Source organism: Myodes glareolus, chromosome 1 (genome assembly GCF_982192425.1).
Source record: "Myodes glareolus chromosome 1, mMyoGla1.1, whole genome shotgun sequence".
In the NCBI taxonomy this organism is placed as follows: domain Eukaryota; kingdom Metazoa; phylum Chordata; class Mammalia; order Rodentia; family Cricetidae; genus Myodes; species Myodes glareolus.
In genome coordinates this window covers 32,546,830-32,618,318 of record NC_142026.1, presented here as the reverse complement: position 1 = coordinate 32,618,318, position 71,489 = coordinate 32,546,830, and the positions used below count along the sequence as shown (strand labels likewise).

The following is a 71,489-nucleotide window of genomic DNA, read 5'->3' as shown; positions in this document are numbered from 1 at the left end:
TGCTTCGGAAAGCGGTCGCTGCTCCTGGCCAGACCAGGAACCAGAACCAGACAGTCTTTTCACGAGGTGACCCTTCGCAAGGAAGGAGACCAAGAAAGGCCTCTCAGATGTGAAGTAGCCTCCCCCACTTAAGATGCTGGAAGCAGCTGCCAAATGGGCCACCTCCCTGTGTTTCAAGGCTGCCATCTGGTGGAAGGTCGGGGAATAGCAAATACCTTAAACTAGGCCCTTTCCCTCCAGGTTCTCCTGTAACTATAGTTTCAGCTATTGAGTGTTACATACACCCGCCCCCCCTCCCCAGAGCTTTCAAACTGGGAGAAAGCATCTCTAGACCTATTTGATTGGTTGGCAAATAGAGAGGGTAACTGATCTTTGAAGGGTCATGCGCCTTTCACCAAATCCCCTTGTGTCTTCACAGTACCAGTCAGCAATGCACAAGATACCTGGCACTCGAATCTTGCCCAGCCTTTGACAGCGACGTGTGCTTGTGTGCAGGGTGTGGATGGCTACAGAGATCAGGGTCCTCAGGGAGCACTCGCCTGCATCACCATGGAGCCTCTGACGACTCGCTCCTGCCTGTCCGGCTGCACCGTGCTGTTCTCACGATCCATCAGCTACCAAGACCCACTATTGGGAAGGCCAAATGATGTCCTCTCCAGTGAAGGTTCTGGAGTGGGACAGCTTAGCCAGGAGGGTGGGTAGACGTGGGAGCCCGTGCTGGGGTGATACACTTCAGGACGGGAAGACTAGCGACATCCGCCGTGAGGAAACAGACGCGCCCAGAAGAATGTACCTGCCAAAGCTGGGTTTGAACTTCAGCCTCCAGAGCAGCAAGACACTGCATCTGTGTGACGTTGGCCCACTGGGCTTTGGCATTTGTTGTATTTGGCTTGGAATGTTAATGCGGACATGGCCTCGGGGTCGCGGCTCGACAGTTGGACCGACATCAGATCTCACAGGCACCGCAGTGTGCAAACTAGTGTGTTTGCACCATGGTGCGCCTTGTACTGGTTTCAGGTTCTTTTTTTTTTTAAATTGATTTCTTAAGGCTAGTGAACGGCTCAGTGGGTCAAGTACTTGCCACTCAAGCCTAATGACCCGAGTTTGGTGTCCCTGGAACTGACACAGAAGTGGAAGGAGAGAACCAGCCCCCCAGTTGTCCTTCGACCTCCACATGCAGGCTGTGGCAAAGGGCATGCCCCACGTTATATACGCACAGACACAGTAATAATACATGCTTTTGAGTTAAAGTAATTTCTCAGCATTTTAAAATCATGACAATTCTATATCATTTTTTTTTTTAATCTGAAACCCACATTTACACATGATGCTATTTGGAATTTGCAGCCCTTCCAAACCTTTCTTTTCCACCAGACTTTGAAGACTATTTGGTCACTATGGCCCAGGGGCACAGTTTAAAGAGGTGGTACAGTACTGGAAGACATGAACAAAAGCCAGTTATCTCCCTGCTTGACTTTTCTACTTTTAAATAATATGTCCAACCTGGTATGTTGATCTCTTTCTTGTGTGGGTGTGGGATTGAAGATGAAGACTTAGCTCACTGGACCTCAGGCTGAGCCTGCTCCTCCCCTGTCGTCTCTCTGTGACTGAACTATAGGATTTGAACTTCAAAAGACCTTCCTGAATAGTTACAAAGGGGGACTAGAGCATCCCAGGGTCAGACTACATGCCCAAGGTCACAGTTAGGAATGCTGTTGGAGGGAATATCAAGATTGGAATCGCAGGCTCCTAAGCTGCAGTCCCGTATTCCCCAGGCCACATGTCATCTCACTGAATAAAGAATGTGTTAGAAGGGAGACACCCTGACGATGGACATATAAGGAAGGGAGCACTTTTCAGGAGAGGAACCCGAGGGTGCTGTGAGATCCCTGGACCTGCGATTCTGGGAGACAAGCATCTTGGGAAGGTATCACCTTGGACGCCAAGAGCCTCTGAGGCCCCCATCAGTTCTGAAAATCCCTAAGGATCTGGCCAGACCTCCTGGCTCTGCTATGGAGGAAAGTGCCTACCACTATGAAGGACAGAAGAGGCAGCCGGAGCTCAGTATGGAGACCACAGCATTCCCAGAGCAGGTTGGGAACTTACAGAAGAGAGAGGATGCTGTCCCTGTCTGTGGCATTGGGGCCAATATCTGCAAGTCAATTCCCTTGTGGTTGACTTGTGGATTAGCTCCCCAGGACAGAGTCCTGCTTGGAAGTTTGCAGTTAGTGTTGCAGACACCAAACCCTATATGTGAAATTAAGAACACAGACCTCACCAGATGCATGCCCCAAAGGCAAGCTGGGACAGAAGACAAGGTGAACTCCGCAGACCAGGAACAGCCTAGTGTTTCCGAAACGTGGATTGCTGAGCAGTGGGGATCGGTCCTGATGGCAGATGGCAAAGCGAGATGGCCTTCACTTAAGCAGATGGGGGGGGCTGTCCCAAGCAGTGCTGTGACCGCACAAAAGGCCTTCCCCTCTCCCAACCTTAGCTCACTCATCCAAGGAATAAGTCTCTGAGCGTTACCTATCAGGTAGCCATGAGAGTCACCCAATGTATGGCCGTCTTCAGCAATGACTTTGATGACACACAGCTTAGAGCCGTGGGCTTCTTTCCAGCACCCGTGACCAGAGTTGGAGAGTACTGTGTGCCCAGTCTGACTCTATTCTTAACTGTCCCTGTGTCAACTGTCTCTTGCCCATGTGGCCAAGGCCCCTTTTCTCCATCCTTCTCCTCCACTACCCTTCCTTCCAAAGGGCTTTCACACTCCCAGAACTCTGCCACAACATGCCCTGGACCACAATGTCTTCCTCACCAGGGGCTTGTTTGCTTGGCTTTACCCCTGCTCTCTTCCTAAGCACATCCCCAGAGAAGTGCTAGCTGTGTCAGGGAGATGTCACTGGATGGCCATTCTCAACTCTTCCTCAGGGTCCACCAGTCGTCCAGGGAGTGCGGGGAGTGTGTTGGCGTGGCCTCATATAGGGGATCTCAAGTAGATTAGACGGTGAGGTGACCCGAAAGCCTGAGTAAGTGCTCTGCTTTTTTGTCCAGACTGCTACAGAGCTGTTGAACTGGGACAAAGACCTCTGTCCTACATTTTGCTTTCTATTGCTGTCATAGGTATTATGGGATAGGCAGCCTGGGGGTGAAAGGGCTTGTTTCACCTCACAGTTTACAGTTTGTGATGAAGCCAATTCAGGGCGGGGACTCAAGGCAGAAAGCAGAGCAGAGGCCACGAAGGAATCCTATTTACTGGCTTGCTCTCCCTGGCTTTCTCAGTCCGTTTGCTTATGCCTCCTCGAATCATTTGCCCAGCTGAGGCGTCACCCACGGTGGCTTGGGTCCTCTGACATCAATCATTCGGCAAGAAAATGCCCCACAGATGTTTGCACAGGTCAATCTGATGGGGGCATTTTCTCAGATTGAGGTTCCCGCCTCCAGCTTGTATCAAATGGACAAGAACTAACCGGTATCACCTTTCTAATCTCAACTTGCCCCCCTCCTCCTGAGAGGAAGCCTCCAAACATCCCCTGCATTCCTGTGTGGAATTCACAATCCCACCTTCTGAAGGTCATGTTTCTCCCAGTAGAACAGTGTGGAGGCCAGTTTTCTGCTACTTTAGGGTTAAACCAGAGGGTGGCCTGTGTACCCGGCCCTGCTATTTCCAGAAGTTTGGTGTGACCCAGGTCTAGCCCACCGTCCCTAGACGACACCCCTCAGTCTTACCCAGCCAACCACACACTCTCAGGAATTCTCACACTCACTCCAGCAAATACTAGCAGCAAATCTGTTTTCTCCCCCAAAACTTTCTTACTAGAGTTGTGTTCTCAACAGCAAGAACGAATCTGAGGTTCTGAGCACTTTTATGCATAATTAGGCAAGGGAACACAGGAGACTGTCTTGCCTTGCTCCTGGCCCATTTGTGTGTTTGCTTGTTCGTTCTTTAAGTCTGGCTCCTCCAGAAGTCGTGTGTTGGCTTCTCTCTCCCATTGCTTTGCTCAGCCAGGAGCTGGCGGCAGCAGCCCTGCAGCATAAGCAAGAAGAAGCTCAGCTCTCCTGAGCCCGCTATGCCATCCAAGAAGTGGGGAGGTGAGCACGGGTCACTGGCCTGAGAATGATGGTGGCTACAGAGCTCAGTTGCTCGTTCCCTGTTTATTCTGAAAATTTCCCATGATGCCAGCTAGGGTTCAAGAGTCATTCAGTCATTATATTATCAAATATGGTGATAGAAGTGTGAAAAGCCACCTCAGAAGGAGCCAAGAATGGGTTTTCCAGGGACTGCTGCCCACTGAGAAAATGGTACCCTGTCTTCTCAGACCCTTAGGCAGGAGAAAATGACCCAGTCATACAAGTGCAGTAACACGGTAAGAATATGGGAATATATAAAGTCTTCCCCCAGTGTTCCTGGAGGTGGGGCACTGAGTAGCTTAGGACCACAATCCAGGGGAGGGGGTGCAGGGAGAACACATGACCTTTCCCCGAGTTCTTCAGGCCATCTGAGAGCGCCGTGGGCTGTCCTGGCTCTGCAGACTGTGCCTGCAGGAATAGGACGGTCTTGGGCTTCCTTCTCATTCAAGGTTTAAGGCATGGCGATGGAGGTGGGCCTCTAAAGGGACAGGAGACTCAGCCTGCCTCCTGGGCCACCTGGAGGAGACTGAGTAGAGCATCGAAGGCAGGCCATTCAGAAGCCCCATCCTAAGGGGCAAAGAGGAGGATCCTCAGAGGAAAGAAGCAGGAAGAAATTTACACCTGTGCCGAGCACACACGGAATGTTTTTCTTATTGCTATCCCCTCACACGCTAACTGATTACACAGCATTTGAGAGGTATTCAGTATGGAAAGTAATCTACAGAGGAGTTCAAGGATATGGGAGGGGAGGGGAGGTGGCTCAGCAGGTAGAGGTGCCTGCTTTCAAGCCTGTCAGCCTGAGTTCAATTCCCGGGCCTCCAACGGTGGAAGGAGAAAGCTGACTCCCATGTGTTGGTCCTGTGACCCCCACACATCACTATGCACACCCAAACACCCCATAAGTTAAAGCTGCATATTTTTAAGTGTATGGGAGAGTATGTGGAAGCTCCGTGCAAATGCCATAGCATTTTCTGTCAAGGAACTGTCTGCCGTCGGTCGAATCCTCAGTTTAGGGTCTATGGATATGAAGGCTGTCTGTATCTTTCACCGTTCTCCCTGCTCTGCTGCCATTCCCACCATCATCCGTGACACGAATGAGTGACCACATCTTGCGGTCTCTGGGACTCTGATGGCTGTCTTTAGTCTTCCTCATTTTCATCCATTCATCTGACTTACTGAGTCTTTCCTCATCCTTCTCAAATGGGCTGTTGTGCCTCCAACCGCTAACATCTCGGCTCGGGGCTCTAAACCTTACTGTTGTTCTTATCTTGTAATCCAGCTTTCCCCCCAAGTCTCCCTGGCTCGCAGCGCTTGGAGACCACATGGTGCTCAGACCCCCCATCCGAGGCTGTGAGTTCTCCAGCCACTAAGGACGAGTGTGTCTGTGGGTTGCAGGCACATTCGGATGTCGGGCAGTTCACATGTCTTCCTGGTTTTACTCTTCCTGTGTCTCCTCTTTGGATATATCGAAGGCTCGGTGTCCAGGTAGGTGTGTACAGACAACAAGGGCACACTCTGTCCCCTCCTGCGCATGCTCACACTTTTGCACGTGTGGAAGCTTGCCTGGGAGCTCTAGGAGTGGCTGGTTACATAGCTCTCCCTGTGCTTGCTCTCTTGCTCTCTGGTCTTGCTGGCAGCAAGCAGTGCCCGACCTCCAGCTGACCAAGGCATCTCCCCTTCCTCTCCTGCCATCTGCTGCTAAGACTTCTGTTTCTTCTCAATAATGCATCTGAGCCTTGGACGGTTCTGTGCAGACCTTGGGATCAAGCCCCTGCTGGTGGCAGTGGCTGCTTGGCGAGGCAGCCATTCTGGTAACACGACTGTATTGACTGAGCTAGGGAGGCACAGCAGCTCCCAGGTGAAACACCTCAGACTCTGGGTTTTTCCACTCCAGTTGTTTGTCTCGAATAAACGTTCTCTGTTGGTTTGTTGTTGGGTAAAGTTTCAGCCCCCGAAATGGAAGTTTGGATAATTTTATCCAGTTTTATTATCACGATTTTCTGCCACTCCAGAAGTCAAGGAGCTGACAAGTTCACAAATGATGGACCATCCTGGCACGGCCGTAATTGATGTTTTGTTAAAACGTCTGTATGACTCGATCACACACCCAAATTGCATAATCCCCATGTCAGCACGGAGACTCAGAAAAGCATCAGATTGATCATAGGAAGACTTGGCTTTACCCTCTGCCAGAGTCACCGGCTCCAGATTGCCATTGATTAATCTCTCTGACTTTCGGGATGTGTATGGATGGGTGGGGCCCTCAGAATTAGCAATGTAACAATTAGATCCAGTAACGAGACACATGTGTTCTGGAAACTAAAATATACGGCTGAAGTTTACTGCTAGGCATATCGGGGCAGGGAGGTTCTATGCTGCGTGCTGTGACCCGCAGCGAATGATGCTGAAGCTCTCCTTGTCCTCAGGGAGCATACTGTCTGACAGGAAAGCCAGGCATGCAAGAGTTTGGGCACCACTGCAAATAACACCCGCTGTTCTTTTTCAAAATCTTTTGCCAAGGAAGAAATGAAGTGCTAGTATCCAATAGATAGAAATGAAAAATATCAGTTTTGTCAGTGACGAGGTTAAGTAGAAAGGTGGGTCCATTCTGTACCCACCATAGAGATCCCTAATAACACTCCCTACATCCCCAAAGCTCCTCCATTCAGTGAACCTGATCAGGTGGATGATGAAGGAGGTAGGTGGATGATGAAGGAGGTAGGGGGATGAAGGAGGAGGTAGGGGGATGAAGGAGGAGTTAGGTGGATGAAGGAGGAGGTAGGGGGATGAAGGGGGATGAAGGAGGAAGTAGGGGGATGAAGGGGGATAAAGGAGGAAGTAGAAGGATGAAGGGAGGATAAAGGAGGAAGTAGGGGGATGAAGGAGGAGGTAGGGGGATAAAGGAGGAGGTAGGGGGATAAAGGAGGAGGTAGAGGTATGAAGGAGGAGGTAGGCAGATGACGGAGGAGGTAGGTGGATGACGGAGGAGGTAGGTGGATGAAGGAGGAGGTAAAGGGATGAAGGAGAAAGTAGGGAGATGAAGGAGGAGGTAGGGGGATAAAGGAGGAGGTAGAGGGATGAAGGAGGAGGTAGGGGGATGAAGGAGAAGGTAGGTGGATGAAGGAGGAGGTAGGGGGATGAAGGAGAAGGTAGAGGGATGAAGGAGGAGGTAGGGGGATGAAAGGGAAGGTAGGGGGATGAAGGAGGAGGTACCTGCAGGGGAAGGGTGTATTGTTGAGGGTTTGCACCAGAACAGTTGGCTAATTTTAATCAATGTCTCCTCAAAAACCATATGTGAAAGAAGGGGAGATGCTCTCCGCACGGTGTTCAGGAGACTCCAACACCTCGTGGTTGAGTCGAGGAAGGAGGAAGAAAGAAAGAAACTAAGAAGCCTCCTGGCTAAGAGGCACCCGAAGGAGTATTGTATTGGTCCAGCAAAGAGCTGTTCCTATATAATGTAGTCCTCAGTCCAGCCTGCTCAGGAAGTCAGGTCTGGTGGGTAGGAGGCCTGGTGTCTGCTGCACTGTCTGATGTCCGCGGTGGGAGCCAAGCCAAGGAGACATACAGGAGGCCTCCAGGCTGTATGAATGGAGGAACGAGTAAGCAGAAGTAGAGACAGAGAGTGATAACAATGGCTTGACGGGAGGTAGGGGGTGCTGAGCTAGGGGGAGGAGGGGAAGGTAGGACACCAGCTGCAGGGCATGCATGGAAGGCAGTTGCTCTGAGCCCCGGGGGTGATTTTGGCTGTCGTACAGACTCTGATTTTCTATGTGTGCCTAAATGTGACCGGTTGGGGGACATGTTACGGGTTCATTGGTGTGACAGTCGGCCTGCTGAAGGTTCAGTGGGATGCGAGAACACCTGTTGCTCTACGGACGAAAAAAGTGGGGAGGGGATGCGAAGCCGCAGGAGATGCCTAGGTCTGCAGCCTGGGAGAGCTGTTCCTCCCTGGATTGCAGGAAGAAGGGAAATGTAAGAGCAGACGCGGGAAGTGCAGATTTGCCAGCATGAGAGCCACAGAGAACTTTGGATTGATTCTGAGAGAGGTGAGATCTCAGGAGAGGAAGGAGTTAAACGGGGCGAGAAGACCAAACAGAATGGAGAGAGTAGATCATCGGTAGATCAGTGTTGGCTTGGACCACTGACTCTTAACTGTGGGTCTCAATCCCCACCGGGGTCACATATCAGATATTTACATTACAATTCAAAACAGTGCCAAATTGCAGTTACGACGTAGCAATGAAAATGATGTTATGGCAGGGGGTCACCACAACCTGGGGAACTGTACTGAAGGGTCACAGCATGAGGAAGGTTGAGAACCGTCCTGGACTTTCACAGACGCGCGTTTGCGTTTTGTTCTGTTTTCATTTTCAAGTGTAAGAGGCTTTCAATATGATACGGATTTGCTGAATACTTGAAGTGTTCTTTGCTCTTCTGGGTTTCGTACTTCCTCCCTAATCCCGCCAGGGCTTTCATTAATTGTTTCCAGACTCTATAAAACTAGGAACTTGGCAAGGACGACCCGCGCCGCTCACCCTGGGCTGGGAAAGACACGTTTCCAAGGGCGGTAATGGCTGGGGTCCTTCTCCAAAATTTTAATGACCAGAATTTGTCAGAGTTTGGTTCCAGAAGCACATATTGATAGAATCAATTTATCTTCAGATACTTCTCTCCCGGAGTGACTGAGACGCTCCCCCTGAGAGGCCTGACTTCCTCAGTTCAGACCTAGCCCAGGACTTCTCTCCCTGTCTCCCCTCCCCTCCTCCTCCCTCTTCCTCTCCCTTGTCTCTCCCTTCCCATCTCCAAGAACTAGTACTTTCTCACCGCTGTCAGAAAATACCCAGTGAAGGCAACTTAAGAGGGGGAGAATTTATTTCAGTTTATGGTTTGACCATACCATTGGACCATCATGGCAGGGAAGGAACGGTGGTGGGAGAGGCTTGCTGTGGAAGGAAGAAGTGAGGCTGCTCGTTCACATCCAGGTGGTCCAAGAAGGAGGGACTCGTTGCCCTCGTCATGACTGCTGTGGTGTGTAGAAGGAGTGGTGGGTAGAGCTTCCGCTTGCCCGAGTTTTGTGGGCATTTGCAGAAGCCGGAAAGTCCCCGCCCTGATTCTATTGAACAGAGCTGGGATCCAGTGTAGGCTTCACGGAGCACCTAAGGAAGCTGTAGGTAGCCACACAGGGCCGTGCGAATACGGTTTGCACTTAAGCTAGGAACTGGCTAGTCAGGGTAAAGGCCGTGGGGCCGCCAACGGACCCCAGGTGCTGTGCACGCTCAGGCTGCTAGGCCCGCGCCACGAGGGGGGAAAAGGCCCCATGTTGGGTGTCAGTGGTGATTACTTTAATAGTCAATTAGACACACTCTAGAATCCCCTGGGAAGAGAATACCAATGAAGGACTGTCTAGGTCAGGTTGCCCTACGCACCAGTCTCTAGGGAATTGATTGCCTGGATGGCCTTAATTGATTTTGGAAGATCTAGCCTGAAAGTAGGTGGCATCATTCCCTGAGTTGAGGCCCTGGACGAGGTGACAGGAGACACAGACAGCTGAGTACTAAGCATGCGTGCAATCATTTCTCCCTGCTCTTGGCAGCAGATGTGACAGATGCTTCAAGTTCCTGCCTTGAATTCCCTAGAGCGATGGACTGAGACCTGGAACTGAGGGCTAAAATAAACCCTTCCTCCCCGCTGAGTTCTTTTGGTTAGAGTACTTTATCACTATCACGGCAACAGAAAGACACTAGGACCCCTGCTGCTGGCTTGTCTCTGGAGACCAAGGTCCTTTCGGGATTGCTTGTTTCTGGTGACTAACCTGTGCACTGTGAAAAGCAGGGCTAGCCTGCTGAGGGTGGGGCGGCTTGTGTGTCACATCACCCCATGTCAACCCTTGGGAACCTCTGTCTTAGCCGATGTGAACAGGGCTGGCCAGAGCACTCTCTAATCAGCTGTTGACCACTGCTGTACTTCCAGTGACTGCTCCCCAGTCCCGTGCCTTCCCAAACATGTTTGGAAACACTTGGGGAATCCCCCAGGACCCCACCCCATTTTCTTCCTGAGAAGCATACACAGCGTATGCCAGCTAGCCCTTCCCTCCAAGGCGCCCTGCTCCCTGGAGTCCCTGAAGATGCTCCTGAAGGTGCTGGACTGTGAACTCAAGCTGCGGTGTCCACTGTTAATACACCCCTCCGTGTTGCTCTTACAGCCATTCGTTGCCATGGGAATTTGGGAGACAGTGAGTCTGATGTGTGCGCTCGTCACTCTGAGCCAGGAGTAGTTGGTAGTTGAAGATGGTCATGCTACAGGTTTCTCTTCAGCATGGTGCTTTGGTTCAGGATAAGAAGAGGGTGTGGCAGCCAAGCTTGAAGCATGACAGACACCCAGGCAACACCTAACCTGACCTATCTTTCCCTTGGTGAACAGCAAAGACTTCTCAGGGAACACTTGGGCCTCGCCACATGGGGTGTGGTTCACATCCGTGGTTGGAAACCCTCGATCTGCAGATGACTTTGCCCTTTCCCTGTGGTTAGAAAGGGTCCATTAAAGAAGAACATGAAGTATACTGTGTCTTGAAGATATAATTTTCCCACCCACAGCTAAGGGCTGATGACCAAAAGCAGTTCCCTCAAGCCTAAGAAAAAATGACCAGCCTGTGGGAACATGAGTCAGTGATCTTGGCTCTGGGAAGATCTTTGGCTCCCACAGTGCCAGTTGGGGTCATGTAGCCCACTTTCTCTTCTTCTTGTGTCAGAAACTTACCCATGATGCAGCATTTATGGGCAAGAAGTCTCTAAAGAGGCGAGAGGTATTGTGGGTGCAATGATCTCCTCTGTGGAGGTCCAGGACTGAGGAAGGCTGTCTCAGGCTCAGACTTGCAGCAACCCAATCCAGTCTTCCCATCTGGGGGCAGAGGCTGACTCCAGCCTTAATGCCCATGACCTATTTGTCTAACCACATGTGGTTTCTTCTACCCACCCTGGTGTTCTCAACATTCTGAGAAGACCCTATGACCTTATAGACCAGCTCAAAGGGCCGCTGGAAGAAGGCCAGACCTGCCTGGCTCACCTAGGCACAGTAAGGCCCACTCTGATCATCTTAGATGCGTGGCCGGGTGGTCATCCTTTCAGTGACCTCACACACCCTTCATTCTAGCTCTCAGAACATGAAGTTGCAAAGATTGTGTGAGGGATCTTTGAGGATCAGGCCCCCTTAGGTCTCTGTTGGCCTTCTTCTGCTCTCCAAGCCTCCTGAGCTGTTATGCCATACATGACTTCTGCTCCAGCTCTGTTCCTGTAACATCTCCCAGCCTGAGATCCACCTTCAGATGGTCTCTTCTTCCCCATGTCCCTCAGTCCGTGCCATTGGGAATGTGCCAGACTTTCCACAACAGGCCTGCCCCGCTGTTTTACAAGCCAGGCAACATCATTTGGTAAAGAGAAGAGAGTGAAGATTTATATATGAGGAATCTCAAGCCCAGGGCCCACAGGACATGATCATCGACAGGAAGGAGTGCCATGGGCTGTAACGTAAGGTCATGGTATCAGTGGGGGCAGCAATGACCAGCTTGTGTAGCTTGCTTGCATAGTCAGGAGGATAGACCAGGACCCTCTGATACTCAGACTGCTGAAAAGAAGTGGAACCATCTGGAGCTATTAGTAAAATCTTCCCATTTATAGCTGACAATACATTGGCCTGTCATAGCACACCACACACATCCTGGGAACCCTGTCTATCACTGTCTCTCCTTCAGCATCTCTGTGATGCTGGGCAGGGAGTTCATTCTTCTAAAACATTGATAATAATATTATTATTTACTTTAACAATTAATACTACTACTAATATTATTACCAATAATAATTCCAGCATTACCAATAATAATAATAAATACACAAAAATGCCAAGTGGCCCCTCTAAAGAGCTAGAGTCATATGCTCTTTTCTTTCCCTTTGGTTTTCAGATATTGTTTTATATTTTTAAAGCAAATTTGGTAGAGTTGTTTGTTAGTCTGCTACAATTCCCAGCTGGGAAGAAGAGCTGTCCCTTTTGGAACAGATTTCCTAACCTCTCAGTGATGCAACCCCTCAGTGGAAGAGAGAGAGAGAGAGAGAGAGAGAGAGAGAGAGAGAGAGAGAGAGAGCATGTGTGCATGTGCATGTGTGTTCATACATATATGCATTTGCATGTATGCAAGCTCACCAAACATCCAACCAACCCGGTGCAGTAGTTTTGTTTTTTGGCTTCCTATGCCCAGACACCTCCACATCCCTGGTGTAGCCTGTCTATGGCTCTTCCATATTCAGTCAGAATGTTGGTAGTAACTTTCTGCCTTCCCTGCAACTGACTGTCTCAGGACGTTTCCTGGTCAAGTTTACTATTACAAAAATTACAAAATGAACCTTTGGGTATTTATTGTCCTTTTAATGTGTTGATGCTCAGATTTCCAGAGTGGAAATCCATGAGTAGAATACCATAGGCATCTATTTCATGTCATTAAATGTGATGCAATATTCTTTACAAAACTTTGGAAATGACTTGTTCTCCATCTAAGAGTGAATGGAAGGGCCACTGCTATTTGTATACACCTTTCAGCTTTGGACAATGTTATTTAAGCACAAGCCAAAAAGACAAAGAGGAGACAAACATTCTAATTTTTTAATTTAATTTTTACTTTTTTAAAGACTTATTTTATTTTTACTTTGGTATTTTCATTTGTGTGTGCATATTTGTGAGGTTATGCATCCATGAGTACAGGTACCCTTAGAGGCCAGAAGAGTGCGTCAGAACCCCTGAAGTTGGAATTATAAGCAACATGGGTGCTGGGCACCGAGCCCCAGTCTTTGTCAAGTGCACGTATGCATTCTCAACCTCTGAATCATCTTTCCCAATCTAATTAAATTTTGTTGTATTTTTAGTTATATATTGGGGGTGCATGCTGCAGCATGCTTGTGGAGATCAAAGGACAGCCGAGAGTCAAATCCGAACCTCCATTATGTGGGAGACAGGGACTGAACTCAGGTCATCAGGCTTGGTAGCAGGTGCATTCTCACATTGAGCTGTCTCATCAACCCAAGCTTCTGTTTACAAACTGCCACTACACAGTGCTCATTGTGAGAGGGACAGCCATCTTGCCTTTCAGTGGGAAGTCCCTTGCCTGATCAGTGGTGTAGCATGGGCTGAATGGCTTTACTTAAGAAGCTCGGTGCCAGGAGTATTTCAGAGCATGAAATTTACTTGGATCTCTTTTACTCTTGACTTTTGTGGCACTGTTATCACAATGCTTTAATCATGATTTCTTTGGCCTGGGTGATAGCACCAATTATGCCGATTGCTTTGTAAAATATCACTGAACCCTTAGACACATGGCTTTGTTGCTCGACCAGGAACTAACGAACCAGAGGCTGGCAAAATGGCTTAGTGGATAAAGGTGCTTGCTGTCCAAACATGACAACCCCAGTTCGAGCCTCAGAACCCACCTGAAGGGGAAGAAAAGAACTTATTCTGCCATACGTGTGCTGTGTTCCCCGTGTGTCCACACAACACATCAATACACACATATACCATGCCTTGTGCATGCATACTAATAAATTAATAAGGAGCTAGCAAACTGATCATATAAAGTTTGTTTAAAGGTTTCAGAGTGAAATTAGTTGAAAAGGACCATGTTTCTGGGATGAAAAGTGAGGCCAAGTCATCCAAGCTCAGTAGTGAAAACTGGACAGGGGTCAGGCTCAACTGACCATGGCGACCCTTGCCATGCTGTTTGGCTTTGAAAAGAACTCAAGCGAACACTTATAGGAATCCTTAGCAAAGACTGACCTAGAGGCTCACACATGTGTGTTTGTGACCCAAGCATCTTCAGAGACGTGTCTTGGAGCTTTTGCAGCTGGTCTGTGAAGCAAAGGCAGTTAGCGTGCCTAGCCAACACCAGCTGTGGCTTCAGAGATTGTTAAGCCAACACCACTTGGGTCATTTAGATAAAATGTACATTGCCAACAGTTCAGAATGAGCCAGTGAGTCAAACTCATCGATTGGCAATGGCATTCATCGTAAATGAGATAATAGTCAGCCGTCTAGATGTCAGTCACAGGATCTCTGACTCTGTCTTTTGAAAGTCACTTAAGACAGCAGATGCTCTCCATCCTGGAGCATTAATGAATGCTCCTTGTCCAAGATGTCACCACAACCTTTCACTGTTTTATATATCTGTTGCATCACTAAACTCCCTCTAAAGTGATCCAACAGAATTACCGAAAATGCTCCATGACCACTGACCGCTCAGAAAAGAACCTACCTGCCTTCTCTCCCTGGCAATTTACACTAATGAACGGTGCTAGAAAGCTAAGTGGATCTGGAAAGACCTTCCCACCATGCACATGCTCCAGGGGCTACAGAATGAAGAGGTTCCATTGCGGGGTATACCAGTCCCGCTAAAGCTCCTGTCTGCAATCACTGCCTGCGGACGGAAGTGGGAAGACAGTCGTGGGCGGAGTACGGAATCTGCTGAAGTGTCCTTTCCCAAGTCCGTGGTGAGGAGATAGAGGCTCAGTACTGGCCCTATGCTGACTGTGGGCAGACACCCTGTAGATGCAGAAAGGCTGTCTTCTGCACTGGTTTCCCGAGCTCACGTGACCTTCTATTACCTTCAAATCCCGCCCAGTATGTTAAATTACATTAAACCCACAGAAGAAAGGTGAAGGGTGCCTTTGTTTTGGGTTGAGTTCCCTCTGCTAGAGAGTATTGAAGGATTGTTACTGTCTGAAGACACAAAGAAAACCAACAATTGCCCTGCTTAGGTGGAGGATGCCTCTATGAAGCAGAGATGTTTCAAGAAACAGAAGCAAACTTGAAAAGAGACACAGCCTAAATGATACTTGAAGATCCACTGTTCTGTTCTCATGACTATTTCACAGACCTGATCCACAACAAAAGCAAATTTCTAAGCTATGGTTATGTGTGAATAGCAAGAGCAAAATAGTGATGAGCTCAGGATAAATTAGACATTTACAAAATCACTCAATTGCCCTGAACTCGCAAATGAATGTATCACCCAGAGAGATTAAAGCAGCCCCTCAAACGCTTACCCAGCCCCCACTTCTATATATCTTAGTAAACTTCCGTACAGTTAGATTGGCCATTCTGAAGCCATGGAACCTTGCTCAACACAGCAGGAACCACCATAGATATCCATCAGCAGGTAAATGGATCATGATATAACATGGTACCCACATAAAATGCAATGCTATTTAGCTAAAAAAGAACAAGAAAATGACAGAAGTTATGGGAATTTTTGATGGACCTAGAAAATACAATAGTAACCAAGGTCACCCAAACGCAGAAAGAAACCCTCCATGTTCTCCTTCACGAGTAGATCCTAGCCTATAATGTGTACATATGTGTACACATGTGAACAGCTGTAAGTGTGGGTAGAGTGTAACGTGTAGAAAGGACACCAAGAAAAGGCGGTATTAGACGGTGAGGAAGACTGGAAATCAGGCAAAGTCTGTGGAACTTGTAAAAGTGAACGTGAAGCTAATTGATTTTCTAGTTTAAACTCTATCATGGGTTTAACTTTTTTTTTCTTGTGGTGGCAAAGTGCAAGAAGATGCAATTGACAGGGAGAGTGTACATCATATCCTTTCTCAGGATGGAAGAGCATTGCAAATAAAAGAATCTGAAGCAGGGGAGATGGCTCAGCAGTTGAGAGCTCTGGCTGCCCTTCCACACGTCCCAGATTCAATTCTCAACCCCCACGCGGTTCACCATCATTCATAACTCTAGTCCCAGGGGATCCTGCACCCCCTCCTGACCTCCACAGGTACCAGGCCTGGAAGCAGTACACAAAACAACCACGTACATAAGTAGTAAAATAAAATTCTTTTTTATTATTATTTTAGAAAAAGAAGAATCTAAGAAAAAGAGATGTGGAGTCAATGAATCCGCGAACCGCTGGGAATAAACCAGAGCCACAAGGAAAAGACACTATATCATTAAAATGGACCATGGGAGGAAGCCAAGGCTGCTCAGAGGTCAGCAACTGTACTTAGCTTCCTAGTGTCTCACAGAAGATTCTAGAACAGTGGCTCTCAACCTGTGGGTCGTGATCCCCTTGGGAATTACAGATCCGATATTTACAGTATTATTCATAGCAGTAGCAAAAATAGTTACGAAGTAACAGTCAAAATAAGTTTATGGTTGGGAGTCCCCACAACACAGGGCTGCAACACTGGGAAGGTTGAGAATGTCTCTAGGGCATTGGTAAGGTTTCCACAATTCAGTAATAGCAAAATGGGGGAAACGACCCAAAATGTTCTACAAGAAAAGACTTCTTAGTGACAACCATTAGCAAAGCCACTCAGTGTCCTTAATCACTGGGGCCAGGGACAATCTGTGGTATTGGACTTCTTGACTACCATTAAGAAGCTATCCGGGCGGGTGGTGGTGGTGCATGCCTTTAATCCCAGAACTCGGGAGGCAGAGGCAGGTGGATCTCTGTGAGTTCGAGGCCAAGCTGGTCTGCAAGAGCTAGTTCCAGGACAGGCTCCAAAGTTACAGAGAAACACTGCCTTGAAAAACCAAAATAAATAAATTAAATTAAAATAAAATAAAAAAGAAGCAGCAAGCCAGATGACATCAAGCGTTGGTGAGGACAGGTGCCGAGACCCTTGCTCGCAAATTGTCTTCACTGCCTTGGAAAAGCCATTGGTTGGCCAGCAAGCCTTGGATCAAAAATTTGGAACCCTCGATGTGGGTTCTTCCTGCTGTTTAGTGGAAACATTTGGGGCTCTGTGGGGTGGGAACCGCTCTGTGAGAAGTCTCGGCTGAGGAGTAGTCAGGGCCCCACCAGGAAGCAGACACTGCTGCTCTCACGTGTGACTGAGCTGAAGTTCTGTCTTTCCTACTCACCCACACTCCTCTCCTTCCCATCCCTGGAGAGGGCCTCCATGGATTGGAGGTCCTGCCTCCACCAGGGGCCGCGCTAAGGGATCCTCTGAAGTGAGGCAGCCATTTTTAGTCTCTTAGGGCTATGGAACCCCAGGCAGACAGGCCTTGCTCTGTGGATATTCTGAGCTGACCAGTTCTCTGTGGTGAGACCAGCCCGTGCAGTACAGCCTGTTCAGCTGCATCGCTGGTCCCTGCCTGTTTGATGCCAAAAGCTCCCTGCACCGGTAACTGGGACAGCCTCAGTGTCCTCAGGCATAACTGACTGTCCATCGAGGACAAAGCCACCCTGGTAAGGAGAGCTGCTTTCCCAAGTCAGGGAAGATGCTTAGCTTTGTGGCGCCACCCACCTGTCATGGACTCGCCCAGTCTCCAGGGTGCTTTCCTCAGCAATTGCACAGGCAGGTGAGGATCATGCAGGCTACCTCACACATGGGCTTCCTTTGTCCAGGCCTTCAGACCACCCCCAGGCCCCACCCAGCACTGAAGACAAGGGCTTCCTGAGAAAGTCACCAGAATTAGTTTTTCTTCCCCTTAATCCCTTTAGAAATCCACGAGACCACTTGGAATTGAGGAAGCAGAGTTCTAGAACTAGACAGATGGAGTGCAGAGACCTGACCATGCTGTTTCCAGCTGGAGGGGTCAAGTTTCTGACCTCTGGGACTGGGGGTCAGATATGAAAGTGTGGAACACAGAGCATGGGCTCTTGTGGAGGAGGAGGAAGAAGAGGAGGAAGAAGAGGGAGAAGAAGAGAGGGAAGAGAAAATGGGGGAGGAGGGGCAAGGAGAAAGAGGAAGGAGGAAGAAGAGGAGCGAGCACTGTAGAGATGTAGCTATGTGCTACCCTTTCAGCTCACGCTCTTGCTCTGTCTTGGTCTGTCGGGCTTTCTGCGCCTCCCTTCTTACACACCGTGTCCCCAGCTCACCACAGGGGATGAGAATGTCAACAAGGAGCAGCCAACTCCCTCATTGCTGCCTCTGTTCCTTGTCCTCAAGAGCTGGGCAGTGCTGAGCCCTGTGCCCAGCTGAAAGCAGAACTTGAGACTTTTGTAAACAGCTCCTGAGGTAACAGAGGACGGCCCAAGTAAACAAATAGGTGTGGCCCACAGAAGAAGACCTTGTGGAGCTTCAGGGCCAGGCCCAGGAGGGCCAGGCGGGTGGAGGAGGCAACTGAGGTGGCCTGTGGAACCAGGCCAGGGTGTAAACCAGGGCTGCAGAAGTGACATCATCAGGTGTCATTGGAAGGAGCCTGTTTCCAAGCCTCTCCCGCGGAATGCAACTGAGAGAGGAAAACGGGGGTACGTCAGCGTCCCCACACAGTGCATTAATGCAGCCCATACACACATATACACAGATTCCCTTTACTCATTATACATGCATGTTGACTTACACACACACACACACACACACACACACACACACACACACACAATACACGTACACACGCACACACGCATGCACTCTCCCCCAGTCAGACATCTGCTTTGCCCTCATGCGGACCACAGAGCACACATGTTTCTTCTCTCCAGTTTCCCATCTGTGAGAAGTGCCAGCCTCCAGTCATCCCCCATAGCTCAGGTCTCCAGAAGGAGGCTCCGTGTGGTTTGGCTCAGTTCTGATCCATCTGGAGGCCACCTCACCCTGCTTGAGTCACAGGCTTCTTGTTTGTTCAACCTTCAACAGGCTGGCCTTGTTTCAGGTGCCTTCTTGGGCAGCAGGAGACTGCTGGGAAGCGAGCCAGGAGCAGAAAGCAAAAGCAGAGGAATCCTGACAAGGAGGGGAGAGGGAGGGTGGGGTCAGGGACATGCAATGGGGCAGTTTGTAGCCTGGGGAGGGTGGGGCCCAGGACATCCAATGGGGCAGCTTGTGACGTGCCCATGGACCTCTGGTGCCCCCTACAGATCAGGGGAGTACAGGCATCTTGGGTCTGTCTGGTCCTTCAGGTTCCTAGTGGAAGCCTGGATTACTTGACTGTGAAGGAGAGTGAATCCCCACCCTTGGAGCCCATTCCTACTGACAGATTCCAGAGGGCTGGGTGCCAGGCCCTTTGAAGAAGAGGAGGTAGGAAATAGACAAGAGTCCCAGGTAACCTCGGGTGCATGGGGGGGTGGGAGGGTTGATGGAAGGGGAGAGGGTTAGAGAGAAGGGAGTAGGAGAGGAATGGGGAAAGCTCGGTGGCCTGGGATGGGGGGGGAGGGAGGAAGGATGAATATGGGATCAGGGAAGAATATATTTCAACTAAGGGAGTCATTTTAGGGTTTACAGGAGACTTGATTATATATGGGATCCCAGGTCCAAGGAGAGATCCCCCAGATTGTTCTCTGGACAGAGGAGAGGGTGCCTGAATCGGCCGTGGCCCATAACCATACTGATGTATATTTTGCTTATCACCATAGATCCTTCATCTGGCGAAGGACGGCGATACAGTCGGAGACCCACATTGGAGCACCGGACTGAGCCCCCCGAGGTCCAAATGAGGAGCAGAAGGAGGAAGAACATGAAAAGCGAAATCAGTACTGCGAAGGATGCTATCACCCACTGATACAAGGGAACAGATCTAATGAGAGTTTACCAAGGCCAGTTGGACTGGGACTGAACGAGGACGTGATCTAACCAGATTCTCGGAATTTGGCCGGATTCTCTGAATGTGGCTGGACCGAAGTCTTTCTGAAAAGCCATTGACTATGATACTGGGACCTGTTTCCTCTGCATATACTGGATTTTGGGGATCCAGTCTGTTTGGATACTCACCTTCCTGGACCTGGAGGGAGGGGGGAAGAACTTGAACTTCCCACAGGGCAGGAAACCCTGACTGCCCTAAGGGAGGAAGAGGGAGGAGGAGAGGGAGTGGGGGGAGTGGGAGGGTGTTGGGAAGAGGGGCGGAAATGGAAACTTTTATAATTTAATAAAATTTACTTTCAAAAAAAAAAAAAACGACCCCACCAGAACCTCATGCGTGAGCATAGCTGAGCAGACCAAGTGGAAAAGCATCACTGGGAGGTGTGCATTGGTATCATGGCACACACAACATTCCCGGAACAGAGATTTTAGTGGACAAAGGCAGTGCCTTGAGATGAATAAGGGAGGGCCTTCATCGAGTGATGGCAGGACCAGAACAAGAGGCTAAGTAGACAGTACTTTCTCTGCTTGGTTCTCAGAAGTGAATGTGGTGTGTGTGTGTGTGTGCGCGCGCGTGTGTGCGTAAGCCCATGCCAATCCATGTATGGAAACCAGAGATTGACACTAAATGTCCTCTTCTGTTTCTCCCTACCTTACTTTTGAGGCAGGACCTCTCACTGATCCTGGACTGTATCAATTGGCCAGATTGGCTGGAAGTGAGGCCCTAGCACCCTCCTGTCTCTGCCTTCTGTCTGTGGAATTATGGGGCTACCACGCCTGGCTTTTTACCTGGGTGCTGAGACTCCTGTTTGTACAGGGTGCCATCCCAACCCTGGTTTATAACTGGTAATTTTAAGGCAAGGTTGACACCTAAACAAGGTAAATGTCAAGAAGAAAGGGAGACCTCGAATGATGGGGTGTGTGCACGTGTGTGTGTGTGTGAGTGAGTGTAAGAGGAGGTGTTAGTGTATATGAGTGTAGGTCAGATTATGTGAGTAGGTGGAGTGGAGTATGTGAGAATAAGGACCGGAAAGTGTGTGAGTGTGGATTAGAGTATGTGTCAGTGTGGGTGTGATATCTGGACAGAAGGAAACAAGTGTATCAGGGACATGTGGACAGAGGGTGTGAGTGTATACGGGACCATGGAGTCAAGAGGTCAGTGACATCCTGTGCTCTCAAGAACTGTGGTCTGATTTCAGCTCAGGCAGGGTCTGCAGAGCAGGCCCAGGCTTTGCAAGGAGTGGAGATCCCAGCAGCGTCTGGACCAGCCTTTGTCTACAGACAGAGGGCCAGGCCAGGTACAGATTGGGCTCCTCCTTCAAAACAGTTGTGTTTGACACAGAGGCCAAATGCTGGGGGTGAGACATTTAGTGGATGAAAAATATCACAAAACTCCCCCTTGGCACCTGTGTAAGTTACTTTTCTCATGACTATAACCAAATGAACCCTGTGGGGACCTTAAGTACCAACCTCAATACCCACTCAGGGCTCAGAGCAAAATCTGAGGGCTAATGAATTAACTCAAGCATGTTACCTCTATGTGTTCTTTAGTCCTTGGGTAAAGAAGCAGAGAGAAGAAGAAAGGGTGATCTCCACTAGGTTTTTAGTTTCTTTACAGACAGGGTTAAAAAATTCCATGGGCAAAAACAATGATATCAACATGCATTTCAGAATCACAAAAAAGCAGTGCTTCAGGAACAGGTGACACCACCCAGGAAGGGCCAGAATCCAAGGGGAAAATTAGAGAAGGTTACTAAATGTCCCAGAACCCTGGACTCACCCAACCAAGGAAAGGGCACTGCCTTCCAATTTGTCTTCCTTTTTGAAATGTTAGCAAAGGTATTTGTGGGGGAATGACTCTATGTAAATTTGGCTATTAGAACAAAGGGTGAATGTTACCGCTCTAAGGCCTCCTGTTAGGTCATTCCATTGCCCAAGCAGGAGGAAGTTACACTGCTGAGGAATGAATCCCATTTTGAAGGGAGAAATGCTATGATTTCACAGTACTTTCACAGAAATGACAGTGGCTTACCCAAAAGACAAGTGTTCCCGTAGCTCAGCTGGATGGGTTCTCCATATGGAGTGTTCATACTTCTATGGATTAGCCTAATAGATCTGTCAGCTGTACATTTACTGTATAGTACTTGTGGGCTCACCACAGATCCCCCATCCTCCGCCCCAGTAACAAGGAACTTAAGGGAGGAAAGGCTTGTTTGGCTCACAGTTGAAGAGGGACACAGTCCATCACCATGGAAAGGCAGGGCAGTAGGAGCATGAGGTGGCTGGCCATACTGCATTCACATCAGGAGGCAGTGAGGTGAGAGCTGGGGCTCAGCTCAGCACACTTCTTTCTTGTTTCTCAGTCTCCGCTCACAGTCCAGACCCAGAGGACAGTGCTGCACACATCCAGGGTGCAGCTTACCTTCTCAGTTGTATGTGTTTGGACACTCCTTTACATACCCATCTAGAGACCCATCATCTCCTGGATGCCAGAGTCAGTATTAACCATCGCAGATCTATGGACACATTACCATCAAAGAAGATTGCTAGCTCTCATTGGTTGCATGGATTTATTAGTGTATCCCCCTCTTGTGCTTGTAATGGTCTGTCCTATCCCTTTAAGAAACAAGCCATCAAGCCATGCCCACTCCGTCCCCCACTCCCTCAAGCTGATCTTGAGCTTTCAGCCTTAGTCCCTTCCTTTCCATCTCTATCTCTGTCTCTGTCTCTGTCTCTGTTTCTCTCTCTCTCTCTCTCTCTCTCTCTCTCTCTCTCCCCCCTCTCTCTCTCAGAGGCAGCTTCTGTCTCTCCCTTCTCCCTACTTCTCCCCTTCCCCCTCTCTCTTTCTCTCTCTCTCTCCCCCCTCTCCCTGTTTCTCTCTCTGCTCTTCCCCCCACCTCTTCCTTTCCCTTCCATAACCCACTAAATAAATATCCAACTTCACTCTGCATGGCGTGCCTATCCGTCTCGGTCTCTCACCCACCACACGATTTCCTGCCTGGAACCTGGCTGCCTTTGTGGCCTGCCATGGTCTCGGGAGCTGCTACCCACTGCCTGCCACTGCTCGGGGACCTGTGACATGGTCTCATGGCCTGCTGCCCAGTGCCTGCTGCCCAGTGCCTGCTGCCCACTGCCACCGTACCCCTCGGGGTTGTGTTTCTGCTGCTGTGCCCCTCAGGGAACCTGCAGCATTTTGCTTAAACCGTTACAGTGCTAGCAAAGATCTGGAAGGTATCTACAGAATTATGTTTTTAAAAAAGAAAGTCACAAAGGCAGTGTGTGTGCGGGGGGGGGGGGGGGAATAAAAGGGAGGAAGAAGTGGCATACTTCAGAAGGAATGAAGAGTATTCTTGTGAACACCTGCTGGATTCTACATTTGGCTCTGAGCTCTTTACACCCTGGAGAAAATGCCAGAAACAACACTGGAGAGGCAGCTGGGATCCACATGACAAATCTGCAGACACAGCGACCTGAGGGATTTCTCATGGCAAGGAAGAGGATTCCTCATTTTAAAACATTAGTTGGTAATGTGGGAGATATTTTTCTCTATATTTTAACAGAAAAATATAGTTTAATATGCTAATGCACCTTCTCATACTTTCTGCTGTGGGGTACAGCCCCCCCCAGATAAGCATAAATCTAGAGTAGGGAGGTGACAAACCCCGAAAGCAGCCACATCAGGCTTCAGGTTTCATGGGGCTTGAGACTCAGCTGGGTCTTGGTGAATGCAAGTTTTGACTCAGTAGGTCTGCTTGAAAGAAGCAGCATCCAGCTTGGAGTCAGGACACGCTTTGAGAATCAGTGCTATAGAAACTTCCCATGACAATCATTTTCCCTTAACAGGACCTTGGACAAAATGTGGAACACAGTACTTAGAGCCGATGTTCTGTGGACAGACAACAGGGGGCTGCGCTAGCCTGTGCGGCTGTCAAGGATGGGCCACACCTTCTGGCTGATGAAGGCCAGTGTGTCCTGAAGAGAACGGTGGGCCGAACCAGCTGAGGTCCCTGCACTTCTCCACAGTGAGGGACTTGCCATTGACAGCCAGCTGGAGCTCCTTCATGCCAGCCATAAACTGGCTGGGATACTTTGCACAGGACATGTGAGTTTTATAATTTTAAATTGTAATGTCTGTTTAGATTGCCTCTTCTAAGTTCACAGACTGCAAGGGTGCCCCAGAATTCAGTGTGGGCCCTGTTATCTGCATGCTGAGGATACCTTGCCTTCTAGATAGCCTCAGCATCATGCAGGGCTGTCTTCCTTATCCAAGCCCTTCTGAAACCTGGAGGAGGGGGAGGTGGGAGAGGAGCAAAGCTTCCCTGCACAGACAGCAGCAGCCTCACCTCACAGAAAGCACAGCACCCAAGTGTGTGATCATGTCAACAACGGAAAATAACTCCAAAAGTGGGCAAAAATAGGCAAGACCGAGCCCAGAGCCCTGTGTTCCTATATTTCCTCCCAGGTTACCTGTGAAATGGGTGGAAAATCCTGAATGATGTCTAACCGAAGCCAGGATTCTAGGAAGAGGCAGCCGGTAGGTGTGAGTGTGGCTGACAGTGGACTGGATTCCCTGACCGGTTCCTTCGCCCTTGATTCCATCCTCACAAGAAACCTACTCCAGCTTTTCCACCGAGTTCTGTAGCAGACACAGGACACCGTGGAGGGGTCCTTATCACCTTAGCCATAACCAAGCATTTCTCTCAGTGTCCTGAATTGCTCTTTTGGAGATTGTGCTCAGGCACATGACTGGGAGAAAATAATGAAGTCCAGACTGGTCTTGGCAATTGCTCCCCATCATGGGATTCACAAGTGGAAAAATGTCTGGTTCCTCTTTTCTCCCCGTGAAGGGTTTTTCTACAACTCCACCCAGGAGAGAAGTCACAGCTCGACCTGGGATGTGTGTGCTCCGGTCCGGGGCAGGGGTGGTGGCTGCACATGGCCTCTTCACTAAGACTCACTCGTTTCTTGAAGAAATGTCAGGAACAAAATCAAACCCTGCTTGCTTCTCAATACCTCAATTCATCTAAATCATCCAGGAGAATGCTGTCAATCATTTCCACTGGGAGCATTTCCTTACTAGCTTTAGCTTGTCTGTAGGTATTTAAATAAAAGTACACAACCACTTCCACGATACTTTGAAAGTTTCCCTTAAAGCACTATATGTTCAGAGGAAATTTAGATCTTTGTTTGGCCACCAGAAGGTGATTGAATTACATTACCTATGGTTATCAGTGCCTTTGACAAGGCAAACACCCAACCTCCTCATACAGCAGTGCTCTCAGGATTTTCCAAATGCTTGGGGATACGGGGATAGCATGTGCCAAAGGGGTGACTTATCAAGGCTGATGAGTTGCTCCAGCTGGGTCCCTAGGTGCCCTTGCTTTCTTGTCTTTCCCCTCCCACCGCCCAGCTTCAGTCTGTGAGACTCCCACTCATGCATGGCTGGTCCTATAGTAGTTAATGCTTGGGACGAGTTACTTTTCTCACTGCTGTGACGGTGATGACACAAAGCAAAACTCACAGAAAGAAAGGATTAGTTTGGCTCACAGTTTGAGGCAACACGCCATGGCAAAGGCAGATGTGTCACCTGGTCACGCTGCATTCAAAGTCAGAGACCGTGGAGAGAAAAATGCTAATGATGCCCCCACACCCCAACATGTTATTTGGTCTGGTTAACCCTTTCTGGAAACACTCACGGACCCACTCAGAAATGTGTCTCCTCAGGAATTCAAAATCTTTGTCAAGTTGAGAATGAAGATCAATCACGAAAAGTCTATCCCTTAAGTCAGGTGTGTGGTGGTGCACGTCTTTAATCCTAGCACTTGGGAGGCAGAGGCAGGCAGAACTCTGTAAGTTTGAAGGCAGCCTACCGGGAAAATTCCAGAGCAGCCAGAACAGTTACAGAAACTGCCTCGAAATAAAAAAAAAAGTCTACCCCTTATTGATACCAAAACACAGCCATTTTAGATCATAACATTTCACTCCTCCTCATCATTAAAGATTTATGGTTTTCTCATAATGAAAAATGTTTTATTTCAGCCTGTGTCAAAGTCTGTGTCCTAGTTAGGGTTCTACCACTGTGAAGAGACAACATGACCATAGCAACTCTTACAAAGGAAAACATTTAATTGGGGCTGGCTTACTGTCTCAGAGGTTTAGTCCATTATCATCATGGTGAGAAGCATGCAGGCAGACATAGTGCTGGAGAGATGGCTGATAATTCTACATCTGGATCAGCAGGCAGCAGGGAAAGAGTGATACTGAGCATGGCTTGAGCATCTGACACCTCCAAGTCCACCCCAGTGACACACTTCCTCTGGCAAGGCCACGCCACCTAATAGTGCCACCACGGTCTGCAGAGTTTTAGCAGTTCCGCTGTAGTTCTAAAGGACAGAGTTAAAGTCTCTTCTAAGAATCAAGATACTCACTTAACTCTGATCTATAAAATCAAATCACGAGTTACATACTTCCATTATACAAAGGCAACTGAATAAACACTGCTGGGAAAAGGTGCAAAGGAAAATCAGACCCAAGCAATATAGAAATCCAGCAGGACAGACACAAACCCATGGTAACTTAGGCTTCACCTTTGTAGCGCTATGCAATGGCTCCTAGGGCTTTTTTTTGGGGGGGGGGGCGGCTAGGGATTCTGACCCTGCCACATATTGACTGACCTCAGCAGCTTTCTGGAACTACGGTGCGAGCATCTATAACCCTATAACACTTGTGTCTGTATGTTTGCAAAACCATGTGGTTACTGCTGCTGAATTCGGCTGCAGTTAAGGTGCATTCTGCTTGTCTTCTGCCACAGCTGCAGCCATGGTGTGCTCTGGCAGCCTGAGCTGGAAACCACTTTCTCTAAGTGGTTGGTTTTCAAGCATGGCTGCCCCTCAGCAGCCTTCTCAGTTAAACCTCTCTCCTCTCAAATTTGCATTTTTGCAGATTGCATGTAGGTGGACTTTTCAGTCCTGGCAGCCAATTTCCAAGTAATCACACAGAGACTTATTATTATTTATAAATAGCTCAAGTGTGTGACTAGCTAACATTTTTTTTAATTTATCTATCTATTTATTTTGGGTTTTTGAGATAGGGTTTCTCTGTGTTGGAGCCTGTCCTGGAACTTGCTCTTATAGACCAAGCTGGCCTCAAACTCACAGAGATCCGCCTGCCTCTGCCTCCCAAGTGCTGGGATTAAAGGCATGCACCACCACCACCCGACTGCTAACTTACATTTTAAATTAACCCTTATTCCTTATCTTCACCCTGCCACGTGGCTTGCGGTACCTCTTCTCGGTAAGGCAAGTTCATCTCCTCTCCATCTCCTTGAGATTCTGACTCCTCCCTTCTTCTTTGTGCTCTCTTTGTCTGCAAGTCCCCCATTCAGCTATTGGCCAATCAGCTCTTTATTAACCCAACCACGGTGACATATAGTTCACACAGTGAACTATTCACTAAAGGAATAGTTCAAAGTAATGGGCTTTCACGGTTGGAATCTTGCCCTCTTTTGTCCCCGTGAAGATAAAGAACTTTCTCTTTAGTTCCTCGTCAACAATTGAAGCTGCTTTTCCTCGCTGTGACTTTTCCATGAATTTAAACTCACTTTCTTTACCAAGGGACCTATTTTTCATTGTTGTTTTTTAATTTCTTTTTCTTTCATTGTAAATATAAATAAGAGCATTGAGTAACAAACACGCTGCATCCTGGATGGTCTGCTGTCTCTAAGTCTTATTTGTCAAACAACTTTGTCCATTACTTCAGCATTCAACTACACCTACGCTTTCAAACTTTAGGTGGGAAAACGGCACAGGTGACTTCTTGCCCAGTTCCTGATAAAGTCCTTGTTCCATTTTGAAACCTCATGAGCACACTTTTTACTCTCTGCCTCTCTGTTGACATCCTGGTCTTTCCCATTCCCATCAGAATGGTCCATTGGCAGTCCTGGGTTTGCAGCATCCTGGGGTGTCTCCAGCATGAGGCTCCAAACTCATCCCAATTCTCCCCACAAGCTAGCTCTAAAGGGTTACCAGCCCAGTGGGCAGGGTTATCATAGCAATGGCCCCACTCCTGGTACTGATGTTCTGTATTGATCACTTTTCTCGTTCCTGTGATAAAAACCCCTGGAAAACCAACTTAAAGAAGAGCTTGCTTCTGCTCACAGGTTGAGTTACGGTTCATCCTGGCAGCCGACACACTGGGCGTCTGTCATCCCTGAACAAAGTGGGGGAGGGGGAAGGAATGCTGATCTGGTGCTCAGCCCATTTTCTCCTTTTTAAGTTTTACGCAGCCTTGGACCCAGCCCATGGCATTATGCTGTGCACAGTCGGGATGTGTCTTCCATCCTCAGTTAAATATCTCTGGAAACATCCCCACAGACACTCAGAACCGTTCTCCTAGATGATTGTCTTACTTAGGGTTCCTATTGTGATGAAACACCATGACCAAAAAACAAGTTGCAGAGGAAAGGGTTTATTTGGCTCACACTTCAGCATTGCTGTTCATCACTGAAGGAAGTCAGGACAGGAACTCAAACAGGGCAGGATCCTGGAGGCAGGAGCTGATGCAGAGGCCATGAAGGGGGGCTGCTTACTGGCTCGCTTCCCATGGCTTGCTCAGTCCACCTTCTTATAGAACCAGGACAAGCAGCCCAGTGATGGCACCACCCACAATGCACTGGGTCCTCCCGCATTGTTCACTGAATGAGAAAATGCCTTAATTTCTTCAACTAAGGCTCCTTTCTCTGATGACTCTAGCTTGTGTCAAGTTGACACATAAAACAAGCCAGGATAATGATTCTACATTTTAGTCAAGTTGCTAATGAAGACTATCAGTAGTAAGAGTTCTTGTGTAGTGTTCTGTTCTCGTGTGTGTGTGTGTGTGTGTGTGTGTGTGTGTGTGTGTGTGTGTGCAGTGAGAATTCCTTCCCTGGGGAGAGGTAAATAAACATCTACCCTCTATTTCTCTAAGACCCCAGTAACAAACCACCAAAATCCAACTTAGGGAACCAATGAGTTCATTAGACTTACAGAGCATGGGGGAGGGGTTGCTGCCAGGAATGTGGGTAATTTCAAAGCAGTCATACTGGGAAGCTGATCCAGCACAGATGGCTTCTCCACAGGTTCATAAATGCTTGCCCTTCTGGTGTACTGTCCGCCGTCAGCACTCTAGCGCCTCTTGAGACGAAGAGGGCACGTGCAGTTAGAGCAGAATTACCTACAGATGGATGGGAAGGGCGGGAATGTTGCAGTTGGAACTTCAGTTGATGGTCCAAGGACTCCCCATCACCTCTTTCTGTGATGGGAACATCTAAGGTCCAGAAGGTCTACCACAGTGGTGTCTTGCAAGCAAGTCCAGCTGACCTGATAAAGATGGCAGCTATTTGGCTCAAAGAAATGCCTCTCTCTCTCTCTCTCTCTCTCTCTCTCTCTCTCTCTCTCTCTCTCTTTCTCTCTCTCTCTCCCCCCCAACCCACCCCTGTGTGTGTGTGTGTGTGTGTGTGTGTGTGTGGTGTGTACATGAGAAAGGTAGAGGTCAACCTGGGATGTCATTCTTGAGACAGGGTTTCTTACTGGCCCCGAACTGGCCAATCAGAAAGCCCCAGAGATCCACCTGCCTCCCCTGTCCTGGGCTTACAAGTGTACACTATCATGCCTAACTTTTCATGTGGGCTCTGGAGACCAAACACAGGTCCCCAAGCTTACACGCTAAGCACTTTACCAACTGAACCTGTCTATCCTTCCTGCTTTTGGTACAGAAAGTGGAGAGGAAGTTGGGAGGGCGGGGGAGGACCTGTAATATAGTCAGTCTGTGAGCATTGTTAACAACAGCTCATCTGGAAACTGAGCTTAGCTTCAGTGATTCTGACTGATAGCATCTTCCCATTGGCCACTCACAGGCACTAGTCACATGAGGCTCCTCAGGGAGTAGAACAAAATCTTACTACGTCTTCTATAGAACTAAAATCATAGGTGATGTTGGCCTCCAGGCATCAGAAAGCCGGAGTCTAGACAGTTCGAAAGCTCTTCTTGGTGTTAAGCTTAAGTTGGGCCTTTTAAGCTCTTTTGATTTTGCCCTCTGAACAATTAGAATTCTTTCACAGGACAGTCAGTTCAGTATTTGAAAACAACTCTGCCCCATCCGTTTATGACATGTGTTAGATATTATTTATCTGGCCTTGGAAGACATTGAGCTGGGTGATTTTGTGAATAGCCTATCTGACGGTTGCTGGGCTCTCAGGGAACAAACAGAGTTCACAGCTGCCCCCTTATCAGTGGTAAGTAGTCACTCAGAGTTCAACCAGAGAACAGGGAGTGTTCTTTTAATATGAGAAAAATGCAAAACTCTCATAAACAGAGCCTGGGGATTATGGGAAGGCAATCCGACTGGGCTTTGCCATCGTCCCCATTCTGGTTGTTGGGGACCCAGGTCCACACAGAATGTGGTTTGTCTAGTTGATGCTTTTCATCTCGGAAGAAAGGGTCTTACCGATCTGCTCCCTGAGCTGCAGTGTCCTCCCCATTCCCACCCCAGAGTGCCAGTCTGGGACAGACAGTGCATCATCACATGGGCCAGAGATAGTACTGCAACAGGCAGCGCTCATGCTTTGTAATTTGTTACAACCCCACCTGTCTACTCGGATTTCCTGAGCCATTGGCTACTGAGCTGGGAACCCGAGTTTGGACTCCAGAGCCCTTGGGAAAGTTAGGCGTGGTGGTGTGCATGTGAGATCCCAGCATCGGGAAAGTGGAGGCAGGGGCTTGCTGGTTAGTTCCAGGTTAGTAAGAAACACTGTCTCAAAAATCAAGGTGGCTGGGTGGTGATGGCGTACACCTTTAATTCCAGCACTCAGGAGGCAGAGGCAGAGGCAGAGGCAGAGGCAGGCAGATCTCTGTGAGTTTGAGGCCACCCTGGTCTACAAGAGCAAGTTCCAGGACAGGTTCCAAAGCTACAGAGAAACCCTGTCTCAAAAAAAAAAAAAAACAAACAAACAAACAACAAAGAAACAAACAAAAAATCAAGGTGGATAGTGTCCTGAAGAATGAGACCCCAGGTTGACCTCTGGCTTCCTCGTGTGTACCTTCAGGGAATGACTGCCTGTTTCTGTATCTTGAACGGCTTAACTGAGTTTCCTCCTAGAAGTTTCAGTGTTTGGGGTTCTATATTAAGGTCTTTCTTCTATAAGTTGATTTTGATATAGACATCACAGGTATTTATCACTGATATTCAGCAAATGAGTGTATGTGTGTTTGTGTGCATGTGTGTGTGTGTACACTCATATCCTCCTTTAAATGTTTACCTTCTCAAGGGAAGAGTATTCTCTATTGGAACCACAGTAAAATCAATCAAATCTGCAAAGTTAATCTTGATGAAAAATAACCCAACCCAAGGACTGGGAAACATTTCAATGTAGGGTCCCGGTGGCAAATATTTGAGCCTTACCAGGGTGCATGCTCTGTCACAAGTCTTGAGCTTTGCAGTTGAGAACTCGGCCACAGCCAGCACATGAACGAATGGACGTGGATACATTCCAAAAACGTTATTTGTGAAACACTGGACAGCCTGGTGCGAGCTCACAGGCTGTGTTTTGCTGTGGATCTAATCTGCAGTGTCTACCCAGGTCTCACCTATTTCCCAAGAACGTGCCATGGCTTTGCCTTTCCAGTCACCAAGCATCTAGGCTTCATTTTAACTGGGGCTGTTTCTGATCCGTTTTCATCTCTCACTGATAAATATGAGGACAGGACGGTGACTTTGGAACATGCCCTCCATCCTGGGTCTGTCTTGGCGCCTTTGTCCTTAACACGTAGTTTACATTCGCTACAAACGCCACAGCACCAGTGTGTTCCCTTCATTTCACATCCAGGAACCCACGTGCCAAGCTTAAAGGTGACCTGACTAGGCTGCTGACGATAGGGCTGCCAGTCTCAGCCTCTCTAGCGCTTGTGTATGTGCATGTGGGGATGCCTGTGGGGATGAGGTTTGGGCTTGGAAAAACTCCCAGTTTCCAGGCTTCCATCCTTCCATCTGTTCGTGCATGTCCACAGCTGAGCCTCCCTCACCTCCATCTGCCTAAGTATCTCTGCAGCTGAGACTCACCTCCATTCCTTTTAACAGCTTCTCCACTGTGACCAGCTGAAGGTATATAACTCCATTAGGAGTTTGCTCAGCTCTCTGTGTCTGAACCTCCAAGTCCGTGGCTCTGCAGGTGAAGGGAATGGCAGAGCACCGTGTCAGGGGTGTGTGGGTGCCCCATTACATACTGGACAGAGAGAAAGACAGCTGGCTCTTGGCATGACTCAGTGCGGGGGGGGGGGGGTTTCTCACGAGGCCCAGGAGGTTTTATACAAGTACTTCCGGAAGGCATGCCCTCCATGCCATAATGAGCTCCCACGAGGCCCCACCTCCTGGAGTTCGTGACCCTGCACCACCTGGGGTCAAGCCTCAGTCCAGGGGCCTCTGAGGAGTATGAAGCATCCAGGCCACAGTTGTTTCCAAATGGAGACGTTCCACGTGTATCATTCCCTCCACATCTGAGCTGGACCGGTCCTTCGCTTCTGCTGCTTGATGTATCGGGACGGAATTGTGGCTTCTTTATTAGCTTGTACTTTTTAACGAGCATTATTTATTGCTGTGAAGCTGGCTCCTGACCCTTTGGAAGGTCTCCTATTCTCTGACCTCCTCTTCACTTTCTGGTGTAACACGTTCACAATGTCCCAAGCTCTTCTCTACCACCAGAACTGGCGTCAGCTATTTCTCTGAAGAGCTCCAACTCCTTTTAAAGAAGAAGCTTTTGGCTTCACTAATTTTATCTATCATTGTGTGGTTTCTATCTCAGGCATTTCTATTTTCATTCTGCTTATGTGAGCCTTGATTTGCTCTGTTTCTAAATTATTGAGATGGATGCTTAAGTGCCTTATTTAAACATCAAAAACACAAAGCTAGCTCTGAGTGGAGCTATGATTCCATAGATACATTAGTATGCTTTGATTGTCTTTCATTTATTTCCTTTCTGATTCCTTCTTAACAGCACAGTTCAAAATTACTGAATTCGTGAAGAGTCTCCACACTTTCTGCCACTGGCTCCTAATTTGACCTGTTGTGGTCATGGAACACTATGGTTCGTGACTTTAAGCCTTGTAAGTGGATGGACACGCTCTTCATGGCCCTGAGCGCTCAGCTGCTCAGGCCCACTGTGTCTTGATGATTTTATGTCAAATATTAATTACAAAGAAAGAGGAATTGAAACTTCCAGTTAAAAACTGTGAGTTCAGGAGCTTAAAGATGTAGGCATAGGCAATCTCAGAAAATAGTCGCAAGAACTGACAAACGGATTAGAGCAAAGTAAAAACAGCTCGTGTAGCAAAGGAAAGAGTCAACAGAGTGAAGAGACAGCCGCAGAGGGAACAAACCCTGGGCCGGAAGATCTCTCTGTATCTACATGCTGGGGGAGCTCTCTCTATCGCTACACACCAAATGGGGGGAGATATCTATTTCTGAAAGATTAATGAAACAAATCCAATCAACAATTGGGAAAATGAATTTATAAGTTCTTAAAAGAAATACTAAAGGCCAGAATGTATTTAAGACATCTGCAAGTTTGGTCTCTTGATCCTGTATCACGGTTCTTGGACGTTGTTTTATTTGATGTCTGGGTGTTGCACTTCCTCAATCCTGTCTCTCACCTCTGGTATTGATTCTCCTTAATCATATCCATCAGTGCTGGTTTGCCCTGCTCGTTAATAAAATTTTCTTCTCAATATTTCTGGCTGGTATTTTTCAAGCTGTTTCTCACTGACTTTCTCTCCCATGCTGCTGGGTTCATGCCTCTGTCTTGACTCCCTTACTTTCCCCATTCATCTTTATCTCCTTCCCCTTTGAAGCTGTAGTTTTAGAAGCTGAATTCCTTTCCCAGCACTTCAATCATTCCAGTATCACCAGATTCATTGGTGGAAGAATTGTGATCTCTCGAATGTATCATGTTTGTCTTGCTTTTTCTCATTTGTGTGTATGTTTCTGTCTTGTAATTCGCATATCTTCTGTAGTTGACTATCTCTTCTAGATGTATCTAGGCATCTTTTAAGTAGGCAACTGACTCTGGAGGAATCACTATCACAATTAATTACTAATTGATATAGGGAGATGCTATGGGACAATGGTCTTATACCCTATAAAGATTTGTCAGTTATATTGGTTTAATAAAATGCTGATTGGCCAGTAGCCAGGCAGGAAGTATAGATGGGGTGACCAGAACAGGAGAATTCTGGGAAGAGAAAAGGCTCAGACTGCAGTTGTCACCCAGACACAGAGGAGGCAAAACGAGAATGCCTCACTGATAAAAGGTACCAAGTCATGTGGCTAACACAGATAAGAATAATGGGTTAATGTACGATGTAAGTGTTAGTTAATAATTAGCCTGAGCTAATAGGCCCACCAATTTATGATTAATGTAGGCCTCTGTGTGTTTGTTTGGGACTGAACAGCTGCAGGACTGGGCAGGACAGAAATGTCTGTCAATAGGAAGATCCAACCCTATTGTGAGTAGCACCATTCCCTAGCCCTGAATTCTGTAAGAATGAAGAAAGCTGGTTAGTGAGCAAGGAGGCAGCATGGGTGCGTTCATCTCTCTCTTCTCATTGTGGATGTGATGACTAACAGTCTCGGGCTCATCCCTGCAGTGACAGCCTGCAACCTAGAGTTGTAAGCTATACTAGATAATTCCTTTCTGGGTGATTCTAGGTTGTGTCAAGTTGACAGTTAAATGACAGTTAAAACAAACCTTTCCCCTTAAGTTGCTTTTGGTTAAGCTCTTTTGTCATAGCAACAGGAATGAAGCTAAGGCATACTGGAGCTCCTCCTGGATCCTCCTCCCAAGGACTGTGCTAACCCGTGAACCACCACTCCCCACTCTATTTTTAATATTACCAAAGCGGCACCTGGTGTGTCTTTTCCCATCTTTTAAACGTAACAACACAGAGAATGAAATAATGGCCAGGATTTATACCCTTCAACTCTACAAATACCATTGCATCCTCTACCTAGTTTCCTGCCACTGTTCTCAGGATGATGCCCCAACTTCAGCTGCTGCATTTTTTAATATGCTGTCTTTGCTCTTCTGTAGATGGTATTTCCTGGTGTAGATGTCTTTGCATTTACCCTGTGGGGTGTGTCTGGGCTTTTGGAATAAATGGCTTGCTATTTTCAGATCAGTATGGAATATTCTGGGCCAGGGATTCTAAGCATTTACTTTCCTGCTGTATTTCCTCCTCTTTGGAACTGAAAGGTGAATATGACCAGAGTCCACTGAGTCTTGGTCATGTCCGTGCCCCACTGTCCCCATCAGTGTTTCATTTAACACTGTGCCGGCCTGATGTCCACTTGCAGTTTTGTTTTTGTTTTTGTTTGAGACAGGGTTTCTCTGTAGTTTTTTGGAGCCTGTCCTGGAACTAGCAGCTCTTGTAGACCAGGCTGGCCTTGAACTCACAGAGATCCACCTGCCTCTGCCTCCTGAGTGTTGGGATTAAAACCATGTGCGACCACCACCTGGCTCATTTGCAGCTTTTCTAAATTCTACCCCTGGCTTACAGGCATACCTGCTCCCCCTCCCCCACCCCCGTCCAGCACAGAATTCCAGGGAAATGGGCTGCTGAGCATAGGCTCTCACTATCAGGAGTCTGGCAGGACCACTTTACAGGTTATCCCTTCGAGTGCCCATTCTGTCTCACCATCCTCCGAGAGGAAGCCCAACCCCACAGGTTCTGAGAAGGCTATCCAGCTGAGGTAACTGCTCAGGATGAGCAAACGGGTCATCTTTGTAAAGTGCTCTCGACCATGGCTCTTGCAACCGCACTGCTTGAGGGCCAGCAGCTTTAAACAGGACACGGACTCAGCTGCTCCCACGCTTGTGAGTTGGCCTTTGGGTGCTTCAACCCAGGAGCAGAGGCCTCGTACTCAGCAGCATCTCTACTATCAGCCTTTTATTTCAGAAGGAAACCCACCGATCTGTCTGCGGTTAGAGCTGTCAACTCAACACAACATAGAATCTCCTGAGAAGAGTCTCAGCTATCTAGATAGGGCTGGCCTGTGGGGGACTGTCTTGATTGCCTTACTTGATGTGGAAGACACTTCCTGAAAATGGGTGGCACCATTTCTTGGTGTTGAGCCCCAGACCGTATGGGTAGAGAAAGTTAGCTAAATATTAAACTTCCGTTAATTCATTCTCTCACTCTCATCTGTGGTTTTGCCAATTCATTCTCTCTCTTCTTGACTGTGGTTTTGACCAGCTGCTTCAGGTCACTGCCTGTCCCTCCCTGTAGTGATGAACTCTACCTTTGCATTGTGAGCTAAAATAGACCATTTCTCTCATCAGCTGTCTGTCAGGGAATTTGTTTGAAGCAACAGAATAAAACTAATGCAGAAATTGGTACTGAGTTAAGAGGAAGTCATAGCTATGTCCTGACCACATGGCTCTTGAAGGCCTTTGCAGCTGTCCAGGGGAATAATGTGGAAGTGTATGGCACATGAGACTGGACAAATGATTGAATGCTGGAAGCTCACCTCAGTGGATAGCCCTGTGGGAGCTTGGAAGACAGTAAGGCTGGAAGAAACACGAACAGCAGAGGTCTGGCTTAGGGTCTCAGTGGGAACACGGACCTCAATAGTAACTGGGGAGGGGCTATCTGTGTGGCATTTTGGTCAAGGATCTGGATTCATTCTTCCTGTGTCCTGACAACCTGAAAGAGGCAGATTCTGAAGATAACGGACTGATTTGTTGGTAGCAGAAATATCAAGGCAGGATGATGTTCCGGCTGGTGCTGAGGCAGCAGCTATAACTGGCAGAGACCAGCGTCAGGGCAGAGAAGCCTCCTGCCCTACAGTGGGGCAAGAGGAAAGCCTTTCTTCAGGTCAGCACAGCTGGCACAGCTGTGGTCCAACGGAGCCAGGCTGCATCTCAGGCTGGCAGCAACCCCCGGCAGTGTTGTGTCATCTGCAAGAAGCTGGCTTGGAATGTAAAGATGTAAGATTGGAGGAGTCGCGGAGAACAGCCGAGGCTGTTGTAAGACTAGTAACTAGGCAAAGGTGTGTTGCGTTTGTTTATGCTGCATTTAATTATGTAAAGCTGGGTTGGCTCTCTTTCACCTTGTCTGCCTAAGGCACCTGATTGATCTAATGAGCTGAATGGCCAAAAACTAGGCGGGAGAAAGGGTAGGGAGGGCTGGTGGGCTGAGACAATAGGAGATATCTAGAAAGAATGAATGGATATCTAGAAAGAGAAGAGATGGAGAGAGAGAACGAGGGACATGCCCGGGGCAAGAAGCCAGGTAGACGCCAGACAGACAGACATACAGAAACAGTAAGATATACAGAAGTAAGAATGGTAATAAGCCCTGAGGCAAAAAAGTAGGTAAAGAGAAACAGGTTAATGTAAGTTAAAAGAGCAATCCAGAAATGTGCCTAAGTTAGGCCGTGCATTCAAAACTATTCAGTCTCTGTATCAGGATTCGGGAGCTGGTTGGTGGCCCCAAAGAAAAAGCCTGGTACATGTGTCTGGGCATCCTGTGGTAGGTGTGGAGAGGACCTGAGAAGCCATGGCCTGAGCTGTCGTGAAGTGTCAATTGCAATGGAGACTCCAGACTATTGGAGGCACTGGAACCATGAGAAAAGAGGAGCTGTAGCTGTCAAGTGGGGTCTGCCTGCCTGAGCCTGGGAGAGAAGCTGTGTGTGCTGCGAAGACAGAGATGGGGAAATGAGGACACCCGTGGCCTTTGGGCCCAGAGTACATTACCAGCCCCGGGTGCTGGCATGTAGCTGCTGGGTTTGGGCTTTGATTTGCTGCGACTGTCCTTGTAACACCCTCTCTTTCCTTTCGGGAAACCAATGTTTGCATGTAACTTTTTATTGTATAGCTCAGAGACTTTGGACTTTTAAAAGGTTGGAATTTTTAAAGACTTTGGGAACTTTAAAAGTTGGATTGTATTGTGTATTCTGAAAAAAAATAGAACATGAAACTTTGGGGAAAGCAGATGGAAGGTTCTAGTTTAAAAATGTTTGTGTGTCAGATTGACAAAGGGGTGGAGCTGTCATACTTTTGTTAACGTGACACAAGCTACAGTCACCTGGGAAGAGGATTGATACAATATTGTTTGATTGGCTTAGTTGATGTGGAAAGATCTGCTTTGAAGGTAGGAGCACCATTTACTGGTTTGGGACCTAGGCTGTGTTAAGAGTAGGGAAGGTAGCTGTGCACTAGCATGCATGCCTTTAGTCTCCATCTACTCTTGACTTTGGATGTGACAGTTGCTCCAAGCTCCTGAAGCCCTGACTTCCTATGTGTATACATACACATAGGTATCTTGGAAAAGAACCCTGAACAGCTGATGCTGCATGTTGACTTCACCAACACATCAGATTGCTCGACCCATTATGACCATGAAAAGAAATGAGGTTAGGGTGATTTCAGTCTGAACCTGAGGCCAACTTTAAATGTCCCACCACAGGGACAGAATGTGAAACAGATACGAGAGCTCGGGGAACAAGAGGAGAAGAATGTGGAAGACTGTAAAATCAGGAAAGACGAAGAAACCAAATGGACAGCTGGTGCGGGAGAATTGTCTGTATTCTGTCAATCATGTTTTACCTCATGTTACAGACAGCAGAGCTGGTTACTGAAGGAAACTGTCTTGCTGGGGCCCTTCTTTAGAGTTAAGTACAGAACGCACATGTTGGGGAATATTATTTTAAGGTGTGTTACTTTTGTTTATGTTGCATTTGATTAACTCTGATTCTCTGCCTGGTCCTAATAAAGAGTTGAATGGCCAATAACGAGTCAGGGTCAAGGATAGGCAGGGCTAGCAGGCAGAGAGTTTAACTAGAACGAGACAGAGGAACAAGAGAACAGGGAGAGGAGAACATCAGGGGTCAGTCACCCACTCAGTCATGGAATAAGAAGGAAAGGTATATAGAAATATAGAAAGATAAAATCCCAGAGGTAAAAGATAGTTGGGATAATTTAAGACAAAAAAAAAAAAAGCTGGCAAGACACAAGCCACGCTAAAGCTTTGCATTCACAACAAAGAATAATAAGCCTTCGTGTGATTTATTTGGTGTAGATGGAAGTTTCAGTACTGTCCCGTTTTATAGTCATTCAGTCCCATAGAAATACACAGAGGCTTATATTAGTTACAAACTGGTGGGCCTATTAGCTCAGGCTTATTATTAACTAGCTCTTACAACTTAAATTAACCCATAATTAGTGTTTATGTTTAGCCACATGGCTTGGTACCTTTTATCAATGAGGCCTTCTCATCTTGTTTCCTTTGCATCTGGCTGACCACTGCATCTCTACCTTTCCTCTTCCCAGAATTCTTAGTCTGGTTGCCTCACCTACACTTCCTGACCTGGCTATTGGCAAGGCTATTGAATTAAACCAATTCAAGTGACAGATCTTTATAGTGTACAAAAGCATTATTCCATAGCAGTTTGGGAGCTGGGTGGCAGCCCCCCCAAAAGACCAAAGAGTAAAATATCACACAACATACCCAGCACTGTTTGCCCCAAGACAAACATGTGTGCACTCACTATGCCAGGTCCCTGAGAGCTGAAGCACTGCCCAAGAAATTCTCTCTTACCCAGGTTTACCTATACACCCCAGGGGCAGTGCGAGGGCAAAGACCCAATGCACCCATAGCAGGGTGGGTGCTACTGGTGACCCTGGAAGCAGCTAGGGCACAGAGAAAGGCTGATGGGTAAGATTGACACATTTTAGGTTCAGTCCTACTGTATTGCCCTGTGGTCTTAGAGGTCACCGACAACCAATAGGCTGCACAGTGACTGGTGCTCTGGTTAATGAGGCTGAGTTCTCCCCTCAGGAAGTTCCCACCATCCAGTCCAGCATTTATGTGGGTTCTGGGGACCAAATTCTGAACTTCACACTTACAAGGCAAATGCTACTAAATTGAACTAAAAGCTGTCTTTAAAAAGTGTGATGTGTGGCTTGTGTTATATAGTGTATGTATGGTGTATGTATGTTGTGTGTGTATGGTATATTGTTTATGTGTTTGCTATGTATGTAGTATGTGTAGTGTAAGTGAGGGGGTGTGGTGTATGTATGATATGTGTGGTATATAGTGTATGTGTTGAGTGTGTGGTGTGTATGGTATCTTGTGTCTGTTATGTGTATGTTGTGTGTGTACGTGGTGTGAGGGGGTATTTTGTGTGTGTGGTAGTCTGTGTTGAGTGTGTGTGATATATATGTTGTGTAGTGCATGTGTGGTGTGTATATGTATGTTGTGTTATGTGTGTAAGATGTATGATATACTCACAGACAATTCACACGCTAACAGCTGACTTCTGGCATGGAGTCAGTTGGCATCAGCAGCATTTACTGAGCCTGTGTCTTCACATACTTCCTGGCCTAGCCTGTTCTGTAGGCTGACCACCTGCCCTAGTACCAACCCTGTAAGACTCTTCCAGTCAGTGCCCCTGCTACCTAGCAGCGCTGTCCTCTGTTCACTATGGGCCTTGTCTGTTGGGAGGAGGAAGTACTATTTACCAAGAAAAATCAGACATTTCCAAGTCAAATTTAAGATCCCTGCCGCCAGCAATGTGGACTAACAGCTAATTTATTTTATGAACATGAAGAATGGCCTTGTAAACTATGATACCACTGGCAATGCAGTCACAAAATCGAGTCACCTGAGATGACACTGTGTGTGCAGGTATGCACACGCAAGCAGCTGAACCCCTCTGCGTGAGCTACCCTCGCACTCACTACACACCCCGCTCTATCCACAGCCTCACTCAACAACTCCACTATGTCACCAATCCCAACGAGGACGCACCTGAGTCTACCCCAATGTGCTAGTAAAACAGGAGCCATCCATCCGTTTAGACTTCGTACCTGGTGTCTGCACTGCTGGTATTACTGCCTTATTCTCAACACTGGCTTCTGGAGTCATATTGTCAACTGTTAAAACATTTTAACATCATTTCCCAGGATTAAATAAAATGGAAATTTAAAAATTGTCAGATAATTTTTAAAAATTGCATTTCTAAAGATGATTTTTAAAGAATCGATGAAAACACATTATGTAACTCACCAGAGTCACATGTGAAATAGTTTCTCAGTGGTTCTCAATCTGTGGGTTGCAACCTCTGCGGGCTCAAATGACCCTTACACAGGGGTCACTTAAGACCATTGGAAATGTCAGACAGTTATATTACGATTCCTAACAGTAGCAAAATTACAGTATTGAAGTAGCAATGAAAATAATTTTGTGGTTAGGGTCACAACACGAGAAACTGTATTAAGGAGTCGCTGTGTTAGGAAGGTTGAGAACCACTGGTCTGGGGGAAGAATCGGAGAAAAAGAGGATGAATTTGAACTAAACACATTATAAGCATGCATGGAATTCCCAAATAATAATAAAGAAAGGAAAAAAGTCTTAACTCTTAAAATATTTCTGAGACAAGGACAAACTGATAAATGTGCTCACAGTAAGACCAAGATGTGAAATTTCTAGAAAGAGCTTTAGATGAAACAGTTTAACAATTCAATTAAATATTTATTGAACAAATGCAGAATAAATGAACCAGGGCTGATTTAATCTGAAGATACATTAACCACCTCAAATCTTTAGGGGCTGTCATACAGGAACAAAAATGGATGCATTCAGCATTTCTACACAGGACAGGGAGAGGCAGGAAGGCTGCACGGGCCATCCCCCGCTCAGGAGCTTCCTTCAGCACACAGCACACTCCATGCCTTTCCCTTTTTCTGAAAGGAGACATCAGAACTTAAGAGTTCACGCGAACACATCAGCTGCATTCTCACTGTGCACCGTCTACCTCATGCAATGGATGCTGCGCATACTGGGAAAAACTGTAGCCCCCTCCCCAGGAGACGGTCTCCGCACTCCTCAGCACCTTCTGATCCTACAGCAGTGGTTCCTTGTTCCAGGGTGGGAAGAAAGCACATTCTCCAGAGAGTGAGAGATAATGAGGGTTGGCCACTGCCTGCAGACAGTCCTCCGCAAACCCCAAGCACATCACTCCAGCTGGAGGCCAATGGTATGCAAGAGTGTGGTGTGTGCCACAGCACCCTCTGCTCCCTGCAGCAGGACAGCTTGTGTTTAGAGTCCAGGCGCTGACAGAAACTAGCTGCATAATACTGATGGCTCCAACCTAAGTGATCAATACAGATGAGAACTGTTCCAAGGACATTCAGCAGTGTCTGAGGAGGAAACTGTTCAATCCGCTTCATCTTCTATGTGCATTTTATCACACTTCCGAGGTGCTCGCCCTGTTCAGTGAACTCGGAATAAAACTCCACGTCTATTTGCCAGTGACAGGGGCTGAAGGTGAATCTTGAACTCAGATCTATCAGTTTTCCAGAAAAGCCACATAGTCGGTCAGCCTGGCGAGCTGCTGCTCGTTGGGGATTGGTGGGACTGGGGCAGGCTCTACAAAATAACGAGGGAAACACAATTGAAGAATTGAATTGACCGAGCACCCAACCTGCCACCAGCCTGTGGAGGACTTTAATAAGTAACTGTATTAGTGCTACCTGATCTTAGACAAAAGCCATGCCTGTCAGAGGCTTGAAAGGTTTTGGAGAACAGGCAAGCTGCCTCCATTTTTACCAGCCTGGTTTCTCAAATGGACATGAACACGCCTCAGAGTAACTGTGTTTGCTGCAGCAGGCTATATGAAGACTCAAACATGTCTAGCGTGCAGCATCTCTTTCAGACCACAGTGATACCTGGACAGGTACCCACCTGTGAGACACCGGGAGAAGAACAGGTCTAAGTGCATCTCATGTGCCTGGTCCAAGCAGAACACTGCACTGTCAGCAGCTAGAGCAGCACAAGGACGAGGCTCCAACCTCAGGATTTACATGCTAACAATGATTTGGCATGCCAGGCTGTGGAGCCTTCTGCATACACCCCAGAACCCCAAGAGACCCTAGCACGATGGCAGGTAGTTCCACGTCTAGGCCAGCAGATATCACCACTTTAGCACAGCTACGGGGAATCCTACAGTTTCCTTCTTGTAGCCATGTATGTCACTACACATCTGCAGAATTTAATCTTTAATCATTACAGAAAACACATTACAGAAATTTCATTAGCAAACAATGAAACACTTAACAATGTCCACTTGAAAACACGTACCTGATAAGGGAATAAACCTGTTAAAGGAAGCATCCAGGGCTCCTGAAGCTAAAAGAAAGAAAAAGACAGCTACAGACAAGTAACAGAAGTCACGTCAGGACTGTGACGCTCACCCTCACTACAAACACTTGCTTCCCAAATGGAACGTGACTGTGTTCCACTTCAAACACTTTAGCTTCCGTCTTCCTTAAGATCTACAACCTTGGGGTTGAGGACTGACATTTGTCTATAAAGAATAGGCCCCCAGGGCAGGTGAAGGAAGTAGGGCTGATGCAGGAAGATTATGATGAGGGCGGGACACCAAGCTCTAAAGACTTGGCAGGAAAGTACACTCCTGTACTCAGGAGGAAAAGGCAGTACAGGAATGAACAGGCTTTCTTCTGAGGGTGAGATGAAGAGCAGGTATGGGGGTGACAAGTAGGTAGGGCAGGGGGCTGACCTGAAAGGAAAGCTAGAGCAACTAATCAAAAGTCAGTCATAGAACAGGAGTCTCAAGCAGGTGACCTTCCACGTCATTCTGCTCTGATGTCACTTGTCTCTGAGGATTCACCTACCTGGCTTCCTGGGAAGAACCATTCTTGTGGCAGAGTCGGCTTGCCATCCTTGTTCCAATACACCTGCAAGTGCAGAGTTCACACACAGATGGGAGAAGAGCCCAAGTCCCAGCACGACCCACACCTGCCACTCTGTCACTGCACTAAGGGCCATACTCAGATACTGTGTATTTACTGGAAAGGTTACCACACGGATTGGATAAACTTATTTTTGAAATATCCTGAAAATTCTGAAAGCCCCACTTCACTCTCTAGGGCTGGTATAATCACTGACAAACGTTTGGTCTTCTGTAGTAGTCACCTAATTAGTCTAATTCCAAATAGACTAATAGTTCTATTCTGCCCCTCGCAGCATTCTATAGTAGTAATGACTAATCACGCAGGTGCATGAGGACCCTGGGTTTAATGCCCATACCAAAACCAACTGCCCACAAAGTAAAACACAGCCACCCACACCACAACTTCCAGCACCCACTGTCCTGTGAGCCTGAAGCTGTTCTAGGCTCTGGAAACTTAAGAATAATAAACAAACGACATGTGATGGTCTCCCATTGTAGTTGGAGAATCAAGACTGCCACCCACCGTAAAACAATGTAACCAAGTACATGCAGTGTTGGACCAGTGGGTTAAGAGTTGCAATAGCTACCTGGGCGTGGCCAAGGAACCGGAGAAATGAACTAAAATGTAATGTGAGACAGAACTGTCTTTTTGAGCATGAAATGGTAAAGCTGGGCTATTTGGTCAGCTGAGAAGAGCTTTCTTAAGTAGCTGTGAGAACGTCTGCACAGACGCCACAAGGACACTCCTGAGCTTGGTTATAGGTGCCGTATGGAGGGGATTAAAAAAACCCATCTAAATCCCAAAATCATTCTCGAGTCCCAGAGGAGGAACAGAGAACCTATGCTTTGTGCAATTTCTGTTCCCTGCAGGAAAGCAGCAAACCCAAGTACCTTTCACAGCTTCCTCCACGGGGAGGCCGACAAAGGCAGCGAAATCATCTGCGATTATGGAGGTGTATGCCTGAGAGACCAGGGCGAAAGCACGTCTCCTCGTTGCATCTTTTGTGGAGGGGGACGGTCAGCAGCAGGAACCAAGAGAATAGGACTTTTAAACACAGCTCTGTCCCAGTTTTTATTCACAGGCAAGACTAGACCCACCCAAGCAGACACTGCAGCCAGAAGGTATGAGGGACCCATACTTTGAGTGAACACATTCCTCACATTACATGTCGGGAATAGACAGGAGCCGATGAAAATGGAAAAGAAAAGAAGCAGGTGTGTGAAGAGGCAGAAGAGGGCTAACAAGAATGGAAGAACATACAGAGAGGCAGGAGGAGGCCGACAATGGATGCAGACATGCAGGCTCTGCATCCTAGATCAGAAGCAACATGTTTGCTCCCCAACTAGTCCTAGCTGATATCCATCCATAGCTCTGCAATCAGTTCTCTCTAGAGTCCAGTAAGTCCGGCCCTTCACCCTCCTCAGGCCTTGGTGAGAGTGGCCGTCAGGAACAACTACCCCCTTGGTGTTTTGCCAGCCCTTTCTGGCTTTCTGTAACAAACAGCTCTCCCACCAAGCTCTTCAGCTGAGACATCTCTAGTTTCCTCATAGACCTGAGTGGTTCAGACAGAATTGAAGGTGCTATGGCTTGAGGACTCTGTCCCCACAGGTCTGTGTCTGAGCTCCTGGTCCTCAGCTAGTGGGGCTGTTTAGGGAAGTCGTGGGACTGTAACAGGTGAAGCTGGGGCTGCTCTTAACTAGAAAACAAATTTATAATACATCAAAGAGCAAAACATCAAACTTTGTAGCAGTTCCAATCTGTTTTGAGCCTGTCTTCACCAGGCTGGCATTTTACAGAGAAAAGAATGGGACAAACCATTTGGGGAGCTGGGGATTTGTTAAATCCCAAGAAAATCTTCATGGATAGAACAGTGTCTCAGTGTTTACAAGTTAACTCTCCAATCTTGTCTCCTAACAAGGAAATGAAGTTCAACAGGCAGATGAGCCAAAATGAAAACTCAGAAGTCTGGCTCTAGAGATCCAACTCCAGCATGCTACTCTAGATGGAATAGGTGTTTGTGGGTTGGAAGCAACTCTTAATTTCACAGAGAATCCAGTGTGAGGTGGTACTAAAAAGAATAAACTCCACACAACACTCACTGGATGAGTAGGGAGCCCTGACCCAAGTCTTGCCTATGAATTTGCAGCCTGACACCTGGAAAAGGCAGCCTGTACTTACCAGGCTGAACCCAGTCCTGTCAATCTTACCCTCCAATGGCTCCTCCCAGGGATGTTTCCACACTAGCTCTCAAGCAACCCCGCTATACTCAGGTGACGTCACCCCACACTCCTTTCCCTGCCCAAGTCTACTCTAAAAATCGGCTCATAGTTAGTAAAAGTAGCTATTTCCTGCTCTGTTGTTGGCACTGTTCTGTGTTGTGCTGATCCAGGTACTACTGCAGAGGGCTATTGGCGATCCTTACTCTCTGCTCCCTGGTACAACCACATCCGTACCCTGATGATGAGGACCTTCACACCAATGAAGAGAACACACTGAAGGCAGGCAGTGACTACAGAGCTGAGGCGACAAGAGTGGTACAATGTTTGAGAGACCACTGTATGAATGTGTGTAATGGGGCTGCTAAGAGTCTGTATATGTTCCACTCTTCCAAGACCAGAGTCTGGTTCCCACCTTCCATGCTGCGTGGCTCAGAAATGCCAGGGAGCCGACCTCCAGAGGATCGATCCAATGCTGCTGGCCAACAAGAATGCAACATGCACATGGACATGCACCTACCCAAACCAATAAAAAGAACAGGAAAGAGTGACCCAGAAGACTGGAAGCAAATGCAGGGGAGTTTGAGAAAGGAGGGAGGCGGGACAGAGAAAATGTGTGTCAGTGCCACATCATGCCAGGCGTCTACCCTTTCAAAGCAATCCAAACCAATACTGAGCCCCTAGTCTCTGAGCTTATTCATTCATAAGATGTATACAGGGGACACAACATCGATCAAAGGCCATAGTTAACAAAGTCCAAAGTCTATGTATTTGAAACTACAGACTTAAAAAATCTTGACCTACCCATACCATCAACTTTTAGATTATTGCCTAGTTTCATCTTAATAGCAAAGAAGCCTTTCACAAGGTCACATGTGTGGTTCACACCAGTAACACAAGGAGTAAAGGACAGAATGAGCTATACAGCGAGGACCCTGTCATAACCTTCCTGTTCCTACAAAGATATGATGAAGAGGAGATATGGCTAATGGAGTAACTACAATGTGGAACCAGTAGTGACACCCTCGGCTCCCGCCATGCTCCCCAGAACCCCCAGTAGGGAAATGAAGAATCAACTAGCACAGATCTAGATCAAGCCTGAAAAACACCCACAAATCAGAACTGTCTACTTCTAAAGTGCACACCGACACAGCACCACACTACACCTCCAAGGACTCCAAGGACTGAACACAGCACAGGACTACAGCTCCAAGGGCTACAAGGCAGGCTTAGTGCAATGTGACTTTGAACCACAAAGAAACCCTACCTCTAAGGGCTTCCATGATTGGCTGCACAGTCTCCGACCACTGGTGGGCGTTGATGGTGGTATAGATCCCGGGGAAATCTCTCTGCCAGATTCGCTGTCCTACTGACCAAATTCCCCCAAGTTCAGAATTTGCCTGCAATAAATATTGTTGCCTTTGAAAGAATTCACTCTGAAATAATGACTGAATTGTCAAACAAAATCACAGAAATGACACAAAATTTGTTAGCTGTATCATTAAAACACACACTACTGGTTTTAGGAGACACAATTACTTTTCTAACAGGCGTGTCCAACCTGCAGCCCATAGGTATGAGCTGTGAAACCTTTCTTTTTGTAACTTGTGTGCCCAGTTTCAGACTATGAACTTTGCAAGTGACAGAATGGTTTTGCAACATCCAAAGGTTGGATCTGACTGATTCTAAAATGTTGTGAGCAGTAATGTCAACAATTTATACACTTAACGTTTTTATACAACGATTATAAAGCATGAGACAGTAAAGAACTCCTATTTAAACTGAAGGTGCTGGCATTTACTCAGCTAGGACAAACTACCAGAAAGCTGATTAGCAAGGCAATGCCAAGCGCAGAGCCTGTGTGCAGAGGTCCATTCATACCAATACCTTCTGCTCTCCTGCCTCTTGTTTCACTCTTAACAAATACAAGTTCAGAGAAAGGAAGGACAGTGAAACAAAGTCTTCATTCTACTTGGCAAGAAACTTTTCTCAGATTATTGCATTAATCTCCCACCCCAAGTAAGAAATTGAATTAACAAAGTATCTTAATGCAGTGACTTTCCATGTAAACCATGCCAGTTCCCAAACAGCTGTCATTATAGGACCAAGTCGTCTACTGAAGTCTCCAGCCCCTCACTCGCCACCCACATCTAAACTAGCCAACCCACACGGAGGCAGGTCTAGGAAGCCTCATCAGCACATGAACAGACTCCTGAGCCACCCTGTCAGAGAAAGCTAGAGGGTTGTAACTTTAGCATTCTAACAGCTTCTGTACTGAGTATGGGAAAGGAAAGACTGGAGGCTGTCATTTAGGTCGATGCCACTATCTTTAAATCAACGGGGACACACTGTGGAGTACTTACAGACTTTATAGCAGGTGGAATCCTCTTCCAAAGATATCTTGCATTATTCCTAATTTACAGAGATCAATTAAGAACAAGTCATTTTAGTCAATTCATGGAATGGCCAGGTTCTACAGTAAGCACACGGAACAATTCCTGGCAATATACTTCACAGGACAATTCAGTTTTATATCAATCTGTTCTGAAGAAAAGCAGCTTTTCAGAAAAAAAGGATACAAAATAATCTTTTTCAATTTTTGCTGACTTTTTAAAATTAACAATTCTCACCCTAAACTACAGCAACATTCAAACCATAGACTTACATAAAACTACCTGCACAACCACTCAGATATAAACACCACTCAGATATGAACAATGTATCCATTTAAAGACTTTGACATGTCCCTCACAATACATGTGTGCACAGTGTTGTTATAATTAGGAGCCCTTCTCCTAGTGGGCACAGGCTTAAGGGGTTAGAACAATCCTAACACATGTGATTACAAAACCAGAAATAACTTATAAGTGAATACTGAAAAACTCAGTTTGGTGTCTGTAAAAATATCACAAAGGGTTTGGAGCTACAGGGGCCCTCTAGTCTCTAGCACACTCAGACGTCCTGCTTCTGACCCAAGGAGACTAATTAAAAACATGCCTAATGCCTCCTGCCTTTCCCAGTGTTCCCCTGAGTCACAGTTTCTTGGTGTACCCTTGGCTGTCCTGGAACTCACTCTGTGGAGCAGGATGGCCTTGAACTCAAGAGATCCACCTGCCTCTGCCTCTCAAGTGCTGGGATTTAAGATGCATACCTTCAGACAAAAGAAGGCAGGTCAATGGCTCCTGACACTAATCTTGTCCTCAAGAGCCTGCCACGGTTTTTAGATGTATGTAAAACACACACAAGAAAAAATTCTAACTTAATGATTAAGACTGAACGGGAAACAGATATAACAGGACTATGATAAAAGACACCCACGGGCTGTGTGTTCTTTCGCTTAATCTCATGGAAGCTGCTGCTCTTCAATTTAGGTATAAGCCACTACTTACATGTCATTCTGGAGCAAATACAAAGCCAGAAGCTGGCCGTACACTGGTGGTGTGGCAATTCCTCCAGGAGCCTACAAGGACCAAAAGAGGAGAAAAACCTCACTTCCTAATATATTTTCAGAAAAGAAAAAAAAATTCAGATGTAAAAAGTAAGCCCCTTTTCCAGTGCTACTACAGATGCAGAAAAATCTTAGGAAAGTATCAAGGATTAAAATCTGAGGAGAGAGTTTAGATCTGTTGTCGGCTGTCAACTACCTTCAGTGGGGTACAGTTTCTTTACATAAAAATATTTAAGAGGAATCACCTCAAAAGGTCTCAAACTTAAAAAACTAAAAGAAAAAAATCTCACGATTTCCTACAGAAATATTTCTAAAAGGTTCTTAAAGCACTGTGTTTCAGCCCATTATAGAAAAAAAAGCTATACGAATAAGCTAAAAACCAACGGGTAGTTAGAAAGGCCTGTCTTTCCTTAATCTTAAGCCATTCAGCAAGGTCTATTAAGCATCAACATGCTGCTGCTGTCTCCTTTAGTCGGGGAACCTTTTTTTTTTTTTCCTATTTCTTTTTGTTGTTTTGATTTTACGTAGTAAAGGCTGGCTTCCAATTTACCGGTGATCCTCTTGACTCTGCCTCACGCGTGCCCCATGAGATTCCTGTGGCACCGCCCCCAGCCTAGTTAGTGAACTTTTTTTCTTAATATTACAAAGAAGCGTCTCCCGACTACGGCCAGGAACCACGGCGTGTTGAATCGGGTGATCGTCTCCCAGCAGGCCGCGGCCCGGCCCGTTACCCTGGAAACGGCGCCCACCCGCCCGCCCCACTCTGCCGCGCTACCTCAAGCTCCTGGTTCTCGCACTGATCCAGCAGCTTTCTGAAACTGAAGGCGCTGTCCGCCATCACCGCCACTGGCATCTTCCCGGCCGCTCTCGCCGCCACAGCCCCGGCAGACCAAAGCCCAAGTTGGTCCTCGGGGCGTCGCGCCCGCGATGACGTAAAAGCTGGTGCCGCTCAGTGCGCACGCGCGAGCGTGCAGTCGCTTCCTGAGCGACGCTGTGGCGGAGAGAACGAGGTGGCGAGCGCTCTGGCCCGCCGTCTCGGTGCTCTGGAGGACCCGCCCCAAGCTTAAAAGAACCGGCTTTCTCAGGATCTTCTCTTGAGAGCGGAAGTGTATCTTTCATACCCACTTTTGCAGTGAGAGAATAGGAAAACCGTTGGAGCGCCGTGTGTTTTGAGAACGTGGAGCTGTACTTATGTAAGCTAAAGGTGTTACAAGCCGAGGAAATTCCAAAGCTGAAACTCTTCTTGGCTTGGGCCATGTACACACCGTTCTTCTAACAATGCACTTGGCAGCCTGACACCCTCACCTACACCTATTATGCACACACACACCCTTCTCTGAAAAATCACCTAGTAACTGTCAGCACCCAGAATCCCTGTGCGCAACCTATGTAAAACTGCAGGCACATCCTCTTCAAATAATGGAATAACTTTCTCCTCCTCCAACTGACCATCGAACAGATGGTATTCAATAATACTCTAGTTATGTTCGCGATGAGGGCAGGAGGTCTGACCTGGCCGGAACTGGGTTTTAGGCGCCTGCCCAATACGGCAAACTGTGTTTGCTAAGTGAACTTGCTGGGAGAATTTCCTATTTACCATCCTATGCCTGTGCGTACTTGTGAGTGCCTATGATTAAAATAAAATACATTATAGGAAGAGGCATGAACAGTAGGAAAAGAGACAACATAGCTAAAATCTGTCAGTCAAAACAGAGTTCAATGCCCCTTAGCCATCAAACTCCTCTTGAAGTCCATAAAAGCCACAAACAGTAATTGGCCTAGAGTATGCTGGTTAATACAGCCCGCTGGCATTCTGACAGCATGTTTCTGCAGTGTTGCTTTGCTATTGGATAAGGTTTCCTGGCTACTTTGCAAATCTGAGTGCCTGAAATTCAGTTCTATGCATGAAAAGTTAAAAATGCCCAGCCCAGACCCTGATCACCGAAACCAGTACCCCCAGAATTCTATACAGTTCCCTGGACATAGTAAGCCACGCCATGAGCACCAACAACTGCCCATTTGCTATCTCCCCAGGCCTAATTGGCAGTACTGGAAATTGGACCACAGCCTCAAGCATGGTGGTTCTAAAACTGAGTTGTATCCCCTAGATGTCCTTTTATTTATGGGGGTGGGGAAGGTCTTACAAGGTCACCCAGGCTGGCCTTGGTCATATGGAAGAATCTCCAAGCCTAACTCTCACTTCTCTCTCTATCTGCCTTCTGATCAGCCCTCCCTGTCTCAGTAGACTCGGGCACAGCATTGCCTCCTGTGTGCTCTCAGGCACACACACTGTATGTGAATGAAGTCTCTCTAGCCTGGGCCGCTGGTGGGCCTGAACTTTGGTGGTCTCATGATAGGCAAGCACTCTTTCTTGCCCTGTGATTTTTCTTTGAAGCATAAAGAAATTTGTTCTTCTGCTCAAATTTGTGTGAACCAAAGGATCCAATACTTATCAGAAGTTCAACCTTGTAGACTGATGGACTGATTAGCACCCCAGCGACTGTGGAGAGGTCAGAAGGTTGCAGGTTCAGAGTATAATTACACTCTGTCTTCGGTTCCCTTGATAGCTATCCCTTGCCCACTTGTGTCTGACATAACAGCCCTCTGACGGTCAAGTGAAACCTTTGGAACTATATTAACTTCATGGACTATTAGCTCCTCAGAACTGTGAACACCCTGCTCACTCAATTATGCCAGGACTCGCTTCCCTTGTGGTCATTTGGAGGTCCGCTGATCCTGCACCATTGTGTTCCCAGGAAGGTTTATGTTTGAGCTGTGGCAGGAAAGTGAGGTCAAAATTAGCATATAAAAGAAAGGGGCCTGGGAAGTCCCTTCCCACCAAGATTGACAGACACCAGAGTCTGAGCAAAAGGAATGTGTGTACTGTATGGATGCACCAGTCTCCAGTCAGTGCACACTGAGCTTTTGACCTTTCTCCAGCTCTGCCGCAGCTCTCAGAAGTGCATCTTTGCCTTACTAAACTCGCTTCTTCTGTTCCTACCCAAGTGTCTCCACCTAAGTCCTTGTTTAGGGATAGAAGAACCAGGAAGTCCCTATGGGTGCCTACCAGACACCATTTTTTGCCTATAACAATGGTGCACTGTGAATGTTACATGGAATGGCAGTGGGCATTCATATGACATATGACTCAGCTCATATATGTTCTCTGTGAGAGACCCAGGCCCCATCAGATCTGTAGCCATAGCACAATCCCTGAGCACCGTGACTCTGAACCCAGAGCCAGTGAAAGAAACACACCCAGGATCTGGAACCCGAGCCAGCAAAAGAAATGCCTTATCCCTGAACCCAGAACCAGAGAAAAGCACCTTGACCCTGAAACCAGAGCCAAAGAAACACTAGAATCAGAGCCAGTTGAAGAAATATGCCTTGACCCTAAAATTAGAGCCAAAAGACTAAAAAGGGATAGTGAAAGAAACATCGTTTGACCCTGAAATCAGAGCCATCTCTGCCCCTGACCAAGTGAAACACAAAACCAACCAATCCCTGAGCATGAAAACCCAACCAATCCTGAGCTAGAGGCAGTACCTGTAGTCTAGAGGTATAACCTCTCCCTGACCCCAGACACCATGAACTTCTCTCCCTAAAGGAAAGAGTCAATCAGAAATGGGCAACTCTTCACCCCATAGGGAGCAGACAGTCCCAAATCTGTAGCTATAGAGGTTTGGAATTCCCCAAGCCATCTTTGCCTAGGGATACTCTAAAAATCCCTTCCCTGTGCGGTTTGGGGTCGCTCCTGCTCTGCTGCTGCTGCTGTTTCAGATGGACGGAGAGGCCTGAGTTAACTTGCAATAAAGACTCCTTGCTTTTGCATCAGATTCGATCTCATGATGGTGTTTTGAGGATCCGGACTTTGGGCATAACACTCTGTCATCATAAAGGACCTCGCTAATAAAAACCACATTTTTAGAGAAACATATTAAACACTTTCAGATAGCAAGAGCTATCACTGATGATAATTAAGATATCTGTAAATGGATATAATTATGTTTAATGTTCTGGTTAGAGTATAAAGATTAGGGGCTGGAGAGATGGCTCAGCATTTAAAAGCGTATGTTGTTCTTGCAAAGGACCTGAGTTTAGTTCCTTCCATCAACTTCAGGCAACTCACAGTACAACTGTCTGTGACTCCAGTCTGGAATCTACTACCTCTGGACTCCAAGAGCACCTGCACACTCACACAGATGCACAGACACAATAATAATAATAATAATAATAATTTTTGTAATAGAATATGAAAATTTTTAAAATTTCAAGTTAAAATATTTTAAAATTTTACAAGAAATTACTAATAGATTATAGTTTTGATCTTTCAAAATCCATCAGAGGGTCCATGTGTTGGCATAGTCCCCACCTTGGCACTCTTGGAAACTTTAAGAGGTGAGACCTACAGATGGGACCTTAGGGTCACTGGGAACATTCCCTTGAAGAGGACAGTGGGACACCAGTCCCTTCTTCCTTCTCAGTTTCACTTCTGGTCATGGGGGGAGTAGTACTGCTCTGCCACAAGATCCCATGAGCATCTGCTTTCAGAGGCCAAAAGCAATGAAGCTGCCTGACCTTGGGCCAGAAACCCAAAGGCCGTGAGCCCAGCTATGCCTCCCGTCTTTGTGAGTTGCATATCTTAGCTATTTATCATGGTGATGAAAGGCAGCAGCTGGTAGAACACATGGCTACCATGACCAGAGGGATGTGGAGGAACAAAGTAGGAGAGTGTTGTCAACAGCCGTGAAGAAGAGATGGGCTCTGCTGCCGTGATCCAGTGGTCACCTCCATAAGGCTGAGGAACAGGATCTAAGAGTGCGGTAAGTTATGATGACCTTCCAGTCTCTTTGAGGCTGTGGGGGAAGTGTGGACTTCTGAGGATGGGGATCTGGGTTTCGTAGCCATGGTCCCAAGTCTTCCCATGAAGAGCTGCGTCTCCACCTTCCCTAGCTCTTCTCATAGGGAGGAGTGGTCACTAGGAGTCTAGAAGCCTTACCAGGATAGCCGATTCAGGGTTCTGCATGTTCTACCGCTTGATCTATTTCAAAGGTCGTCTGCTGGAGTCATTTAAAATACATAAAGAACCTGGAAGAAGAGAGCTCCTGAAGGACTCGGTTTCCCTCTAGAACAGTGGTTCTCAACCTTCCTAACGCTGAGATCCTTTAATACAGTTCCTCATGTTATGGTGACCCCAACCATAAAGCTATTTTTGTTTTTATATCATAATGTTCATTTTGATACTGGTATAAATCAAAATGTAAATATCTGATATCTCTGATGGTCTTGGACAATGACTGTAAAAGGGTTGTTAGGACCCCCAAACATGACCCACAGGTTGAGAACAACTGCTCTAGAAGGCTCCATGCTAGCAACCCAACCTGGCTAGCAAGGATAAGTCTCCAAGGATGGAAGGAAATGTCAAAGATCTGACTGAGGGGAGCATGAGATCCAGAGCATTTGAGTTTGAGAGTAGTGCCAATAAAGCGCTTTTCATCTTATTGTTAAAACAAGCAAGACACGAGGCGATAGTTACAGTTAATATAAGCAAACACAAGCACGGTGAGGGAGTACACCTGGTGCTATGCCTTATGAATACTCTCTTTGGTTCTGTGAAAGAGCCAAGAGTATTCCCCCAGTCCTTTGCTTGTCCCACAGACATAAGGTGGACATGCCAGGGCATTTCCTTCTTGCTTTCCAGTGCATCCACTTATCATAATGGATGGAATTCTTTCCAGAAGGCCACCGTGTGGGAAGAACATTCCTCCCTCTTTCCTTATCATAGTTTACAGGAAGTTCACAGCTTTCTTCTGCGGGACCTGCACACCATGCCAGCTGTCTATGTGCTTCAGCTGACCTTGATGGCACTTCAAAGGAAACCAGAAGGAACAGTCTCTGTGCGGCTGGCTTTCAGGCATGGGTCTTCTGTTCCCTCTGTCCTTGGATGACTCCTTTGTGCCAACCAGCGTCACAACAGGAGGAAAGAGATGCTTAGCCTGGGAGTATAAGGGGAATCGGGATGCAGGAGATGCTCAGCCTGGGGGCATTAGGAGAATCAGGATGCAGGGGATGCTCAGCCTGGGGGCATTAGGAGAACCAGGATGCAGGGGATGCTTAGCCTGGGGGCATTAGGAGAATCAGGATGCAGGGGATGCTCAGCCTGGAGGCCTTAGGAGAATCAAATGAAAGAACCATTTACAGAGATATAGGCAAGATGTTGGCAAACTATAGAGGACACACCCCAGAACTAGTTCAAGGGATATCATGACCACCCTAAACTGTGCAGGGGCTGGTCTGCTTCTGGGAAGGGAATAGAAGGCACCCCTGGAACTGTCCTCAGTGAAATGATCATCACTAATGACAACTATTTCTAAGTAAATTCAGTCCAGGGAAATGATCACAAAGGCATAGAGCCAAGAAGAAACACTTGTTGCAGAAACGCCACCAGAATGAGACAAGAGTGGCTATCTCTGGCCTTCGAGCTATGTGTTTGCCAAGAGTCCGCTCTCCCTTACCCTCTCAAACAAGGGGTCTGGCATCTCCTCAGGGAGGATGGATACAATTCTCAACAAAGAGGTGACCTTTCAGGTAAATATGTGAGTCTGGAAGTGATGGGGAAACCTTGTTAGCCAATTATCTTTAGGAAGTGGATCCAAGTCAAGGCGTGGCTTTCTAGGACTGGGTGTAAAACAGGTGCATGGCCCAAGTGCTCTCTCTCTCTCCCTGTGTGTGATTCCCGCGGGGCACAGCTGAGCTTGGACTTCTCATTCTTGTTTCATGAATTTTCCCCTTATAATAAATAAAAAATAATTGTTTTATCCTTTAGCTAGCCTGGTTATTTCCTGAATCGAGCTAATTTCTACACGGAAGTTTCCCTCCTCCCATGTTCTTTTCATTTAGACAAAGAAGAGAGAGAAGGCTGGGCTTTCCAGTAGTCTGCCTCAGCTTGCTTTTGGGCTAAATGTGTCATTCCACAGGAAAACAGAGGTGACTGGAGGCTGATACCCTATCACCAAGACCTTGCCCATGGCTCAGAGACATTTGTTCCTGACAGGAAACCCTCCTGTAGGAGCAGGGAGATGAGAAGCTGTCAGCGGAGATACCGAGTTTCTATGGAAATGGATCCCAGTGGTCAGGGAGGGTAGGCGTCACCCAGCGCTGCTGCATAGAGTACCCACTGCACCTGGGCCTTGCACCCTGGCGCACAGAAAAGGATGAGAAATGCCATAGTCACTGTTCTATTGCCATGGAGAGATTACCATGACCAGGGCAACTCTCACAGCAGAAAGCATTTAATTAGGACTTACAGTTTTACAGGGTTGGTCCGTGATCATCGTGGTGGGAAGTTGACAGGCATGGTGCAGGAGCATTAAGGAGAGCTTTTCCTCCTAATCTGCAGGCAGCGGGCAGAGAGAAAGAGAGACTTGGCCTAGCTTGGGCTTTTTGGAACTTCAAAGCCCTTTTCTGGTGGCATGCCTTCTCCAACAAGGACAAACCTAATCCTTCCCAAACAGTTCCACTAACTGATGGCTAAGCATTCAAATGTAAGAGTCTATGGGGTCCTTCTCATTCAAACCACCTCAAGCAAGAAGACTGGAAACAATAAGGGCCCATGGCTGAAACTAAGACTTAAAGATGGTAGTGAAAAATCAAGGAAAGGGGGTGTGTCTTTGCAAAGTTCAACAAAACTGGCAAACTAGTGGACTGGGTAGTAAAAAGAGAAAACAAACAGCTAAATGGGTGAAGGACTTTGCAGTTCACCTGAATAAACAAACCAGAGTTTAAAGGAACTGCTAAGAAAGATGAGTGCCTACCAATAAGACAAGCTACAGCAGAAGGACACAAAGTTCCAAACTAGCTCAGTGCGGAGAAACTTTGGTGAGCGAGTTTGCAAGGAAAAGTCCAGGCCAGGAGTGGGGTTTGCTGGTTGAGTCTACCAAAAATCTGGAAAACAACTCAGATTACTTCCTCCAAAATTTTTCTAAGAAACAAAAGAGAAGGGGCCCTTCCTGGTTGATTCTACAAGGCAAGAACCCTGGATACCAGCAGAGACAGAACACAAGCAGGATGCAGTAACTTTTTTATGAATATAGATGCCAAATGCAAATATCCTCAGAAACATTAGCAAAGTGGATTCAGCGAGTCAAACACCCAAAAAGGAATCCATGTAATACACGGATAATTTATTCATTATAATAAAATATGCATTTAACCTTCCAGCTGCAGAACAAATTACATATGTATCCACACACATGTAAAGATTACCTCTAAACTGGATGCAATAAACAACAGGAAATGATGACAAAGAAAAGCCCAGCTGCTCTTCACACAATGGACTGTGGATAGAAGGCTCCACCCTCAGACTCACAGACAGAACCCATGTAGATGCCACAGTTCCTTTCCCTTCTTTCCTTCTTTCCTTCTTTCCTTCTTTCCTTCTTTCCTTCTTTCCTTCTTTCCTTCTTTCCTTCTTTCCTTCCTTCCTTCCTTCCTTCCTTCCTTCCTTCCTTCCTTCCTTCCTTCCTTCCTTCCTTCCTTTTTTGAGACAGGGTTTCTCTGTAGCTTTGGGGCCTGTCTTGGAACTCGCTTTGTAGACCAGACTGGCCAGAAACTCACAGAGATCTACCTGTCTCTGCCTCCTGAGTCCTGGGATTAAAGGCATGCGCCACCATTGTACATTTTTTTTGGTGGACCCTGCAGTCTTGATGGTTGAAGACCAACAACTTTCTCCTATCATTAATAAAAATGGCAAGAACCTCAGCTGCTGCCATTTTTTTATTCTACACTGTAGAACTAGTGGTTCAATACAGAGCCCGGCCAGAAATAAATCTGTGTATGAATTAAATGCATAAATTCTCTATCTGGGAAAGGAGGAAATAAAGACAGTCTATTGGAAGGCGGCAAGCCAAATGAGGGTGCAGGGCTCCCTTCAAGGATAAGGCCATCATTTTTCAATAGTAAACCATTTCTCACACTCATTATTGACTTCTGTGGTGTAAATGCATATAGGTTGTTGGCTAACAGAACCTGGGAAGATGGGCAATTCATTGGGATTATTGTCTTCCGCTTATTTTAATTTCGTAAACTCCAAAGAGCTTGCCTTACTGTAAGCACAGACAGACAGGTGTTCAGTCAATGCTTGCCCGCTTGCTGGCCAAATGTCCTCTTGTTTTTTTCCTGAAGGTAGAGCTTGCCTTCTTTCTTGCTACCCATCTGCCCTGGATGCATGTCCGACGGCCTTTAGCCTGCAACAGCAGGGTGTAACAAGGTTTTTCAACCTGTGGAAATTCTGATATAGGGGACACTCATGGAGACAAAGGGGCAGGTTGACTCCACTCTCCAGCTCCCTATGAGGAGGTTTGACTCAGTGTGCTCCTGACCTGAGTTCGTGCTTGACCAGGAATGTTGTTATTGCTGCTGTCTTCTGAGGCCTGGGACAGGAGGGCTGGGCTGATGTCTCCATTAGTCCTCGTTCCCCACTTTACAGGTGCTGAACTCCAGGATGTGTGTGTCTGTCTGTGGAAACGTCTGTCTGTGGAAACGTCTGTCTGTGGAAACTCTTCTATGTCCTGCCTGGCTCCTTCATGGCTGTGTGTGGATGCCTGCCTTCAGAAACACCCAGAACTCCTATCCCTTCTCATAGATCGGGGCTCTGGCAACTCAATACAAATTGAATCTATTTCTCTGGAATCTTCTCCCCAGGCATTAGACCATTTCCTCCATCCTCAGTTTTTAACAGGAGAGATTTGGTACACATGCAGTTGTTTTAGGACCAGTAAAGACAGGTCCAGACTGTAATGGATCCCAGCCTCTTTTCCATGGAGCCAGGGAATGAATTCAGAGCTCTCCTCCGCAGAGAACTTGTGCTAACTCCTACCAAAGAGTCAAGGTCGTTGTGCCAGCCGGACTTGCCACCATCTCTGTGCTAGAGCAGAAGTGCCACCAGACTTCTGTCCACAGGTTTCTTGAGCCATAATTCTGAGTGCCGGGTCAGGGCCTCGGCCTTCGGAAAGCATTTCCGGAGATAGAGTCGAGTCTGATTTGCTTCTGTGAAAGCCCTTCCTCTTCTTGTCTCCATTCGTCTCCCACCTATTTCTTGCTTCGATCACTGCCCCTATCCCAGCTCACTTTGTGCCCGAGTCCTGCTGTGTCACAGTGACCCTCAAGCTGGGTCCATGGAGCAGTCTGAAATGAGTTGAGGGCTGGTTTTGTTTCTTGGCTCCGAGTGTCTCGCTGAAGCCTTCCACCAGGCACATCGATACCAGCATGCTTGAGAGCCCAGGCCTGGGGATCCTGGTGTGACCGCTCTAGGATAGACAAGTTCCTAAACTCATCTTCTCACCTTTAGAATCAACAGAGTTAACAAGCCCTGGGCGGGAGGCTGCCAAAAAGGCTGTGAGGTCAGATGTCCTCATCATTATTCACACAGAACATTAAGCCAAATATTTTAAACCGTTGATAATGGTGAGCACTGTATTATATTAACTACCCTGTAACGGACACAATTCTCGGGGAGTCGTTTTCAGGTTTGTCTCCCCCCCACACACACACACACAAAGCAGAGAGAGAGAGGGGAGCGGCTAAGCAAAAGCCATGCTCAGGGACCTCAGCCTGATTTTAGTCTTCCCAGCAGGGGGCGCTCTGTCACCGCTACCGACTTTAACTTTCCTCCTGGGTGCAAGGCAGTTCTTCAGCTCAGGACAATTCATTTTACCACAATTATCTTTCAAGTAGAAATCGGGGACACTACTTTTGAGTAGTCATCTACATGGATTTTGTCTCTCTCAGGCTCCGACTTGGTTCACCCCAATTCAGATGGCCCAAATGCAGTGCACATTGGGTGGAAGGCAAAGCCTGGGACATCGGTGGGCAGATGATATGGTATTGGCAGTAAGAAGAAAAGGAGGGAGGCCTTTGGAAACTTCTCCTTAGGAAACCTCTGGTGGGGGCTCCTCAGACTCAGAGCTGGGGAGGTCACTCCCTAGTGATCCGAGTCCAGTTTCTGCCCAAGCAGCTCACAGCTCAAGGCAGATCTGTTTGGGAATAAAAGGGCTATTGAGCATGACTTCTGAACTCTTCCCAGACTGGCTGTCTCCCACCCCAGTAGGTGAGAAAAGGTCTCCTCTTCAAAATGGGGAGGGGGAGGTGGCAAGCACAGCAGTCGTTGGCTCACTGCCTCTCTGATTTGTAGTGGGGGAAAGGTTAGGAGCTTCCAGACGGGTCCTGAAGCCTGGAAGTAGTATTTCAAAATAGATGCTTGAAAGATTGTTTTTCTTCTTTCTTTTTGCTTTGAGAAGTGTGTGTGTGTGTGTGTGTGTGTGTGTGTGTGTGTGTATGTGTCTTACCTGATTGCCATGGCTGGCCCAGAACTTACTATATAGTCCAAGCTGGACTTGAACTCATGGCAATCCTTCTGTTTCCTAAGTGCTAGGCTTGCAGGCATGGACCATCATGCCTAGTTGTATTTTTTTTTTAATACACAGTTAACTAACTAGCGAGACCAATGACCAGATTAAGGAGTCCAGAGAGGACCAAACTCCCTACAGAGAATCAGAATGTAACAGAAGTGGCATTTCAAATGCTAACAATGCAGTGACCTCTAAGAAACAGCCCAGCGGGGCCGGGAGGGATGGCTCAGTCGTTAAAGGCTAGGCTCACAACCAAAAATATAAGGAACAGCCCGGCGGTTAAACATCTCCCACAGTAACACATCACACACAGTAACACACGGGCTACCGTAAGCTGAGAAAGCACACAGGCACCAGAGGGCAGCTGCACACAGCTCTTCTCACGGAGACATTTGTCATCGTGCCCCAAATCCAGATACCAGCAAAGAAAGTATGGATGAGGTTAGACTCAAAAAAACAGCAAAGACATGCATGGCGTGAAATGCCACAGATGGAAAGATAAATTAGTGGAGCATCGTCACGATTTGTGTCGGAGACACGGAACCGATTTCATCATGTGTCAATAATTCCAAAGCGTTGGGGGAGGACAGGTGAAGCTGCCACACTGATGGTCGTGTGTGCGTGTGTGTGCGTGTGTGTGCGTGTGTGTGTGTGTGTGTGTGTGTGTGTGTCTTTGTAAGACCAGAGAGAGGACAGCAACAAACACAGAAGGAATCAATGATTAATCTACTGGGATTCAGAAGAGAAGACGTTGGGACATCTAGCAACTTCTCCCTAGATGGGGTGAGTTATGAGTCGGGCACCAGTTTTCATGCCGGAACTGCACTGGTCTGGTCACACTGTGAACTCAGGCACTGGATTCTGCAGAAGCATTCCTTCACATGGGATGCCAGCCTGGGAGGAATTCCTAGAGTAAAATAAACCCCTGTCCAGACAGGAAACAGCAAGAGGGAACATCCAGAAATGGTTAACTCAGGAAAACTGTCAGGCTGTTTCTGAAATCAGGCCTCCAGAATTTTCAGAACAGTTCACAAAAACGCCCAGCAGAGAGCGCTCTGGGGAGCAAGGAGAGCTGGTGAGTCACCGCACCAGACCCCACCAATAACGGCACAGAGCTGATATGTACTTCAAGTAAAGTGGCAAGTTACAAAAATACACAAAAATCAATACATTTCCCATGTGCCCAAGATAAACGCACTGGAAAGGAAATCAGGGAAATGACCCCATTCACAATGGCCACCAAAATAAAACAAAATGAACTATCTGGGCATAAATCTATCAAGGGGAAAGAAAGGACTCCACATTGAAAACTCTAAGACAAGCTGGGCGGTGGTGTTACATGCCTTTAATCCCAGCACTTGGGAGACAGAGGCAGGCGGATCTCTGTGAGTTCGGGGCCAGCCTGGTCTACAAGTGCTAGTTCCAGGAAAGACTCCAAAGCTACAGAGAAACCCTGTCTTGAAAAACCAAAATAAGAAAGAAAGAAAGAAAGAAAGAAAGGAAGGAAGGAAGGAAGGAAGGAAGGAAGGAAGGAAGGAAGGAAGAAAACTCTAAGACACCAGAGAAATGGAGAAAGAAGCCGAGGGAGACTCTGGAAGATGGAAAGACCCGCCATGCACACGGACGGACCTTGTACACAATGACCAGCCTACCAAAGGCAACCTACAGCTCCAGTGCAATCCCAATCAGGTTTCAAAGTCTTTTCTCCACAGACATAAACAAAATTATCCAAATGTATAAGGAAGTACAGAAGACCAAGGCAACCAAAACAGCCTGAACACAAAGAAGACGGCAGGTGGCATCGCTCGTCCTGAGTTCGAGCTATGCAACAAGTTATGGGGATGAAAGCAGCATGGTGCTGGCTGGTGCAAAAGAAAAAACAGACACATAGAAGCATGGGAGCAGACCCAAGGGCTCAGGACATAAGTCCATGCAACTACAACGACCTGATGTTTTAAGAATGATTTTTTTTAAGGCAAGAGTGTGTCTTGTATGTGCACCACATGGATGCAGTACCCATGGAGGCCAGAAGAGGGCAATAGAGCTTCTGAAATTGGAGTTACAGACTGAAGGTTGGTTTTGTGAACCACCACGTGGGTCTTGCAAATTGGACTTGGGTTCCCTACAAGAGCAGCCAGTGCTCTTAACCACTGAGCTATCTTCCCAGCTCCCAGTCACACCAACAAAGAGAGAATCATGATTTCTTTTTAACCAAAAAGAAGAAAAGTAGAAAACAGAAAAAGAATGGGAATTAAACCAAGAGGCACGGAAGAGTGAGGATTCTGTTCCATTAAGACTGAGAAATGGCTTGATCCAATTGGCAAAGGTTGGAGTTGCTGAGGCTGTTAGGACAATTGCATCTTCCTACGCATTGCTACATGGTATGGCCCATGGAGGAGAGGAACTTGACACTGTATAATTACTCTGTTTATGTCCTAGGTTGAAGTGTTCCCAGATCCACATTCTCTTGGAACATGTGTACATGAAGCCTTAGCTTCAACTGGACACAACCTGGAGCCATCCAATGGGGTCTCCACTGAGGGATTGTCTAGATTAGGCCTGCCCGTGGCCATGTCTGTGAGGGGTTGTTATGACTCTTGAGATTGATGCGGGAAGGTCCAGGCGGCCCCATCCCTAGACAGAGGGGTCTGAGCTGTATATCAAAGCTAGCCAAAAATGAACCAGTAAGCAGTATTCCTCCACGGTTCCTGCCTTGAGTTCCTGTCTTGTCTTCCTCAGTGACGGACTGTGGCCTGGAAAGGGTATGCCAGATGATCCCTTTCTTCTACAAGTTGCTCTCAGGCAGAGTATTTTACCACGGCAGCAGATCAGTGGTTGAACGGGAGCATACGCCTCTGTGAGAAGAGACAAGGGGGGCGGGGGGAGAAGTCTGTGATCCAGTCTTCATTCCCCTAAGACGCATAGATGTAGCCATGATAGGAACTGAGGAAAAGGAGGATCGAGTCAGCGTTCCATAAACATCTCGTAATCATGCTTTTTTGTTGTTGTTGTTGTTGTTGTTTGTTTGTTTTTCAAGACAAGGTTTCTCTGTATCTTTGGTACCTGTCCTGGAACCAGCTCTTGTAGACCAGGCTGGCCTCGAACTCACAGAGATCTACCTTCTTCTGTCTCCCAAGTGCTGGGATTAAAGGTGTGCACCACCACCGCCCAGCTGTAATCATGTTTTACATTTTGGTGGTGGGATTTGATTGGCCATGTATACCAGGGGTCCCCTAAACTCTTCACACTGGATGTGGGGGGCAACGAGATGGAGAGGTCTGTGACAGACTGCTCTCAGGCAGGAGTGCTGGGTGTGAGCGCCGGTATTGGACAGAGCCCACCATTTGTCATGTGGATCCAGTTTCTTCTAGGTTGGTTCAGGCTCAGCCACACCCTCTTCCAGCTGCAGTAACGTGGGGCACTATTATTCTTGCAGGTACATCCAGCAGGTCTTTTCCTAAACCAACCTTTACAGTGGAGTCACATGCCTGTTGTAAACCAACCACAGTGAGAGGCTTAGATTAGGTGACATGGTCGTGGGCCAGCTCTCTTGGTCAGGGTGGGAATGGCTTCTAACTCAAGTCTCCATAGAATGGCCAGAAGCTGATGGAGATGGACGGGTGACATAATCACTTGATAATGACCAGCACCTGCTAATCCCTACCCCAGGGGTGATGGCACAGAACCTCAGGGGTGCTGAGCAAGTTCAGTGAACTAACCTGCACGGACCACTTAGAACAATGCTCTCAACAAAAGCCCACAATGGCTGAGCACCATTCCCAGCTTCAACAGAACCATGAGAAGGGAGTTAATTTCTCCCTTTTCACAAGAAAGGAAACTAAGATTCCTGGAGATCATATAAATTGCCCGAGCTCACACACCTTGTAAGAGAGGAAGTCAAGATTTGAACCAGCCAAGTGTGGCCTCACACTAATTTTGAGTGATTACGCTGTCTCCACATGACTTCAAGAGGTGCCTGTTTAAGTTGAGAGGGTACTTGAAAAGTAGAAGTGGGAGGATATGGGGCTGTAGTTCATCCCCATCTGCTTAGGGAGTTCAAGGCCAGCTAGGACTAGGTGAGAGGATCCTGCCTTGAGCAAGCCAGAAAGGAAAACGGAAAGGTGTCCTGCGTGTGGGGGCAGGAGCCAGGGAGGGGCCTAGATACGCTTCACATTCCCCCAACAGCGTGAATGAGATTCTCACAGTAGTTAATTTTCACCCAGTTTTGAAATCAGGAAACTTTTTCAAGTTGCCTTAACATGTCAAAGGTAGAATTCTGTGATGTGGGAGTTAGCACCACCTTCCTGTCATCATGGCAACCACAAACACTTACCCAGGTTTCCAGGGCTTTAGAGGTTGTGGGGAGGACGGCACATGCGGAGAACATGCAATGCCGTGGATCACGGGACCCGGTTTAATTCCCTAGCAAAGCTGTTATCGTAAGAGTTTATGGACAGAGAAATAAAGGACACTTACAGAGTCTCCAGGGGCAGATAGGGACAGAAAGCAAACTGCCGCGCTTCGAGTGTCCTCTGCCGTGTCTCCATGTCCTGTGGTCCAGCACCTGCTGCCCCGAGCCCGTGACTCACAGTTTTAAGTGGGAAGATCACAACTGGTTGTTCTCAGGAGGAGGTCAGCAGGATGGGAAAGACAAACAGGTGGGGGAGATGGAGCCATTCTCCCCTGCAAGTAGAATGCTATACGGTACCACTAGCACAGATCTCAAACCTTTAACCTCTTTCTCTGAGATTAGCTGGATTTTTCCATGAAGCCTGTCTAGAGCATTCTGGGGAATTGTTTGAAGCATCCTTTTCTGCGGATTACCCAAAAGGGTGGGGATTCACTGACTTGGATGATAAGGAACCAGCCCTTTTTATCTTCTGTAAAGTCTTATAGGATCTCCAGGAGGAGCTTCAAGCAAGAGGCATGGGGATAGTCTCGTCTGCTTTAGTTTGCTTTCTGATGCCAGAACAAAGTATCCGAGGTGGGTGCACTATCACAAAGAAGAGGTTTATTTCGGCTTACAGTTTTAGAGGTTTTCCATAAGCTCTTTTGCTTGGGAATTGGGAATCTCTGGGATGGGCCTGGGCCCTCAGGTGGGAAGGGCACAGTAGGGTGGATTTAGCAGCAGTGTGCAGGTATGGGGGAGCAGGAGAGAAGAGGTTGCAGAGTTGGACTTTGACAATAGGCTTTCCTACCAGCCTCGGACCATTGCTTTGTGCTCCTGGAAAATACAAAAGGCACCACAAGGTGGCGCTCCTCACAAAAGAATTCTTTGACCAAGGACAGCTTCACCATGGAAAAACTCCTGTAAAAACAAGGCAGACAAAGGCGGCTAGACACCCCTAAAATTTCTAATCTGATGGAGACATTTCTTCCTAGTTCAGCTGCGACTGAAGAGTTGGTGTCTTTAAAAGTGACCTTCAAGGAGGAAGAGTGTACAGGTACACACTCACACATGTACACTCCCACATATGCGTTCACACGCATGGTCTCATGAACACATGTGCACGCAGATTTACAAATGTACATTCACACATATACCAACATGCATGCCCACACTCATATGAACACCAAATATACATGCACACACACGTACTCTCATGCATGCGTACACTCTCATATGAGTATATGTGCAGACACATGCACACTCACACAAACACATGTGCACACATGCATGCATGCATGCATACACACACACACACACACACACACACACGACCCCAGCTCTTCTCAGGGTACTTGAAGAGGGTGAGAGTCGGGCTGCAGCACCTCAGGTGAACCTGTGACTTTGTTCTGGTCCTCAGACTGTGGAGACGTGGAGGGATTTGGTTTCAGGCAAAAGTTACCCTCTTCCTGCACACTTCCTGCTTGTGCTGCTGGCCACCACCCCATCTATGGTCCCTCAGTTTCACAGCAGGACAAAGCAGCAAGTCTTCGGATAGTAAGAATAACAGAGGGACGCTACAGGGCCTGGTGTATGGCCCTGAGGACACTGCATTTGGGAGGCACACCCGACCAGGAAGGAATTCAGGCCTGATGGACATAAACAGGTGTACAGCATATTCTTAGGAAAACTCATCCAAACCGTTTCTTCTCTTGTTAGCCTGTGGGGTGCCCTTTGGGTGTGAGAGTTTGTCTATTCGTGAAATACTAACTTCCAGGGTGTCTCAGATACCCTCACAGGACCCCCCCCCCCACCTCTCATGGCCAGACTGATCCGTGAGACCTACCTGGTGTCTCCCGGGAGGACCAGCCTACTTACCTTTGTGAAATTCTGAGTTTCTTCCTAGAACTGCCCCATACTGAGCACTTCCATCACAGCCAGAGCCTGTGTCTTAGCCACCGGGTCTTACAGTGGGCAGAGCTGAGAGGATTTGTTCCGAAGACCTGGGCCCACCGCACACAAAGAACACACAGGTTTCTCACCTCAAAGAGCACAGCGGAATGGTGCAGTGAGACCCCATGCCTTACCTGCGACTCCTCCTTTCGCCACAGGGCCTCATCCATGCTGCATAGCTCCCCGAGGGCAGGTGGTCAGGGGTACAACAGAGTGTGGCGGGCCAGAGACAGCCATGCATCACCCCGCACGGCTCAGAGCCGTGTGGCCTGCAGGGAAGCCAGCTCTGTGCACCATCACTGCTCTTGTTCCATCTCTGTCCTGAGCTGTCCTCTGTGTCCCCACTGCTGGGGCCATCAGGACCACAGTCCTCGAAAGCAAGTGTCACACTGGCCTCCAATGTGAGGCTTCATTTCATTGCCAAACCATTAACACGTATGAAAAAAACAAAACCCTTAATTGTTCATGTTACTGCAGTTTCCATGCTTTAATGGTAAATAGCAAGAACGGAGGTGCGAATGCTTGCGGGAACTTGCCATTGCCTTGGTAGCAATTGCAACGAATTTCTTCCAGTCTGGGGCAGAAATTGGACTCACTGTGCAACAAGAGTTCAGAAGAGGAGTAGGTGACCTGGGCTTGAGCAATTTGTTACGTCTGATTCCTGCAACACCAGCTTCATCTCACAGCGCTCAACAGAGCCCACCATGCTGGTTTTATTTTTGTACGAATTTTTTTTTCTTTTTTTCTTTTTCTTTCTTCTTCTCTTGACTGAGCCACTACTCCTTGTCTGTGCCCTAGGTGTGGGGCCCATGTGCGACTAAGTGGGGTTCTAGATCCCTGCCTCCTGTCCTGGCTCCTTCAGTCCCCTCACTTTCCCACTGTGGAATCTTGGGCAAGATGCTCAATCTCTCAAACAAGGGGAGCAGTCAGCAAGTGGATCCCTGGTAAACAGCCTCAGGAGGAGCTGTGTGGATGAGGAAAGGCGGCTCTCTGTGACGGGAGCCTGCTTAGGAAGCTCTCTGGTTCCAGTGTCTGTAGTGGAGCAGAGGGGTTGTGGGGAGAAAATGAGCAGGCTGCAGAAGATCCTTCCAGAATGGTCCTGTGTGGCCGGTCCAGGTCCAGTGAAACAGCCTGCCTTATCTCTAAGATGACTGCCTTTCTTCTTAGCAGTTCACCGTTGGACCTGCCGGGTTTGACCTTCAGACCAGCTTGGCCTGATAAGCAAGCTCATGGTTAGACAGGCCTCACCAGCTCCGAGGCATCTCTCTCTAGACTCTTTGTTTTAATAAGGCTTCTCTCTCTCTCTCTCTCTCTCTCTCTCTCTCTCTCTCTCTCTCTCTCTCTTCTGGACTTCTCAGAGGCCTCCCTGGTCTCTGTGTGTCCTAGACGGTAGTTCCGATTTTGCAGTTAGTCCCAAATAAAATCTTTTGAGTTGGGATATTCATCTTTATGATTCTTGGCTTTGACACCTTACATCCAGGCAGCCTGAGGATTACAATATGTCAGATATAGGGATAATTCAAAGTACCCAGAATTTATGAGAGCCAGGACAGGGCAAGACACTATGGAATACGGATTGACAAGAGGAAGTCCTCAGGAAAGGAAAAAGTGGGAGTTTATCCTGTCTCATCCCTCTCACCCTGGAAGAAGATGCCAAGATGTTCAAATATATACTAATGCCCATTAAAGAAGAAGCTGGATAAGGGTGGAAGGAGCTTCTGAAGGAGATGAACCTGACTCTGCAGGAGAGAAGAGGGAATGAGAGGAGAGCCACAAGCCACCCAGGAAGGAAGATTTGCACGTGACTGGGCTTCCTCAGTCCTTCAGTAGAGCAGCCTGAGGACCCCCAGGATAGATGCAAATATTTAACTGCCCACAAGCTCAGAAAAACACAGCTCTGCCATCTTGGATGAAGGCAACCATGACGGCAGGGGTGGGGGCAGGAGGAGTGAAAGCAAGGGAAGGATTGAGAAGGAATTCTTGTAACCATGAATTTTGCTCACATCTAGATGAAAATGTCTTTAATATTAACCCTGCTTCAAAACCAAGCAATGGGGAAGTGACTTTGAATGGGTCTGGAAATGAATGTTGTTACGTATTTATGAAACAGAATTCTAGAATGAAGTGTTCGGCTAATTTTTTTTTTAATCAATAAAAACATCGGGAGTCAGATATCAGGATAAGAACGTTAATGACCAGAGAAGCTGTGGAGAAGCCATCCGTCACCTTCTACCTCTTCCATGCCTTCCTCCAAAATGGCTGAGATCCTCTCTCAACCCCGCCTTACTACTTCCTGACTCCTGTCTGCCCCTACAGTCCTCCAACCTCTATGGTTAACTTTGGTCAGCCAGTGGCTAGCTCTGCCCTCTGACTCAAAGCAAGCTTTATTTTCAGAACGAAAGCAAAATATTACACAGCGTGAGAAACCCTCAGTGGTAGAGAAAACCGCTCCTACCTGGAAACAGTGAGTTTGTCTCTGCAAGTTAAAGGGAAGAGTGAGAAGTTACACAGTTGCGAGGGCTATTCCCTGTGTGCAGGGAGACCTCTGCATTTAGTCTTTGATGTATTCTAATCGGTTATTATTGTTCTGGTGGTGTCGTTGCTGACCATCAAGCCCGGGGCTTCGTGCACAGCAGGGAAGCCCTTTACCATGGAGCTAAACATATGCCCTAATTTAAAATAGACAATCCCGAGATTCTGACCTTCAAACACTCTCTATGGGTCTGGGGGGTGGGCCAGGTATCCTGTTGATGCCTGCTTGCCACCAACAGGGAACAGGCAGGGTCGCTGATCCACAGTGGGGTGTGTTTGAATGAAAAATAAATAAATAAATAAATAAATACATAAATACATAAATAATAAGGATGACATGACTGCCCCTAGGCATGATGGAGGAGGTTTATTGTTGATATGAGGGAGGGCATGGGCAGAGGCATCTAGAAGGATCCAGAGTGAACATGACCCCAGAGCCAGGCCATTGAGGACACTGAAGAGAGAGGAGAAGGGAGTGGGGACAGCCGGGAGTCAAGAGGTCAGGAGGGTAAAGAGCAAAAGAGGTCAAAGGACTGGCAGAGCAAAATGACTGGATTATATAGGAAAGCGACAGGGGAAGGGCAAGCCCAGGCCAGTCCCTGAGCTGGAGAAGTCTGGGGTAATGGGCAGGGTGTGCCAGCCAGGAGGATCTGTAACAGACAGGGACTGTGTGTCACTGTGAAAGTCTGGGGGCCAGCCTCTGCTTTGATATGTTAATATGTAACTCAGTTGGCCCTTTGTCCCTGGTTTGAGATCTAATAGGGTGCAGATGTAACTCCTGCTGTACTAGGGTCTATTGCCCCTCTGTGTTCCTTGGGGACTCTGGCTCTGGCTTCGGAATCCAGCCAGAGCCGGGAATCCAGATTTGACTCTTGTAGGGATAGAACTGGAAAGTACTAGAAAGCCCCGAGAACTCAGAGGTGGCCCTACCCACCTGAGCTCACAGCTCTCTACAGCTCACCTTGGGGGAAGTTACTAACTTCCTATTCTTTTCTCTCAAAGTCTCTGACAGCCTATCTCCAGCCAAAGCTTGGAGCCATCTTGTTCTGGTGGCCGAGCCTCCCACAACCCCTGCCCTCTGCAGGTTGCCAGGCTGGGGGGCAGGTTAATATGCCCACTCAGCTAGGTTGTGTCCTCTCCAAAGCCCAAGGTAGACACACTTGGCCTCCTAATTGTGACTGTTCACAAAGCAGTGTCCACGGACCCATAACACTGAACACAGAGCTGCTGGAATGTGACCTCAGTGAGTAAATTTCTCTCCTATCCCTGGCCTCCAGAAGGTTCTATAAACAAAAGCCTTCATCTATTAACTGCTCATTTGGGGTATAATACAATCTCCTGCCAGCTATCTGGACTTTTGAAAAATGGATTATTTCATCTCTAAGATTTGCGGGCCCTTTCGTCTCTGACGGTAGAAGGGAGTCTTGGCAGAGGCAAGCGTTGGTTGGCCACATTAGCTCGGTCCCCTTCCATTCCAGCCTTACTCCCGGCTCCCATAATAAAAACCAGTTTCTTCCCCCTGCGTGACTTTGCTGCGATAGCTTTGCAGGGCTTCATTAGAGTCAAACCTCGCTCCGACAGTTGCCTGTGAGCTTTACACAGCCCAGCTGCTATCGTTATTTCTGGAAAGGTGAACGTGGACATCGGCCGGCCGAGGGCTGGGCTCTGCACATAGCCGTCAGACTGGAGTGGCATAAACCACACTAGGAACACACTGGGCCAAATTTGTTCTTAAACCTACTCTATATTGTTAGTCAGCTGGCTTTTGGCTCAGAAGGGAGGACTTCAATTAGATTCCTGTTTGCGGGCCCAAAGTTGAGGATTAGTAGTGAATGCTCCCGGCTGTGTTTAGCAGAGAGCATGGCTGAGCTCACAACATGTCTCCACACACACGTTCACAGGCTGGAAGACCCTGCACCACACCGAGACATGATTTCCACCCAGCCAGCTATGTTCATATCCAGCCAGGCAGCCATGGAGACCCAGTCAAACCCTGGTTTTCTCCTCTCCTCTTGGTTCTCACATGCCTGACAGAAGGACCCGTTTATCAATCCAGGTTCTGTCCTATCTGGAACATCTGC

The 71,489-nt window shown here is 47.5% G+C and overlaps 1 protein-coding gene and 1 long non-coding RNA gene across 2 annotated transcripts; one reads left to right on the top strand and one right to left on the bottom strand.

Moving 5' to 3' along the window:
• Positions 1-23,071: 23,071 nt before the first annotated feature.
• Positions 23,072-25,667, top strand: LOC146896116 (uncharacterized). Its single transcript, XR_014999257.2, has 3 exons — positions 23,072-23,209; positions 23,529-23,787; positions 24,148-25,667. It is a non-coding gene; the product is annotated as an uncharacterized LOC146896116 (long non-coding RNA).
• A 15,554-nt stretch (positions 25,668-41,221) lies between these two features.
• On the bottom strand, positions 41,222-50,063 carry Cops8 (COP9 signalosome subunit 8). The gene is made up of 8 exons (XM_048441797.3): positions 49,904-50,063; positions 49,070-49,140; positions 48,044-48,092; positions 46,948-47,080; positions 44,355-44,462; positions 43,405-43,467; positions 42,851-42,898; positions 41,222-42,139 (listed from the first exon to the last, which is right to left on the bottom strand). The coding sequence occupies exons 1-8, from the start codon at positions 49,979-49,981 to the stop codon at positions 42,060-42,062; spliced, it is 630 nt and encodes a 209-aa protein (XP_048297754.1). The 5' UTR covers positions 49,982-50,063; the 3' UTR covers positions 41,222-42,059.
• Positions 50,064-71,489: the final 21,426 nt, after the last annotated feature.

Coding starts and splice junctions, on each gene's coding strand:
- Cops8 (XM_048441797.3), bottom strand. CDS start 49,981: ATGCCAGTGGCGGTGATGGCGGACAGCGCCTTCAGTTTCAGAAAGCTG. Junction 48,093..49,069: donor TATTTGCTCCAGAATGACAT/GTAAGTAGTGGC, acceptor TCTGTAAATTAG/GAATAATGCAAGATATCTTT. Junction 47,081..48,043: donor TTCCACCTGCTATAAAGTCT/GTAAGTACTCCA, acceptor TATTTATTGCAG/GCAAATTCTGAACTTGGGGG.